General features: G+C 41.1%; 3 protein-coding genes across 4 annotated transcripts in view; 1 reads left to right on the top strand and 2 right to left on the bottom strand.

The window, feature by feature from the left end:
• The window catches only part of LOC139446086 (alpha-L-fucosidase-like), a 13,742-nt gene extending 5,911 nt beyond the window's left edge, over nucleotides 1-7,831 (bottom strand). The window contains exons 1-5 of the mRNA XM_071227363.1: nucleotides 7,479-7,831; nucleotides 4,495-4,601; nucleotides 3,406-3,536; nucleotides 1,929-2,062; nucleotides 699-796 (exon numbers count right to left, since the gene is read on the bottom strand). Of these exons, the coding sequence (XP_071083464.1) occupies nucleotides 699-796; nucleotides 1,929-2,062; nucleotides 3,406-3,536; nucleotides 4,495-4,601; nucleotides 7,479-7,831 (823 nt within the window). The remainder of the gene's footprint in view (nucleotides 1-698; nucleotides 797-1,928; nucleotides 2,063-3,405; nucleotides 3,537-4,494; nucleotides 4,602-7,478) is intronic.
• Nucleotides 7,832-10,239: 2,408 nt separating this feature from the next.
• LOC139446087 (alpha-L-fucosidase-like) lies at nucleotides 10,240-18,490 on the bottom strand. Its single transcript, XM_071227365.1, has 8 exons — nucleotides 18,061-18,490; nucleotides 16,775-16,881; nucleotides 15,485-15,615; nucleotides 15,035-15,168; nucleotides 14,138-14,235; nucleotides 13,655-13,787; nucleotides 12,735-12,905; nucleotides 10,240-11,932 (listed from the first exon to the last, which is right to left on the bottom strand). Exons 1-8 carry the CDS (start codon nucleotides 18,399-18,401, stop codon nucleotides 11,677-11,679), a joined length of 1,371 nt encoding a protein of 456 aa, XP_071083466.1. The 5' UTR covers nucleotides 18,402-18,490; the 3' UTR covers nucleotides 10,240-11,676.
• Nucleotides 18,491-29,246: 10,756 nt separating this feature from the next.
• Nucleotides 29,247-65,186, top strand: LOC139445183 (glycine receptor subunit alpha-2-like). Of its 2 annotated transcripts, none has more exons than XM_071226312.1 (8): nucleotides 29,247-29,371; nucleotides 44,725-44,954; nucleotides 58,013-58,080; nucleotides 59,803-60,023; nucleotides 61,207-61,289; nucleotides 62,041-62,178; nucleotides 63,271-63,617; nucleotides 64,619-65,186. In XM_071226312.1, exons 2-8 carry the CDS (start codon nucleotides 44,780-44,782, stop codon nucleotides 64,811-64,813), a joined length of 1,227 nt encoding a protein of 408 aa, XP_071082413.1. In that variant the 5' UTR covers nucleotides 29,247-29,371; nucleotides 44,725-44,779; the 3' UTR covers nucleotides 64,814-65,186. The 2 variants fall into 2 exon arrangements, with proteins under 2 accessions (XP_071082413.1, XP_071082412.1); XM_071226311.1 differs by having other exon boundaries at nucleotides 29,247-29,380.
• The last annotated feature ends 6,903 nt before the right edge of the window (nucleotides 65,187-72,089 follow it).

The raw sequence follows: 72,089 nt of genomic DNA, 5'->3' as shown, positions 1-72,089 counted from the left end.
GTTAAACAACAAACAAACATTATTTTGCCTTGTCAATGTGAAACTAACATAAAAAGGAAGTCAACAGTTTGTATACGGGTGAGACACTAATGATAAAGGGAGACAATATAAGGGGAGGTAACTCTTGTATGACAATCGTTCTGTCAAAGTGTTATGTTCACTGCGGTGCAATATCATGTGTTATGTTCACTGCGGTACAATATCATGTGTTATGTTCACTGCGGTACAATATCATGTGTTGTGTTCACGGCGGTGCAATATCATGTGTCATGTTCACTGCGGTGCAATATCATGTGTCATGTTCACTGCAGTGCAATATCATGTGTTATGTTCACTGCGGTGCAATATCATGTGTTATGTTCACTGCAGTGAAATATCAAGGGTAATATGTATACTGCAATGAAAATATCACTTTTCTCCACTTCAGAAAGCTCTTTCGCATTGAGGTACAATGTGTATTGTATATGATAAATGTATTTACTTCGGAGCAGACTTTGCTCTCCAATGAGGTATTCAGTGGCCACACTCATAATCATTAAACAAGTTAATTGTTAATAATCTTTTAGATTTTTGCACTTCTATATTTAAGTTACTCCAATCCATCAGAAATAGTGCAGTTCCACGAATAAAAATCAAATCATAATATGTCTATAATATATTTCTGATTGTGGTTGGGCTCCAGGCAGTGGATTCCTTACCTGGATTATACCGGTCTGAGCAGGTGAGAAAGCCACCATGGTGGCACATGATCCCGTTTCCCCATCTGTCGTTGGTCACCACGGAATCCCGCACTGGGCTGGACAACAGAAATTCAAGCTATAAGATGGTGGACTGTAAATAATCGAGTCTGTTCCGGAAAATCCAGTGGATGGTATTGTCTGCAATAGTCCACACTGTCAGGAATGCTACAAAATGCTATCAAGCAAGTCACTGAACTTGACAAACCAATCCAAAAGATCACCTCTTACCGCCAGCATAGGTTACTAGGGACCAATTCAAACCTAACAATAGTGAGTGAGTGAGTTGGCTTTAGCGCCGCTTTTAACAGTATTCCAGTTATATCATGGCGTGTCAGCTTAATGTGGGAGGAAAGCCCGAAGTGATGCAGGTCTCAGACGTTTACCACTTCGGTGAAACCCACGAGCACAGGTATGATGCTGACAAACCTAGAAACATAATCGGGGCGAACCGGGATTCGAACCCACAATCATAGGTTTCTGGCGTGCCCAAGGGACGCAACTCTGCACAGCGAATCGTGGCGCCTTAGACGACTGGGCCACCCGTGCCCCCCAAACCTGACAATAGTGTATGAAGTCTCCATTTTGTTGTGATAAATACCCTGAACCAATTCACCAGCATAGCTTTAGTTTTGGAAATGATGTCATTCAGACACGGACAGACATGCAGACACAGACATGCAGACACAGACAAGCAACCAGACATAGTGTCAGTGTCTCCATCCCTCTTATCACTGACGTGTCGCTATATGGCTGAAATAATGCTGATGCGACTTTAAATTTTAAATCACTCACACACTATCACTGACGTAGCACAGAATTTCTCTTGCTTATGGATAGGATGGCTATCTACAGCATTACGTATTTGCTATGAGAGTATTTGTCATAATAGGATAGAGGGAGGTGAAGTGGGGTTTAATGTCGGGTTCAAGGTTAATGCATTTATACAGCAATGTTATAGCATAGAGCCATAACACACTTGATCATCAAAGATACTTGAGAAGAGGCAAACTGGTAAAGACAGACACTGTTTCTGTTGGTCTTTAACTCTGTATAACCCCTCCACTGAAAAATATATCAAGACCTCCTGCTAACAATCTCAAAATAGAGAATCGGGAAGCCTGGCAAGAACAGTGTTTTCAGATTGGCATCACTGTCCCTGTCATTACTCTGGTCTATGTTAGAGCTAACCTGTCATTGTACAGCCAGGCAATGAACTCCTTAGATTGCCAGTATGTGTCTGGGGCATCCCAGTCACCGTCAGACCAGATCACCTCGGGCTTGTAGGCATTCACAATCTCATACAACTCGGGCATCGTCTTGAACTGGAAAATTCATCATGGTTACTGTTGTGAAATGTTTCATTAATGGATAAAGTACTCAACAAAGTAAATAGAAGGCACCAAAAGAGTGAGTTCTTCCAAATCCATTTTTGAATTAGTCTAAATATTTATACATTTTAAAGGCAACCCAGATTATTAATTCTAAACTATTGCTTTCTCATTTGGTAATGTGTATTCAACAAAAGCACTCCACTATAAACTGAACATTTCTTCGAGGATTATTTGCATTTATCTATCTTAACTTGTGAATGCCAAATGACCACCCTACCTTTTCAAAAGTATTGTAGCTGCATTTGTTGAGTGAATATTGTACCGGGGTATATTTATTCTTAGCCCTCAGGTTTTTGTAATTCCCTTCAACATCATCATACAGGACTTACATTAGCTGTAGCAACACTTACATTAGCTGTAGCAACACTTATATGAGCTGTAGCAACACTTATATTAGCTGTAGCAAAACTTACATTAGCTGTAGCAACACTTACATTAGCTGTAGCAACACTTACATTAGTTGAAGCAATGCTTACATTAGCTGTAGCAAAACTTACATTAGCTCTAGCAAAACATACATTAGTTGTAGCAAAACTTACATTAGCTATAGCAACACTCACATTAGCTGTAGCAACACATATTAACTGTAGCAACACTTACATTGGTTGTAGCAACACTCACATTAGCTGTAGCAACACATATTAACTGTAGCAAAACTTACATTAGCGGTAGCAAACACATTAGCTGTAGCAACACTTATATTAACTGTAGCAACACTTACATTGGTTGTAGCAACACTCACATTAGCTGTAGCAACACATATTAACTGTAGCAAAACTTACATTAGCTGTAGGAAAACTTACATTGGCTGTAGCAACACTCACATTAGCTGTAGCAACTCTTACATTAGCAGTAGCAAAACTTACATTAGCTGTAGCAAACACATTAGCTGTAGCAACACTTATATTAACTGTAGCAACACTTACATTGGTTGTAGCAACACTCACATTAGCTGTAGCAACACTTATATTAGCTGTAGCAACACCAATCTTCCCAGTAGTTGTAGCAACAAGGTTTCTTGTTAGATCAAGGGCACACTTACATAGGGCAGTAATAGTGCCATATGTGAGCCTATTGTAAACTTTTAGATTTCTAACTAGGACTGTTTTTAAAATATAACGTGATAGTCCACAAGTCTAAGACTATAAAGTTCAGGAAGGCCTGAAACATTTCCTCGTGGTCTACCATTTTTAATATTAAGGAGATGGTAATTCTGTATGAGATAATTTTTGATAAATTTGGTAAATCCACAAGCACACAGTTCTAGTACTGACCTTGACAAAGTTGTTGGTGGTGAAGTTGTTGGCCTTGTCTTGAAGATACAGAGGATGGAACCACTCAAACAGGGAGTGGTACAGCCCGAACCTGATCTTGGTCTTCTGTCTAATGGCTGATGCCAGTTCACCTGAAATAATTGTCCATGTGCAAACAATGATAGCAAATTATGGCAAAGATAATGGTTTCATGCAGAAATATTCATTAGCTGTATAGTTTTGGTGGAAAACAAACGCTTTTTGTTTGAGACTTAGTCCTAATTGAAACAAAACAATTAAAAAAAAATAAAAATTGAAAAATATGAAAAGGCAACAGTTGAGCATGTGTTCATTGCACGATTGAAACCTAGAGTTGTTTGAGATTAAGTCCAAACTGTTTCCATGGAAGCATAAATTTTTTTTAAAAATTTAAAAGATTTCAAAACAGCAAAAGGCACCAGTTCAGCTGATAAACAATGCATATGCCAAGTTTCATTGAGAAATGTTGAAAAGTTTTCAAGTTATGGCCCTAAAACAAACCCATAAAACAAACATAAGAAAATAAATTTAGAACAATTTAAAAATAGCGAAAGGCACCAGTGAAGCTGATGAGCAATGCATATCCCAAGTTTCATTGAAATATACTGAACATTTTCAAGATATGGCCCAAACAAGAACACTACCACAGTGAGAGTAAGTCAAAACTGTTTCCATGGAAACAATACAATTTTGAAAACTTTCAGTTGAGCTGATTACCACTGCATATGTGCAGTTTTATAGAAAAAAGTTTTACGAGCTATGGCAGGTAATAGAACCCTACCTTCATTTGAGACTAAGTCAAAATCATTTCCATGGAATTAAAAGAAATACAATTTTGAAAAAATTCAAAATAGCAAAAGGCACCAGTTAAGCTGATAAGCAATGCATATAGAAAGTTGTGTTGAAAAACATTGAACGGTTTTCAAGTTATGGTTCACAATAGGATGGGAACACCGACACCAACCTGAACCGGGTTTAAGACAATATGCCTACCCATACAGGTCCAGAGTATTTACCATAATAGAATGGAGATATAACACCATGGATAATAGAACATGCACGCTGTCTTACCCACAAGATCCCTGTTGGGTCCGACGTCCATGGAGTTCCAGTTGAAGGAGTACTTGGATGGCCAGTTGGTGAAGCCTTCATGATGCTTGCTGGTCAGCACAACGTATCTGATGACAACATTCAGACAACACATTACCGTATTCAACGCAATAAGCGCCCCGCTCTATTAAGTGCCCACGTCGATATTTGCTAATATTTTGGCTATTGAACAATCCCAATTAGCACCCCTGTCGACCCCTTTTCGCATATAACACGCACCGCTTCCTTCCCCTATTTGCATATAATACGCACTCGTGTGATATATGCACCCTTTATTATTGGCAATTAAATTCTGGAAAAATATTTCTGTTGTACATAAACATTTCAGGCTGTCAGCATAAACCACAAAATTTATCTTTTTTTTCACCAAAATATTATTCTAATAAGAGCCCCCTATTTCTAATTGTGAGGGCGCCCTGAGCACTTATTTCGTCGAATACGGTAACTTTATCATCCAAAATTGGCTCCCACAGGAGATATCGCTTGGGTGAGATCAAGTGATATCTATACTGTTGATATCGCTGCAATGAAATTGCATCACAATGCTTTGCAGGCCATTGTGACGTCATTGGTAACCATGACGTCACAATCAAATGACATCACTAATGGCTCTGCTACTGAAGCTGTTAGCAGTACTTTTTACACTTAAGACACTGCTTATTACTTTCTACAAACTGACAAAGTTGGAATAATGATGTTGGATGATAAATAAATTCTCGCCCTCGTGTCTTTTGATATCAAATATATCAACACTCGTTGATAAAAGTGGGAAAAAAACCTTGGCAAGCCTCGGAGTTTTCCCACTTTTATCAACTCGTGTTGATATATTTGATATCAAAAGACACTCGGGTGAGATTCTCTCTATGCCAACATTGCAGGAACCATCTGGGCTTAGAAACAGAGGTACCATAGACATGGTGGCAAGCAATGTGGACAAAATGTTACGTTGTTCAAAACTTGGATATTTTTTTTAGGTCAGAAATATTTTATCACTGCTTCAATACTGTAAACCTAAGCATCAATCTAGATCCTCTTTGTCACCTCAAGTTATAACCATTAACCATGATAACTATTGTTACAATTTTATAAGTATTTGGAAAGTATTAATATTAATATGAAACTTTTTAGAGACATTTGCTTCTCTTGGGGTCAAATATTCACATCTGAGGTCTAGATACACCTCTAGTGCTGTAGGCATGCATGGTAGGTGGGGACGAAAATAGATTGAATTATATAAGTTTGCCTTTAGGTATGATTAGGTATTTTGTGTCACAGTTTCACTGTGTGTAAACAGGTTCAGCTGTCACATTGTTGATTGCGGCTTTTGGTGGTTTTGTCATGCACCATGTGCACATTGATCCACATAAAATAATCATTACCACCCTGGAAGTGACCGTGACAAACATGATTCTACTTCTCCTTGTTTGTCCCCCTATGTATCACCATAATGCTAATCGCCAGGCAGGTAAACAACAAGCACCATCTTTTGACATCTTTTGGGATGATGTGGCTCAGATCGCTCTCCGGGCAGATGCTCTATCTACTAGACTACGAAAGTGGTCTCTAAATGGAATGAGAGTGTGCTAAGACTTCACAATGATGTCCTCAGATGACGTTCCAAAAAACCACAGGAAAAGGAAAATTTCTGCGCATAATATTCAAATTTCTTTTTTTCCAAAATATTGAACCCGCTAGAGGGGGGTGCGCATTATACATGGGTGCGCACTATACTCAAGAAAATACGGTAATTGTACAAATACTGTATTCGACGTAATAAGTGTCCCGCTCTAATAAGCCCACAGCGATATTTACTAATATATTGGCTAGTGAACAATCTCAATTACCAACCCTTCTGATTAATCAATGTACACAAGACCTATTTATTTGTGTAAAATACGCACTCGTGTGTAATATGCACCCTTATTATGGGCAATTAAATTCTGGAAAAATATATGTCGTTTAGAAACATTTCAGGCTGTCACTGTCAGCATAAACCACAAAATTTATCTTTCACCTGTTACTTTCACCAAAATAATATTCTAATAAGAGCCCCCTATATCTAATTTTGAGAGCGCCTGTGCACTTATTACGTCGAATACGGTATGGGTAAACGTAACTTGGTGTGATGATTGTGCTACTGCACAGGTATTAACATCTAGATCTGCTCAAAATCCAATATCCGGCCAATAGTCTTATGCACATGTCAGTAAAAATTCCCAATCCACATTAATGTAGTTATAACCAATGTTATGGTTTTGTATATCACTGACATGAACAGGGCCAATAAAGTTTAAGAGGCATTGATGCTTAGTTTTACATTATCTCACTGAATGCAATGTGATAATACCTCCAAATGTAGGAAAATAAACACTTTAACATGTTTAAAACAATCTCAATTTTGAAAAAAATTTTTTTTCCAAATTTGCCTGCCATGGGCACTTAGTTTAAAATCCTAGATAAGTCCCTACCATATATCCCCTTGGGAATAAACAAGTTACTTATTACTTATACATATTTTTTATCTAATCCAAATTTATCATCAACAGCAGTGGAAGGGTACCCAGTAGGATGAGATGGTAATGTGACTGTTAACCCCCCTGGATGTCCTTCTGAAATATAATGCTAATAGAAATGAAATAAAAAATGTTTGATTACTCCATGCCAATATCAAATGCAACATCGCAAAAGATAGGCAGCTTGGGTTGCATACTCCCCATGGAGCTGAGAAGGAAAATCGAGTGCACCGATCCATTGACAGGGCCTGGGTTTAAAGGTGTTTGCGCTTTGAGCATGCTTCAACGGATATCATGATTAAGATTCTTATTGTTATGCTAGGAAGTGACTGTATTGTTTGATTAATATTTATTAGAAGTTGACGGTCGACAAAGTACTAGTATATCAAGACAATAACAACGATAACAACTTAAATTATTGTAGACACTTACTGCGCTCCGGATGAGTTAAAAATCTCCGCCCATTCCGCTGGGTTGAAGAACTCTGCAGTGAACTGTGCTGCAAAGTCAGCGTACGTGAAGTCTGGCCTGTAGTTGTCGTGCATAAACTTCACCGTGTCGTTCGTTTTACCTCCTTTCCAGTCGTTCCAAAACCATTCTGACCGAAAACTCGGAACAGAAAAAACGCCCCAGTGAATGAAAATACCTAATTTAGCTTCATCATACCAAGGAGGAAGCGGTCGTGAGTCGATAGATTCCCAGGTAGGAGAATACTTATTTAAACCACGCGCGGAGAACACAAATATCAGCAGCGATAAAATAAGCAGTGTTTTATCGGCCGCCATTTTGTTATCATGTGACTTTCAGTGAGGCGTGTCACGCGTGTTTACATTTCTTCCCAGCACGTGACACCGTTCGTCAAGCTCAGCGAACGGGCTATCGCTGTCAGGGGCTTGGTCATTCGTGACCAACTCGTGTTATTCCGGGACAAGCCGGTTACGGACAGGGGCGAGTGGTGACGAATGGATAGAAACAATTCGACTGTTTCCGACAAAGTTTGCAAGATTGCAAGCTCTTGAGGTGGTGCGCAACTGGTGCCCGAAGACAGAACGACTGAGTGAATATTGTTTTACCCCACAGTCGTTGATTTATTTGTTGTTTAAAATCACTCAGCAATAATTATTGGCGGCGGTCTGTAAATAATCGAGTCTGGACCAGTCAATCCAGTGATTGATATCATGATCATCGATCTGCGTAATTTGGTATGACATGCATCAACCAAGCCAGCAAGCCTGACCACCCGATCCCGTTAGTCGCCTTTTACGCCAAGCATGGGTTGCTGAAGACCTATTCTCTACCCGGATATTCACTGAAACGTACTCACTAACTCACTCTTGCGAAGGGCGTTGTCCAAGCAAATCCACCACCAATAGCAGCATTTCGGGTATATTTTCCCACACCTAGGTGTGGAGGTGAAATGGAGTTCAACGTTACGTGTGTGTGTGTGTGTGTTTGTGTGTGTGGCTGCTTGTACTAGTCCAGACTTATGCCGATGTTATAGTGCTAGCTCACTGAGATACCATGCCGCAGTTTAACCTGAATACCTAACTCAGACACAGTATTCTGACTCTGAGCCGACCAGTCCTTGTTTTTGTCCCTTAATGCCGAGCGCCAGGCAGGGTAACAACAAATACCATCTTTTATCGTTTGGTATGACGCAGCCGGGGATCGAACCCCCGACCTCCCGCTTTACGGAGGCGGTCCCCACACCAAGGAAGGAACGCATGGCTCTGCGATGGACTGCGTTAACCGGTCATATGTCCGCGCCATAATCCAATGTTGGCCCCCTGCCGTAAAAGGCGACTATGCTTGTCGTTAGAGGCGACTAACCCGGATCGGGTGGTCAGGCTCGCTGACTTGGTTGCTGCATGTCATCGATCCCAGTTACGTGGATCGATGCTCATTATATTAATCACTGGATTGTCTGGTCCAAACTCGATTATTTACAGACCGCCGTCATATAGCTGGAATATTGCCGAGTGCGGCGTTAAACAACCAACCAACCAAACAACCAATGTTGCCCCTGCCATTTCACCATAGAGATCAGTCATCATGGGTATACAGCCAATGGTTTTTATATGACGGTGACCTGTGTCAGTCAAGTGACCAGACAAACCAGTAATTGATGCTATGAGCAGCGATGATGCGCAATCAACTATGTAACCGAGCCAGACCACCCAATACATTACATCGTCTCTTACGGCCATCTCAGAATGCTTGTGAGCTTTTTTTACCCAGAATCCCCGCTGGGTGTTGGTAAAGAAAACCAGTGTTGTTGATAACTTGAGTGAGTATGGTTTTACACCGCTTTTAGCAATATTCCAAGCAGCAATATCATGACGGGGTACACCTGCAATTGGCTTCACACATTGTACCCATGTGGGGAATCGAACCTGGGCCTTCGGCATGACGAGCGAAAGCTTTGACCACCAGTGTACTCCACCGCCCCTGTTGTAAACACGAACAATGGCCTGGTACGATGTCAAACAGTCCATCAGGTCACACATCGTCACTACATGATCCTCACTGGAATCGGCTGCTGAGACAAGCACGGGTGATGAAGACCTGTTCTGACCAGATGTTACCAGATTTGTGCGACAAGGGTTACACTAACATCTTGTCTCTGAAATGAACATATAGTTTTAAAAAAAATAGTTGTTCATTATCTTATTAATAAAATGTAATAATAATCATCCCAGAGACTCTCTTTTTGAGATACTTCAGTAATCTAGACGTGCCCACTATTATAGACTTGCATGGGCTATATTGGATATATTTGTTTCAGGGTCTGTAATTCAGACTACATCGGGGTCTATGCCGATTATTGGGGAGAGAAAGGCGACTGCGTGTACAAACAAGGAAACCAGTTTACAACTTGGCCGCTATCTATTTATAAAGGCTCTGCCCTTAATACCCTAAGGCCAGACAGCATATGTACATCAATATTTGGTAAACCGACTCCATATGCTTGTCCATGAACAAATAACGCACAACAAGAATGTAACTTTTATTGATAAAAAAACATTACGTGTAAAAATTGTACATCAATGTATATATGAGGACAACGGGACATGATACCAAAAATATATGACATACCCTTACGTGTTATCACCATAACAACAAAACCCCTTATCATAACTCACAATTGCATTGCATAATGGTCAAATTCGCAATCTATTTGAGTGTGTGAGTGCGTGAGTGCGTGAGTTGGGTTTAACGCCGCTTTTATCAGCATTCCAGTTATATCGTGGCGTGTCAGCTAAATGTGGGAGAAAAGCCCGAAGTGATGCGCGCAGGTCTCAGACGTTTACCACTTCGGTGCGATACGAGCACGGTTATGGTGCTGACAAATCTAGAAACATAATCGGGGCGAACCGGGATTCGAGGTTTCTAGCGTGCCCAAGGGACGCAACTCAGCACAGTGAATCAAGGCGCCTTGAAAGTAGACGACTGGGTAAAACCGTAACCCCAAATCTATTTGAGTGTTGATTGCATGGCTCTTTCCTTACGCTCTTGTGCGTTGCGTGGGAAAACATTAAAATAAGGGTCGCGCGTCAATACATGTGTGGGTTATGGCTGAATTAAACATACTCAGCGGTAGTAAAAAGGTAAAATAGAAAATGCAACACCAACTAACAATAACCAAAAATAAAATATCATTTACGGCGCAAATCGCATTGTGCGTCTAATGTTTGCAGGGCTCGAACCCATATACTAGTGATAGCTTTAGAGGTAACTGACACGTCCTGATCAGTGTGTGCTCCACAAAGAAACACGGCCGAATTAATAAGCATGTGCACTTTACCATAGTCTGAACAAGGAACCTTTCAGTTCTTGTGAATTCCTTGTAACACCAAATACGTAATGTACAAAATTTTACCGCTGTATACCTATCTATATTTATATGAGCCAACGCCAGTCAAACCCCAAGTGCGTTCATATAAAACCAATAACAGATACTCTTGCATATATGAGTAAGTGAATGTTGTTTAAAACCCCGGTCAGAAATACCCCAGCTGAAATGCCACCAAGAAACGACGACACAGAGCCTGACCACCCGATCCGACCACCATTGAGGTTCTGGGGACTTATTCTAACCCGGACGCTCCCACATGTCATACTATATCATATCAAGTGCGAAATCAATATTTGTAAGAACCGTTCGTTTAATGCTCATTAATCTCCACTTAAGATTAGATGTGAAGACATACATCCATCTTAAGGGACAACCATTGAATATTTCGAGGGAGCTTGGATTTTTGTCAGACAGAATAGTTGTACGGCCACTGCTTCAAGATACACAATTATTGTCTGAGAAAGTAGTAGCTGAGCAATTATTTTTGTCAACTAAATTCTTTTTAAGCGAATATTTTGCTTCTGTTGAGACAAAAACAAATTCCCAACATTTTCTAATAACATTTTTCCATAAAAATCCAGTCTCTTTCAGCCCCGCCAAGAATTTCAAATGGTCTGTTCCGGAAAGACTTCCACCCGTATCCCCGATCCAAAAGTTTACATATAACGTGTTTCTTCCAACCATGATTTTGAGAGGGGAAGGCGGGTGTACGGGCGGAAGTCTTACCTCTGTTCCTAACGTGGATATTTCAGCTGATAACGGACTCCAAATAATCTAATTTTGAAGATGAGTCAGCCTGAACGCGTATGCCCACTGACTCTTGACCTCGTAGAAAGGAATATCGGCAATGTGGATGACCATTCCGCCCGTAGCGCCACGGCTCCAGGACAGTCCTTTATTGTTACCCAGCAACATTACCTGGGTCTGTGGGCTGGGGTTGGGGGCCCCTAGGGTAATGTTGCCGATGGTGATGTCGCGGGTATAGATGGCGTACACGTCCATGCCGGTCGCGCTTTTGCTGCTTGTATACCTGTTGGAGAAAAACGAAGCAGACCACTTCGTGAATGTTGTTTTACGCCTGTTAGCAATTACAGCTACATTACGACGGGAAAATAATCGAGTTTGCCCGCATGCACAAATCGACTGCAGCGATATAGGCCTGTCGTATGCCTCTGTTATTGCTTCGGAGTCGTTGCCAGGATTGCTCTGTTCAAGAACCTTTGTCTGCTGTGTTACTGCGACCTGTACTTCATCGCGTCCAGCTGAAGCACACCTGTGACTGACAGCTAGTCCAACACTGTCAGAGTACAGTGTTTGTTTTTATGTTTGTTGTTTAACGCCGCACTCAGCAATATAACAGTTATATGACGGTGGTCTGTCAATAATCGAGTCTGGAACAGACAATCCAGTGATTGATATCATGAGCATCGATCCACGCAATTGGGATACGACATGCATCACAAAAGTCGGAATCCGGTTAGTCGCCTCTTACCACAAGCATAGTCGCCTTTTACGGCAAGGATGGGTTGCTGAAGAGTTATTCAACCCGGGATCTTGACGGGTCGGCTCTATGTGAGTGAGTTGGGTTGACCGTCAATTTGAACATTATTTCAGTTACACCACGTCGTGTCAATTTAATACAAAGCCAAATAAAATAAACAGGACAATTCTGGGACTCGAACCATTCGGGATCCTGACACAACAAAGGGACGCAACGCCGCACAGAGAATTACAGCGCCTTAGATTTCTGGGCACCCTATAGCTATTAATCACCATGTTAATTATTCACTAAATATTCGACAGCTGCTGTAAGATGCAAGGTCCGATCTCACCATATAAATTTGTTGACGGTGTCGTTCTGATGAGTCCAGGGTCTGGTGGAGTAGATGGCGTCACCGTTCAGCCTCAACCACTGCCCCATCTGCCGCAGTCGTTCCTCGAAGATGGGCGCTATCTTTCCGTACTTCGTAGGGCCAACATTCATCAACATATTCCCACCACAGCTGTAACGTTAACATCCTCATATGATTTCTATCACCTTCTAATGTCCATCACCATGTAAATATTTTGTTTTTTGGGGTGTTTTTTTTGTTGTTTAACAGCGCACTTGACAATATTCCAGCTAAATGACGGCGGTCGGTATATAATCGTGTCTAAACCAGACAATCCAGTGATTGACATCATGAGCATCGATTTACGTAATTGGGTTATGATGACATGCATCAAACCAAGTCAGCGAGCCTGACCATCCGATGCCGTTAGTCTCCTCTTACGACAAGCAAAGTCGCCTTTTACGGCAAGAAAGGGTTGCTGTCAAAGACCTATTCTACCCCGGATCTTCAAGGGTATTGTTGTAAATAATATATTTAGGCCAGACTTTTTTTGTGGGGCTACGGGTTTTGGGGGTCTAAAATATGGTAGGTTGGCCGAAAACAAATAAAAATAGAAAAGCAGAGAACAAGATTTTGTGATCACTTTAAAGTTTGATTTGGATAAGTAGGTGATGAAAAAAAAACCTTCATCTATTTTTAGGTCATAAACAAACCAAAAGATGTAAGGCCTTATAAACTTTGTTTTTTTATGGCCAGCACTTATTCAATCTGTGATGTAAGTGTCAAATAGTGCCTAATTGTTTATCAGATCAGAGTCGAGACTTTAGGGAGAAGGTGTTAACATACCAGCAATCCTTCACCGAGCTGGCAAAGGAACAGCAAGTTAAAAAAACAAAGAACCAACGGTAAGTTCTCCTCACCTGACAGTTTCTACAAACGTCTGGATCAGCCTCTGAATCGACAGGTAGTCGCTGAGCTTCGCCTCGCGCCGGAACCCCCAAGACCTGGAGTCAATGGTCATGGCGTTCTCAAACTTGTGGGGCTGGAGCTTACCTGCCAAAAATCAGTGTCCCCAGTGAGTGAGTGAGTGAGTGAGTGAGTGAGTGAGTGAGTGAGTGAGTTAGTTAGTATTAACGCAACCGAACCAGTATCACGGCGTGTCAGCACCAAGTAGTAGGACACCCCGAAGTGTGAAACCCTTGACGCTGACGCGCGTGCGTGCGTGCGTGTCAGTCCGGGTGTCACGGGACATTCTGATTCTGTAAAATTGTGTTTTCGAATACGTTTTGTTTAATTCGTACACAGAGTGTCTCTTTCCCCTGACTGTAAGGATAGTCGGATATTATGGTTATAGTTAATGTAGTGTCATTGTAATCCCCTAGTCATTGACCGGAAGTACTGACCTGGGTTGTAGCGGTCACGACAGGTGTAGAAGTCGCCATGTTTACACTTGATCCCAGCTCCCCATCTGTCATTGGTCACCACAGTGTCCTTGACGGGGCTGCAAGGACAGAGAAACAGTCAATTCACAATACAACAGTCAATACACAATACAACAATTAATACACAATACAACAATCAATACACAATACAACAATCAATACACAATACAACAATCAATACACAACAATAATCCAATACACAATACAACACCCAATACACAATACAACATCCAACACAACATCCAATACACAACACAACAGCCAATACACAATACAACAGTCAATACACAATACAACAATCAATACATACATGTATTTAACACGCATTCTGCCATAACTTTGGAAAGTTTCAAATTTCAACAACTACCTCTGATTGAAACTGATTTGACGGCCAAATAAATCACTGTAGTAACTTATATTTAAAGAAAGACGTGACTTCTGGTTCAGTCATTGTTGGCAGTATTGTTGCCATACATTTGGGCAGAAAGTCATCCTGTTAGTAGCCTCTTACGGGTTTGTGCCAATAAGACCTATTCTAAACCGCATACCACGTGTCTTTACCACTGGGTACAGTTTATGGAGCAAGGAGGTTGGTTTGGCTGGTTTGTCGTTTAACGCTGCACTCAGCAATATTCCAGCTATATGACCAACTCGTGTCATTCGAGTGGTGACAAATGGTTGCTGCTAAGTGCCATCATTGCATATTTATCGGATGCTGACCAACCGATCCTGTTAGTCGCCTCTTACAACCAGCATGGGTTGCTGGGTTGCTGAAGACCAATTTTGACCCGGAACCTACACGTTACAACCATATGTAAATATGGAGATAAGTAGGTGTTGTATAATTCCTATACTAACCTGTCGTTGTACAGCCAGGCCAGGAAGTGGGTTGAGTTCCAATATGAATCAGGGGCCTCCCAGTCACCGTCAGACCACACAACCTCCGGCTTGTACCGCTGGACTATCTCAAACAGCTCAGGCATCGTCTTGCTCTGGAACCATGGCAACGAAATGCACGGGGTTAGTACATATTCTGAATATCATGACAGCTGTTTTCACAAAAAAACTAATAACAGTCACTGAAACATTAAAAAGAGCCAGAGATAGTGTAATACAGAAAAATATTATTCACGCAGTTGACTTGAACACGTTGTAAAAAAGAACCACGGAACTAGTAAGGATATTTCCAATATGCCCGCAAAGAGGGTCGGTAGAAAAACGCATAGACTTTAGTAGCCTTTTCATTGACACTACTGGTATTTGAGTAAAAGATCTCATTCTAATGAGATTGATCGTTAAGTAACTCACAGCTACGAAGTCGTTGGTCTTGAACCTGGATGCCTTGTCTTTGAGGAAGAGAGGATGGAACCACTCAAACAAGGAATGGTACAGACCAAAGCGGACAGTGGTGTTGTTGCGGATTGCAACACCGAGCTCACCTGAAGAGAAAACAATCAGTTGAAGTTGTTTTACGCCACAGTCAGCACTATCTGGACTAAAATGCTGGGCAAAACAAAGTATACACAGTTATTTGATGGTGGCTAAAAATAAAACAAACAAAAAATGGTTATTCGATGGTGATATTTTTCATGCGGGTATCATAGTTGTGATTTGGACTTTGTCTTGTTTCGGCAACTGTTTTCAGCCGAGTAACGATCTGATGACGTTTGTAATTGTTTTTGTCAAATTTAGTTTTCAAGAGTAAACTTTCTTTTGTCCGGTAGTGTATATCAAGCCAACTCAGGAAATCTGGGCAGGAATGCATTGATTGATAGCAAGAGCAATGACCCACGCCGTCAGGATACGACACCCTATTTGCAAGGTAACACTAGGTCATTTAGTTGGCATGTATGCCAGGCATAGGACACTGGAGACCCATATTCTTTTAAAATTGATAAATTTTATACAAAGGCCTAATAAACTAGATTTCTTGCTACTCATGCTTCTTGCTACCGACTCTCCAATTGCCCTGATCCTATTTATTTTAACCACTGTTTTTAACTCAAATTTCGTTTTACATCGGATTCCGGTTTTTCCGCATGTCATGATTTTAGTCTTTGCATGGGAAGCAAGCCGTGGTCAAAATGGCCGCCGAACTATCTGTTCATAATTCGAGCCGTAGGGGCGTGGCCAAGAGAGATGACATTATGCATAGGTTTCCTTCATGTACATCTGTTAGCTTCTGAAGACAAGAAACACAACTGTCTTCCCTACCCAGTCATGAGAAACATAGTATTTATCTGACTGGCCTGACACCATCACGGCTACAATGTACCCATCTTCTCTTGTGAAAACCAAGTGGTGCCGGACACGTCTCTGTGATTTGCCGTCGGATAAGACACATACCTATGTCCACCATCTGTATCTTTTCTCACAGGACATGACGTTGGCATGGTGTTCATAAAAAAAAGTATTGATAGGTGCGTGAGTGAGTGAGTATTGTTTTACGCCGCTTTTAGCAATATTCCAGCAATATCACGGCGGTGGACACACACATTGTGCCCATGTCGGGAATCGAACCCGGGTCTTCGGCGTGACGAGCGAACGCTTTAACCACTAGGCTACCCGACCGCCCCAGTATTGATTGGAGAACCATACCCACAAGATCCCTGTTGGGTCCATTATCCATGGAGTTCCAGTTGAAGGAGTACTTGGACGGCCAGTTGGTGAAGCCTTCATGATGCTTGCTGGTCAGAACAACGTATCTGAAGCAGAAAGCGAGTGAATGAATATTATTATTATTGTTTTAATTGTAGTCAGCCGGAAGGAGAGGTCTTTGTTTTTTGGAGTCAGGATATTTTTTTTCAATCAGATCTTTAAAACATATCATTCTTTGTTCCCAAAAGGAGGAAACAAAAAACCTTCAGGGAACCACAACATATTATTCTTCAGAGCAACAAGCATGTCTATTTTTCCACGAAGATTCCAAAGATCGTCATACAAGTCTCGCTTAAATGTTGTTTGATCAGGACTTTTCTAAATGTGACGTCTCACTGACAAAACTGATGCAATTACCAAGTATGACTTATGCCATATATTCCACGTTTTTCGTTGTGCCTTGTGCTGCATCACAAAAGCTCACGTCAGCGACGCATGTTGCAGTTACCATAAGCCAGACGTGGCCGTTTTGTGCATTATGCACTGCAACAGAAAGATCCGGGGTAGAATCCGGGGTCTTCAGCAACTCATTCTTCCCGTAAAAGGCGACTAATGGGTCCGGGTGGTCAGGCTCGCTAACTTGGTTGATGCAATTGGCAATTTTCATCCCTTTTCATTGTTTTATTTTAAATATTATTTATTCAGTGTTTTCATACGTTTTCTCGGTTGTATTTAAACTTGTTTATGCTGTATTGTGAAATGTATTTTACATGCGAGACTTAAACATCCCAACACACCCAAAACCAACGGGCGCGCCCCACAGTATTTGTTTGTCGTTAAACGCCAGCTATATTTGACCTATATGACGCCGATCTGTAAAAAGGACAAGATAACCCAGTGACTGACATCATGAACATCGATCTACGCAATTGGGATACGGTAACATGCATCAACCAAGTCAGCAAGCCTGGCCACCAGAACCCGTTAGTCGCCTCTTACGACAAGCATGAGTTGCTGAAGATCAAGTAACGCAAAGACGAAGCCAGGTTCGAAAGTACTCATACATATTCATTCAAGTGCATCGTACACGTCACGTGAATCTATGAATCTCTCAAAAACTGTTATATAATATATATCAAACAAACAGTCAGTTGAGGTTCCTGCTGTTAACAACACAATTATGCATTATTGATCATCAACGAGCAATTCAATAACATATTCAAAACATACGTTTATTGTTACAACCTCGTGCCCAGTGTCCGTGTTTACCTTCACTATGTACTTACTTTGCACCGGAAGCTTGAATAATGTCTGCCCACTCCGCAGCATCGAAAAACTCGGTTGTAAATCCCCGAGCAAAATCTGCATATGTGAAATCTGGTCTGAAATTGTCCTCCATATACTGAACAACATTCTTCACCTTTGACCCCTTCCACTGATACCAGAACCACTCGTTGTTGTAGCTGGGCACAGAAAATACCCCCCAGTGAATAAAAATACCTAGTTTGGCCTCGTCATACCACCCCGGGAGGGGCCGGGTGTCCAGCGACGCCCACGTTGGGTCATAGCGACCCCAGCTACCCGATATAACAAGGAGGATGATTGCCACCACCCCGAACACCGCCATGACTCAAGCTATTTGTGTCCCTAACAGTGTAAAGATATTTCCTGAAGCGTTTGTGACTCTAGCCGTGTGACTTCATGCTTCGGCAATTGCAGACGATACCCGAGGTCTCGTGATGTTTTTGTCACGTGGTGTCTCATTGTTTGTTTAAGAGATGGTGACACGCATATTTTTGTCAAAGTTAGGAAATCACAGTTTGTTGTCTTTCATACAATTGTTAATCGGATATTAATTATATAACTGTGTGGTATGATACAATCCTTCTGTTGTGTGTTTTTATACAAGCTTTGTGCCTTATGCGAGCGTGAGGTTTCGCTTCGCTTTTGGCAATGTTCTTATCACGGCGACACCTTGCGGTGGCTACCGCCAACCCTCATCGGTACATCGTAGAATATCGTTTTTTTCTGTATGTCATGGGGTAGTGGCATATTGAATTTATTTCTTTGTTGTTTAAAGCTACATGCCGACGATCTGTAAACAATCGAGTCTAGACCAGATAATCCAGTGATTGACATCATCAGTATCGATCCACGCAATTGGGATACGATGACATGCATCAACCAAGTCAGCGACAGTGACCACTCGAATCTTGTTAGTCGCCTCTTACGACAATGTGGTCTGTAAATGGTCGATTCTGAACCATTCAGACCAATGATTTATATTATGAACAACGTCCTACGCCGTTGGCATACGATGACAGGCAATCCACAAAGTGACAAGCCTTACAACCCGATCAGGGCCCATTTGCACAAAGTGATCTCAGTGCTACGACTATTGTTAGCCTATGTTAAAGTATGGGAGTTACGATCATCTTAGCCTTAAGATCGCTTTGTGCAAGCGGGCCCTGGGGTCCTCGGTTGGCCCAGTCGTCTAAGACGCCGCAATTCGCTGTGCAGAGTTGCGTCTCTTGGGCACGCCAGAAACCTATGATTGTGGGTTCGAATCCCGGTTCGCCCAAATTATATTTCTAGGTTTGTCAGCACCATACCCGTGCTCGTGGGTTTCACCAAAGTGGTAAACAGCTAAGCCCTAGTACACTTGGGGCTTTCCTCCCACATTAAGCTGACACGCCGTGATATAACTGGAATACTATTAAAAGCGGCGTTAAAACCAACTCACTCACTCAATCGTTTAATACACGATCAGTTATGTTGTATCGAACGGCAAGCATAGGTCCCATACTACCGGGATTTGTGGCAAAATTGATAAAAAACAATTAACCGATCAGCGTTACAGTTTCCACGGTTCCTGGCGACAAAAAGAATGGGCTTCAGACATTGTGCACAAGTGGGTCACTGACGTGCAGACCCAGCGCTCCAGGCTATCTGCTCAAGTCAACATGAGGGGCTGTCGGGTAGCCTAGTGGTTAAAGCGTTAGCTCGTCACGCCGAAGACCCGGGTTCGATTCCAGACATGGGTACAATGTGTGAAGCCCATTTCTGGTGTCCCCCGCCGTGATATTGCTGGAATATTGCTAAAAGCGGCGTAAAACCTCACTCACTCACTCACTCAAGTCAACATGACAAAAGTTGAACCAGCTTCAATAAAGACCGCGCCCAGTTTTCGTTGTTACTTCTTCGATTTAATTTGTACATATTTCACACAGCAGGCGATCCATATTCTCGCATTTCAACCCCTATGAACTGTCACTATCACAATCGTTATTTATTTATGTTGTTGAATAACTTCTCGCTATCTCTGTGCAGCAGATATCTCGATTGAGAATGCTGGGTTCGTGGTCTGAGCGTAAATAGGTGGTGAGGTCAAACGGTGTTTAACGTCGCATCCAAGGTTATTGCACTTATTTGTTTGTTTGTTTGTGTGTTGTTTAAAGCCACACTCAGCAATATTCCAGCTATATGACGGTGGTCTGTAAATTAAGTCTGGACCAGACAATCCAGTGATTGGCATCGTGAGCTATGATCCACGCAATTGGGATCGATGACATGTATGCACTTATTTAGCAGTGTGTGTCTGTGTGCTTGTACTAGTCCGGACTAATGCCAATTTTATGGGGCAAGCTCACTGAGATACCATGCCGCAGTTTAACATGAATACCCCACTCAGACACAGTTTATTGACTCCGCGCCGACTGGTCCATGTTTTAGCCGAGCACCAGGCAGGACAATAATAAGTACAAAGTTTTAACGTCTTTTGGTATGACGCGGCCTGGCATCGAACCCCGACCTACCGCTCTCCGGGCAGACGTTCTACCACTAGACCACGGAGGCGGTCCTGGGAGTAAATATGTTCCCGCTGAATATTTGTTCTGGTGGAATCGATATACCAGGAGTTTTGTCTCTGCGGAACAATTTACCCAGGAGAAAGCTTCGACATGAACAAAACTCATGGAATATCGATTTCACCAGAACAATTTCTAACGCCAATTTATATGTATTACCTGCAATTTCCAGGCAAAACGAGGCACGGGTGGCCCAGTCACTGTGCAGAATTATATGATTGTGGGTTCGAATCCCGGCTCGCCCCGATTATGTTTCTAGGTTTGTCGGCACCATACCCGTGCTCGTGGGCTTCCCCGAAGTGGTAAACGTCTGAGACCCGCATCACTTCGGGCTTTCCTCCAACATTAAGCTGACACGCCGTGATATAGCTGGAATACTGTTAAAAGCGGCGTTAAATCCAACTCACTCACTCAAGGCAAAACAGTGGTAACCAAGACAAATAAAACGATTTTGTCTATTTGAATGCGGTCCGTAAATGATCGAATCTGGACCAGATAATCCAGAAATTGACATCAAGAGTATCTATCCACACAACTGGGATACGATGACATGCATCAACCAAGTCATCGAGCCTGACCACCCGATACCGTTAGTCTTCTGTTACGACAAGCATCGGTTGCTGAAGACCATTTCTATCCCGGATCTTCACGGGTAGCTTGTCTTTGACTTTGCTGCTATGGTTAGCTTACAATGCGGAAAATAATGTATTTACTTTTTTGCCCTCGTGCTTGGAATAAGGTTTGGAATTTCTGCCTTCTATAATAAAGGCGACATCACCTGGTGCTCAAATTTACACTAATTTCATATATATGATCAATTTTGTCTAATACATTAGTATTAGCGGTAGTATTTATGTACATTGTAAACTGAAATCGTTTAGACAAGACAAGACAGGACAAGACAAATTTATTCGGTCCAAAATACAGATAGATTAAACGTTTGTGCATATGCACTTACAAACATGTATCCTTTTTTCAGATTCTTTCTTCTTTGTTTTAATTTCTAGCAATGATTGTTTCATAGACATAATACAGAAAAAAATCAATGTTATATATAGTGTGCATGGTGTACGGTTCATGAATAAATTTACCAATATATTGTTTTCTAATTTCTTTATAAATACTGCAAACAAAAAACACACGAAATTCATCTTCAATACAGGAATGGACCCTTGATTTGCAATATGAACATAATCTTTCAGTATATTCAATTCCAGTATATCTACCAGTTTCAAGTGCATAAATATAATAACTGCATCTGAACCAAGAGATGGCAATTCTTAAATGTGTTGGAATATCACCACAAAGGTATCTTTCAACATCTAACACAGTCTTGTAGTCTTTATAAAATACACACGGATGAATAACATGACTGTTTTAAATTATCACCTAATCTCTGCTTAAATAAAGTAAAAAATACTTTACATTCCCAATTTCTTGTCTTAGCCAAACATAGCCAAAACCATACTGAAAGTGTATTTGCCTGACTTTTGATGCCCAAGTAATGTGTCTTACATCAATTTGTTTGTTTGTTTGTTTGTTTGTTGTTTAACGCTGCACTCAGCAGTATTTCAGCTATATGACATCGGTCTGTAAATAATGGAGTCTGGACCAGACAATCCAGTGATTGACATCATGAGCATCGATTCACGCAATTGGGATACGATGACATGCATCAAGCAAGTCAGCGAGTTTGACCACCCGATTCCGTTAGTCGCCTCTTACGACAAGCATAGTTGCTCTTACATCACCCACGGATCTTAGCATTAGGTAACACTGATGTGGAAGCCTGTTTTGGGGCAAGGGTATCAGTCTACACCAGTGTTTGACTACCCGTGACATATGTACATTGTAAACTGTAAACTGACACCAGCGCACAGTTAATAGCCCATTACTTACATGGTAAGCGATGACGGGGAGAGGGCGGGATGGTGATTGTTGGGAGTATTTGATGCTTTTCTTTGAACGCCGACTAGAATTCCTTTGTTACGAATCTGACGCATGTGACTGTTTATGGAACAGAACATATTGATGACACGTACATATCTGTTAAAACCGCCACAGAAGCTCGTGTAAACTGAAACAAGCAATATAGTATGTGTATACTTACAAAGATCACGCATGGCTTCTGTTATAACTCGTGATTCAAGCATGCGATCATCTTTGGAGCCGACCAATTGATATTCGGGATGGGGGTGGGGGATGGAGGACAGAGATTATATCGAACAAATTCAATTGTGCCAGACAATTCTTGAAACAATATTATTATGCTGATGTACAATTTTCTGCCTCAAAAATTACATTGTTGCAAAGTGTTATTTTAAAAAATATACGCTTCAAAAAAAGGAAACGTTTAGTCTGGAAACCGCAGCCAGTGCATTAACAAAAGGGCCATGGAGGTGCACGTACTACACGTGCACTATGAACTATGAACACTATGAACGGTATTTAAGTGCAGGGTTTTTGATTACCTGGCATCAGTGTCAATCGAACATTGACAGTTCAACAGCATGCTAAGATTGTCAAAAGTGCAAAGAAACAATGTCATAGGCAGGGGAATCCCGATCAGCTGTTTTCAATGCAGCGCCCAGCACCATCACAAGGCATGAAGCGAGTGAGTGAGTGAGTTATGTTTAACGCCGCTTTAAACAGTATTCCAGTCAATACACGGCGTGTCAGCTTAATGTGGGAGGAAAGCCCGAAGTGATGCAGGTCTCAGACGTTTACCACTTCAATGAAAGCCACGAGCACGAGTATGGTGCTGACAAACCTCGAAACATAATCGGGACGAACCGGGATTCGAACCCACAATCATAGATTTCTGGCTTGCCCAAGGGAGGCAACTCTGCACAGCGAATCGCGGGCCTTCGACGACTGGGCCACCCGTGCCCCCTCACAAGGTATGAGATCGGTTCCAACAGCATGGGTAAACACGTGATCGGCCAAGGTCGGGACGACCAAGAGTAACAACCCCCGCCCAAAATCGCTACATCCGACTGCGCCACCAACGTGAAAGGACACATCCCAAATACCCGGACCGTACGAAACCGTTAAAGAGCTGCAGGTCTACGAGCAAGACGTCCTGTTCGACGCGTCATATTGAGTCGACAACATCGTCAACAACGAACTGCATTGGTGTCGTCAACACAGGGTATGGCCTCAACTGCGATGGAGAGATATCTGGTTCAGCGACGAATCAAGGATTCCTACCGCACACAAATCTGGCTTTGCTTCTTCTTTTTTGAAGAGTATATTTGCAGACTCATAGTTTTGAATTATAAAAAAATAGCTGAAAAATATTTAATATCCAAAGAAAATCCCAACCCCATCGCACCCCACCCCCACCCACTCCGGGACATCAAATGGTCGGTTCCAAAGCACTTTGAACAACGTGTAAACAGCATTCAGAATGCTTTGTGCTTGACATTGAGATGCGAGATGTTGCAGTCACGTTTGGGGTGATTCACGCTACAATCGACAATTTACGATTCGTCAAAGCTGTCACCAATGTGGTATCGTTGAAACACAATTTAAACATGCTGTGTCGAGTCGACTTCTTCGTCATCACGCCCCTGTGCAGATAGAAAACCCGTGACTGTGAATCATAGCAATAGAACAATGCGCTGTAAGGTCAAACTGTATACATAGATTCATGTGGGGGGGGGAGGGGGGGGGGGGGGGGGGAGGGGGGAGGGGAAGGGTGTGGGGGGAAAGGGGGGCGGCACGGGTGGCCAAGTCGTCTAAGGCGCCGCGATTCGCTGTGCAGAGTTGCGTCTCTTGGGCACGCCAGAAACCTAGGATTGTGGGTTCGAATCCCGGTTCGCCCGATTATGTTTCTAGGTTTATCAGCACCATACCCGTGCTCGTGGGTTTCACCGAAGTGGTAAACGTCTGAGACCTGCATCACTTCGGGCTTTCCTCCCACATTAAGCTGACACTCCGTGATATAACTGGAATACTATTAAAAGCGGCGTTAAACCCATCTCACTCACTCACTCACTTCTGCCCCACGATGTTCCCTGGTCATGCCCCACCATAGACCCTGGTCATGCCCCACCATGTTCCCTGGTCATGCCCCATGGTGTTTCCAGTTCATGCCCAAAAATGTTCCCTGGTCATGCCCCGCCATGTTCCCTGGTCATGCCCCTTGGTGTTCCCAGTTCATGCCCCACGATGTTCCCTGGCCATGCCCCACCTATGTTCCCAGTTCATGCCACATGGCGTTGCCAGTTCATATCCCACGATGTTCCCTGATCATGCCGCGCAATGTTCCCTGGTCATGCCCCACGATGTTCTCGGTCATGCCCACCATGTTCCCTGGTCATGCCCGAAGATGTTCTGAGCCATGCCCCACGATGTTCCCCGGTCATGCCCCGCAATGTTCCTTGATCATGCCCCCCTATGTTCCCGGTCATGCCCCAAGATGTTCACTGATCATGTCCCACCATCATCTTGATCATGCCCCACTATGTTCCTCGGTCATGCCCCAAGATGTTCCCCGGTCATGCCCCACGATGTTCCCTGATCATGCCCCACGAAGTTACCTGATCATGCCCCAATATGTTCCCTGGTCGGTCATGCCCCACGATGTTCCCCACGATGTTCCCCGGTCATACCCCACGAAGTTCCCTCGTCAAGCCCCACGATGTTCCCTGGTCATGCCCCATGGTGTTCCCTGGTCATCCCCAACGATGTTCCCTGATCATGTCCCACCATGTTCTTGATCATGCCCCACTATGTTCCTCGGTCATGCCCCAAGATGTTCCCCGGTCATGCCCCACGATGTTCCCTGATCATGCCCCACGAAGTTACCTGATCATGCCCCAATATGTTCCCTGGTCGGTCATGCCCCACGATGTTCCCCACGATGTTCCCCGGTCATACCCCACGAAGTTCCCTCGTCAAGCCCCACGATGTTCCCTGGTCATGCCCCATGGTGTTCCCTGGTCATCCCCAACGATGTTCCCTGATCATGCCCCACTATGTTCCCTGGTCATGCCCCACTATGTTCCCTGGTCATGCCCCATGGTGTTCCCTGGTCATACCCCACGATGTTCCCTGATCATGCCCCACTATGTTCCCTGGTCATGCCCCACTATGTTCCCTGGTCATGCCCCATGGTGTTCCCTGGTCATTCCCCACGATGTTCCATGATCATGCCCCACGATGTTCCATGATCATGCCCCACTATGTCCCTGGTCATGCCCCACTATGTTCCCTGGTCATGCCCCACGATGTTCCATGATCATGCCCCACTATGTCTCTGGTCATGCCCCACGATGTTCCCTGGTCATGCCCCACTATGTTCCCTGGTCATCCCCAACCATGTTCCCTGATCATGCCCCACTATGTTCCCTGGTCATGCCCCACTATGTTCCCTGGTCATGCCCCACGATGTTCCCTGGTCATGCCCCACTATGTTCTCTGGTCATGCCCCACTATGTTCCCTGGTCATGCCCCATTATGTTCCCTGGTCATACCCCACGATGTTCCCTGATCATGCCCCACTATGTTCCCTGGTCATGCCCCACGATGTTCCCTGGTCATGCCCAATGGTGTTCCCTGGTCATCCCCAACCATGTTCCCTGGTCATGCCCCATGATGTTCCCTGGTCATGCCCCACTATGTTCCCTGGTCATGCCCCACGATGTTCCCTGGTCATGCCCCACTATGTTCCCTGGTCATACCCCACGATGTTCCCTGGTCATGCCCCACTATGTTCCCCGGTCATGCCCCACGATGTTCCCTGGTCATGCCCCATGGTGTTCCCTAGACATTCCCAACGATGTTCCCTGATCATGCCCCATGGTGTTCCCTGGTCATGCCCCACGATGTTCCCTGATCATGCCCCACGATGTTCCCTGATCATGCCCCACTATGTTCTCTGGTCATGCCCCACGATGTTCCCTGGTCATTCCTCAGATGTTCCCTGGTCATGCCCCATGATGTTCCCTGGTCATTCCCCACGATGTTCCGATACCACGGGATATATAATTTCTTTCGTTTGAGGGACGAATCTATTAAAGAACGAAATTATTTAATCCTAACGTCGTAAAGCACAACAAAGGGAGGTAACTTTGTCTCCTCAGAGGTATAGAAGTAAAGGCGCGAAGTTTAAACTTCATTCTCATTCTCAGGATCGGTCCAGTGGGAGGAAAGCCCGACGTGATGCAGGTCTCAGACGTTTATCACTTAGCACGGATATGGTGCTGGCAAACCTAGAAACATAATTGGGGCAAACCGGGATTCGAACCCACAATCATAGGTTTCTGGCGTGCCCAAGGGACGCAACTCTGCACGGCGAATCGCGGCGCCTAAGACGACTTGGCCACCCGTGCCTAGATAAGGAGTAGAATAAGTCTTCAGCAACCCGTGCTTGCCGTAAAAGGCGACTGTGCTTGTCGTAAGAGGCGACTAACAGGATCGGGTGGTCAGGCTCGCTGACTTGGTTGATGCATGTCATCGTATCCCAGTTGCGTGGATCAATGCCCATGATGTCAATCATTGGATTATCTGGTCCAGACTCGATTATTAACAGACCGCCGTCTGGAATATTGCTGAGTGCGGCGTTAAGCAAGAAACAGACAGCCAGACGAAAAAGGCAAGCGTTTGCTTGTTTGCTTATCCATAAACTACAAAATGGATTTGGACAAATTATTCTGAATAGCTGAAAGCATCCTTCCGGCTGTTCACAGTGTGACTCCGTTATAACTTGAAAGTTGCTGACTGTGGCGTTAAACAACATGCACTTGTGAAAGCAAATTAAGAGCTGCAGAGAATTCGTTATATATGTAAATTTTATATGATATTATATAGGAGATAAATCGGAGATTTTTTACAGTTCGTGTGTATCCGTTTGTTCGCTCTATCCGTGTTCATTGTACCCATGTTCTACCGTAGCTGTGATATTGCTGAGTGCGGCGTTAAGCAAAGAAATATACAAACATGAGCTTCGGTAAATAAGGATATTAGTTAATGAAGCAGTCTTAAAATATGTATACATCCGTTACGGTAAACCATTCTCACATCAAGTGCAGTGGCATATCATGTGTTCTTTTAGTAGTGAGATACTGACAGTCATGCTGATTTGTATTCTGCATGGGAGATTCTCGATTAGAACAGATCCCCAGCAAACTATGCTTGCCATAAGAGGCGACTTTATGTTTGTTTGTTTGGTTGGTTTGTTGGTTGGTTGGTTGCTGTTGAAAGCCGCACTCAGCAATATTCCAGCTATATGACAGCGGTCTGTAAATAATCGAGTCTGGACCAGACAATACAATGATTGACATCATGAACATCGATCTACGCAATTGGGATACGATGGCATGCATCAACCAAGTCATCGAGCCCGACCGATCCCATGGGAAACAGAATATTGTCACTTACAGCACGGTATTGACTCGATGACTTTAATATCACCAGTTCTTTTACTCCTCTTTCAACAATGTGTTATTCCATGCCCCTAAGAGTGTTGACAGAACTTTGTCTTTGAGCTAAAACACTGCTTTTATGAGGACACTTTATACATTGCAGCCTATTCTCAAATGGTGAGGCGGAACTTTATTCACACAATCATATCTGACAAAGAGAATAGTCTCTTCATGACAAACACGCTGTGATCCATGATAACAACACGTTCGGGTGACCATAACGGTTGTGTCTGATCTCAAACTGATTCATCAACAATGTGCCTGTTCGTTGGCATTTCTGATGGCTGTCCTTCACAACATCAACAACATGTCACAGCAACAACGCGAGACAACAACAAAAAGTCGTTTAAAACATGGCCTAAAATACACAATGCCATGAGATCTCCCGCGACGATAGCTAGGCAATCTTGCCTCGTCATATTGTTAACAAACAAAAGGAACCACAGTCAAACCAATAGTCTTCGTCATGTAAAATATTTCAATGTATATTCCACTTATTAAACGTGTTGATTATCTATTCGTTCCTCGGTCAGTATATTGTGTTCAGTAAAAAAGACACTTCTTTTAACGACTGATAAACAGGTTACCTTTTAAAGCATAGGTCGATCAAGCACTCCTTTTATAAAAACACGCACTGTCGTCGTAGTCCCTCTAAATACATTCAATATTCATTTGAGAGAACCATACAGTGATCTACTTTATAAGAATGTTTATGTAGTTCTATACCTTGTTATACAATACCTTACGAGCTCCAATCAATAGTGAACGTACGTGTTGACAGACGTCTTGATAGAAGATATCGCTGTGCTTCAGGTCTCGGGTTATGACCGGGTGACGGTAACCTAAAGAAAGAGGGTGTGGCATATACATAACTTGACACGACAAAATATTTGCAAAGGCTGTCGTGTTCTCAACATACCACTAATGGAAAACTGCTTGTTAGAACTATCATCGTTCCTTCTGGTCCTACTGTCTTGGAAATGTCAAATAAACTATTGCGCCGTTCAACACGTTTTCCAGAGATGAATCCATAGCATTTACTTGACATTAGCTGTTTGGCAGGCTAGATTCGGTTGTATATTTATAGGTGTGTACACGGGACATCTATTTCAATACACATTGCCATAAAGGCCAATTGCTTTTAAGGACGTATTCAATTCAATGAAGCAACGAACCATTACATAACAAAGAGCTTGTGGTGTACCGCAAGGCTATTGCGTTGGTTCATATCGTTTACTGTATTGTGCGTGTTGTGCCTTCAGGAATACAGTTGTTTCGGTGGAATGATTGCTAACCTACAGGTATTGTATGTGTGTATAATTCATTTCTACTTATTCCACGGAATTTGACGCTGAGCTTGTCTTGCTGCCTTCCACAGGCTAATTTTGTAGAATTACGAATTTGTCATGTGTGGTGTATGATGATGAAACCTTGCACGGTAAATAAGATCGTTTAAGAACAAACATTTCTTTTTCATTTGATATCATTGTATATCATCCCTGACTGTAGTTCACTGGGATGAGATCACCATCTATGACGGCTAAATGTCGGAATATTGCTGAGTGTGGCGTAAAACAACAAACAAACAAATGAACAAGACTCAATTTCGTGAAGAAGAAGTAGTATAGGTAATGGGGGTTCTGGACCACTTCCACTGGAGCCAGATTCATATACCTATACTGCTACTACAGATGGAATTTTTTATGCCAAAATGATTATGCGATTTAACGATAGTCATGAGATTCAGCTCTAGCTCACCAATACCTGGGTCCAATCATTGCTTTAGATGAGTCTAAATGGTAATAAAAGTATTCTTCATTATTTTTATCGATAAAGCGATATTCAACATTTTTATTAAGTTCTTCGTTCATTTTACTAGGAGACCAGACTATATAACTACACTCTTTTTGTAAATTGATAAGAAACAATTGATTACCGTATTTGGTTGGTTTGACATCACTGATATAATAAAAACCTTGTGGTAATTCTCTCCATTTAATAGTTTTTTCCATTATTATATATTTATGTAAGCATTTGTCTAAATGTAATCAAATGATATTTTTAATCTCCAACCAGTTCTTTGGTTTTAGCACGGAATAATTGACGCGCTTGTTGCCTCCCCTGTTCTATGAACTTTTTTTTATCGTCTTCGCTAATACCACTGGTCTTACGAGATTTTGATCGAATCTCCTGCTTCATTACGTTGTATTTGGTGAGTTCTGACAACACTAAACGAAACTCCTCCTCGGATATCTTACAATCAGCCATTGCTGTCGAAATATGATCCTCAATGCTGTTCAACTTTGCTTTGGCGAGTATCCGAATACTATCGTGTTTTAATGCTTTCTTTTGCAACCTACGAGAAATGAATTTTATCGCTATTCCTGCCAGTCCCGAGACTCCGGCGGTTATTTCCATGACGAGCACGATAGGCGCGGCGATTATAGTTGATAGTAAACCGACACCGGCTACACCGAGTCCCATGCCAGCCACTACAAGAGCGGTGTCAACTCTGTCCAGAGCATTCACGGCTCTGCGATACTTTTTATACAATCCAAGTCTCAACTCCCTATCCTTTTCTATTCGATGTTTTATGTCGCTTATTTGATGTAATCGAAATCCATCAACAGTTTCCATCTTTTCATCGAGCGCTGGATATAAACTCATAGTGTATATTACGAATATATAATAGTCTTTAATTGGTCTTGCTTAAATGTTTTGAGAGTATACATCAACCTTATCAAATGTATATTATAAGGCAAGAATATCTTAGAAAGAGAAATTCTGTCACTTTTAATAATTCAAACCCCCTCGAGGGTTGTAACGGGTGATGCTCCAACATGAATAATACTGCAACGTTGACGCTCGTGTTTCTTGAGCCATTTAATCGATAGACCTGGTAATATTTCGAAGGCATCTACCGGTGCATCTCCGAACAAGACTTCAATAATAAGCGTAGAAATATTAGGTATTGCACTCAAGTTCTGTTTAATATCATCGAATTCTGTAACCAAATTTAAACTAACATTTTGGATTGCTGGACGACTATATAACATATGACCTGGTTTTTCTGGCAGGGGAGTGACTAACACACTTTTTCGTTTTGACGGGATATAGGCAGCGAGTACGATGCCACTATTTATTATCTTAGTTAAATTATGTCCCTTACCCATCATCGCATAAGGTGGGGTAATGACGATATTCAGTAGCCACTTGATGTTTGCTTCGACCATAGTCCATTTTTGCTCACTGTTGTAAATAATATTGTACGGAGTGGGTCTAAGGAGTCTACTAACGTCAACATCGCTTAAATCTTCTAGATTACCCGTGAATGTGACTTCTTTCCGCTTGTATACATTATCGTGTAAGTGTAAAGCGTATAACTTACCATCGGTACCGGGTTTACCGAATCCTTCTGTGTCTCCGAGATCGGAAAGCGCAATTGTATTACATTGTCTTATCGTTCCAGGGCCTGATGCATCAACCATTATTTATAATATGGAGTGTTACACTTAAGTATCCTATATGTACAGGTTGGTGTTTTACATCTAATACAGAAATTTTAAGGTCTGAAATAATACCCCGCTTTAATTTTTTATATTGTAATGTTGAGAAAGATTCCGTTCTACCACTATTATATTTTTCATTTTTCACTGGAACACTTCTGAGCAGAGTTGAAGGACTTTCTAGTTGAATATTATCTGTCATGCTTATTTGATCAAGATGGATGAACAACTCTTTATAGGGAACTAAATCAGGTAATTTAACCTCCTGATCTGGTAACTTGTATATTGTGCCAACTAAGCGTGTAAATTCAAGTGTATGTAATCGGTCCAATAAAAATATTCTTTCATTATGGTTGAATTTCACTGTCCCAGTCGCCTCATTTTGTTTGAAACTAACTCCATAAGGCTTAAAAACTTCATCATTGAGTAATACCCATCAGGTATAGTAATGGATTTAGCAGTACCACGTGGTGAGGATATTATCATTATCTCATTATTTCTTTTTGCAGCATTTATATTGGTCCACCGTGGGTAATACGTTACATCGCATAGAGCGACTTTGAGTTGTCCATCCGAGTTATCGATAGTACGAAGCAGTTGAATAGACTGACCATTTGTTATTCCCAGGAGTGTAACATACATATCAAATATACAATGATACTATATCATAACTTAAATATGGAATCAACCATTATTTATAATATGGAGTGTTACACTTAAGTATCCTATATGTACAGGTTGGTGTTTTACATCTAATACAGAAATTTTGAGGTCTGAAATAATACCACGCTTTAATTTTTTATATTGTAATGTTGAAAAAGATTCCGTTCTACCGCTATTGTATTTTTCATTTTTCACTGGAACACTTCTGAGCAAAGTTGAAGGACTTTCTTGTTGAATATTATCCGTTGTGCTTATTTGATCAAGATGGATGCACAACTCTTTATAGGGAACTAAATCAGGTACGTTATTCATTGCAATCACTGTTGAGCCGCGTGGTAATGGTATTGGCCGATTAAATCCAAGTGTGTATGCTAAGTTATCACCAATAAGTATATTTGTGTTTCCATTGATGATTTTCACTATCCCAGTCGCCTCATTTTGTGTGAAACTAGCTCCCATAAGCTTAAAAACTTCATCATTGAGTGAGCATACGCTGTAATACCCATCAGGTATAGTAATAATTCTATTAATTATATTTTGGTCATCTGTTATATACAACTCATTATTATTTCCTCTCGCAGCACTTATATTGGTCCACCGCGGGTAATACGTTACATCGCATAGAGCTACTTCGAGTTGTCCATCCGAGTTATCGATAGTATGAAGCAGTTCAATAGACTGACCATTTGTTATTCCCGGGAGTGTAACATACATATTAAATATACAATGATACTATATCATAACTTAAATATGAAATCGAGATACATTACTAATCAATTGATTATAGTAACTGCCTCTGGTGCTGAATTTTTAGTTAAATTCCCAGATATCTTTGAAAAGTACAGGGTCACGGCAACTAGCGATAAAATGGTTCACGATTGGTTTCACAATCCGATGCAATTTTGGCAGAATCAGTTAAACTTTGCCATATGGTGTGCCACAACGGGATGTGGCGTATCTCTTTACGCTCCAGGATTTGAACTGAATAAGTCTGTTATGTCATTTCACGTGTACTATCAGATTAGACGTATACTTAAAGAAATTAGTGCTCCATTACCGCAGGATCGAGCGTGGAATTCCACAAATAATAATTATGATAGGTCTGTGTATGAGCGCATTTGTCAGGAATTTAATGTTTCTACGAGTAAAGATTGGCGTATTAAAGGAGCAAACCATGGTCTAGGTGTTCCTTACACAGAGGAAAATAAATCCGTCAAAGAAGAAAGCGATTATGTATATAAAGTACTTAATAAACTTCCAGTTAATTTTGGTAAGTTGTATAGTACCAGCAAACTTTACGCAAGAATATATGATCATTGGCATAAAACCGGTGATTGGTATAAAGGCTGGGAACTTTATAATAACGATTGGAGAGGGGATATTATGAGTTTTAAAAGTGGTTTAATTTATATTGTTAAAAAATTTATACAAATGAACGATACCGAAAACGCTTGGAATGAATTTCTTAATGATAAAACGGAAAATTTTACTAACCCAGGATTTGTAAGAGTTAATGAATCGATAAGAACTTATGTATGGGCAATTCTCGGAGCGCAATCGCAAACATGAACGTCCATTATCGGTTCTGGGACGGCGCTCGATGCGCAAAAACAGTTTGTCTCAAACGTGGAGGACGCCATTAATTCACCAGTTGACATACCATCGTCTATAAAGCGTTTTCAAGATGCATTACAGTACGCTCAATCCAAAGTGGACTTCGTTTATGCACCGGGACTATACATGTCTCCGAGTAATATGGAACTTAAGATCGGTCAAGTGATAGGCTATAATAATAAAATTGTTATCGCTACCGATCAACAAAAACCAGGTATAAATTCAGATATGAACGTCGAATTAATAACGCAAACGATCACGGGTGAAAAGGGAATAGTCAAGCCACAAACACCACATGTTTCACAAACATCTACTGATGCACAAGTGTCACCGCATATTGCGGCTAAAAATCAACAACATATCGATGAAGAAACAGCGCTTGTAGTGGGTGGAGTCTCGGTTGGTTTACTCATGATTTGGAAACAACACTCCCTATTATACCGGGAAGTGAGGCCGCGGCTTTCTCAGCTAGCTTTCCCAGTGCTGAACCTAATGCTTTTAAATGCTTTTTTATCCACTCTTTTATACCGTTTTTATCGTTAGGCGGTGATCCGCCGCTACCACCTGTTAACGAGAGAGTCAAAGTCGATATAACAAATCCCAACGCGGTTAAAATACTGGCAATTGTTATTCCCTGTTCTCTGAACAATGTTTTAATTTTATTGGCCAGTGTAGTATCATCGTTGAGGACTTGATCGATAGTTTCTCGAATACGACTGATTTGCGAACGAAGTGCCTTTCTATTACTGGAAGCTGCTTCGAGCCGGGCCAATCTTTCCTCTTCTAGGTTACACAATCTTTCAGCAACGCGGCGTCTACTGAATTCATCGCCCGCCTGTTCTAGTTTTGTTTTCTCTTGAGCTATATGTTTGTCGATTTCGGATAGCTTGGCTATATTATTTATCAGTTCTCCCCGCATAATTCGCATTGCCTTGTCAAGACCTCGTAATTCCCTAATACTGAACTCCGAATATGGTACCTGTAACGTGGAATTATCGTAATAGGTATCTAAGATTTCTCCGAGTCCGTCGGAGGCCACCATTGAGGCTGCTTCCAAATCATCTGTATTAACGAGTTCTTTCCTCATAGTCTGAAGAGCCTTAGTAGTCTTCGCGGAAAGTCGTCGGTAGTCTACAAAACCTAATTCATCACGAACAAAGCCGATGCCTTTTTTAGCGGCTATCGTAGACAAGGCTAGGGGCTTACGAGTACGAGAATGCATAAGATCAATATCCGGAGCGCCACGCAGTCGCAATATTCCTTTACTATCTATCTCAAACTTTGAATATTCACGACCTATTGGAGTAACATAATTTTTATCATCTTTTAATGCATCGTAATAATCATTGACGGTTGATTGTAAAATTTCATCGTTAAGATTTGTGCCACCAAAGTTGGTTTCATCAGTATCTTCGATTGGGTTATCAAAGTCACCAAAGGTAGTTAGATCAAAGTCATTATGTTCAAAATTAGTCATTTTTATATTAAACATAGGGTACATGTTTTCAATATAACGATGTCTTCGCAATAAGTTAAACCCACAACGTAGACTTCGAGATCCATTAGGGGTCAAGGCAATTCGTCAGTCTGTTACTATAACTAATAACCCTAGTACCATCGATCAGAATCAAACGCTTCTGGTTCGCTTTCCTAATCTCGGCGCACACGATGTGTTAGTTCCGGGAACTGTCCGACTAGCATTTACGATTGTTTTGACTTCTGCCGACTTTAACAGGGAGCCCGTTCAGAACATAGGTCGTGCTATCGTTAAGAAAATCGCTATTAAAATTAGCGGTAATGAGGTTTTGAGTATCGACGATAGCGATGTATACTATTGTTACATGGATCTCTGGAGAACGGATAAAGAGCGGGAAAACTTACAGTACCAAGGAATTTGTAATAAGAACACATTGAGACTGCGCGTAGGTGCTGAAAATGGTGTTGATACCAACGAAAAAGATGAGGCCGTTGCCGACGCATTAGGTAACAGATTCTATATTCCCCTAGACTTTGAATTACTAGATTCCCACATGCCTTTTTATCAAGCATGCCTAGGTGATAGGTTAGAATACGAACTCACTTTTAACGAATACGGTAGAGTAATCAGAGCTGCTGAAGATGCTAGCTATTCCATTGACAATATCTCTTTGGAGTATGATATGATAACGGATCCCGAATTAGCCAGACAAATTCGTAACCAGTATTCGGGAAGTTTAGCCATTTTGTACTATCGCGTGCTGCGACATCGAAAGATCACGAGGGACAAAAAATATACGATGTGGAATATCAATCTAAACGTCCCCACGAGGTCGTTGAAGGGTATTTTAATGTTGTTCGAGGATCCCTCCGATGCGTTTAAAAGAAATACCGAGAAGTTCTACAATCCCAAGATTACGAAAGTAGAATTGACTATCGAGGGCATTCCTAATCAACTATATAGCCAAGGAGTGCTAGCGTATCACCAGTGGGGTGAGATTAAAAAACTTCCTTCTATAAAACACTCCACGGAAGTTAACGCGGTCGTGAAAGATCTGTCTCTCGGGTGTGTATCGATGGGTGAATACCTCACCACGAAGTACGCGCTATGGCTCGACATGCGAACAACGGACGATGACCAACTACACAGCAGTGGGAGGAGAATAGAAAATGCTAGCGAGGGTGTCACCATACAGATAACGAAGCTCCAGGAATCAGCTGGTAAATTAAACATATATTTGTACGTGATTATGGATGCGCAACTTAATATACAAAATGGGCGATTCGTGCAAGCAATCTATTGATAATCTTTTACCTAAAGATCCGCACTGGGCTATCATATGCGGGCAAACGGGCTGCGGAAAAACAGCTTTTATTCTAGATATTTTAGAAAGTCATTATCGGGACGTTTTCGATCATATTATTATTCTGTGCCCGACTATAAGCGTTAATAAAACATACTTATCGAGAGATTGGGTAATGAATGACAACGGGGTACACAGAGTCGATCCGGGTGATCGTTTACAAGACTGTCTCCGAGTATGTCACGAAAAATACAAAGGAGAATCAACCCTTTTCGTAATAGATGACTGCAGCGCGAGTAAAGAACTAACAAAAAAGAAGGATATGCTTTCGTATTTAGCATTCTCCGGACGGCATACTCAACATAGCGTTTGGGTACTTACTCAAAAATACAACTCTGTCCTGAAAGATCTCAGAGAGCAGACCAAATGGGTAGCGCTCTTTCATTGCAAAGATCGAGATTCATTCGAGGAATGTTTACGCGAAAATGACGTCATTTATACCAAGGGTGAACGAGATAAAGTCAGAAAAGTGTTAGCGGCAACAAAGCACTGTAAACTCGTATTAAAAACCGATCAACCAACTGCTTATGCAATTGCTTAGCAAAATGTAGCAAAAATGTAGCAAATTGTAGCAAATATAGCAAAATTATAGCAAAATGTAGCAAAATGTAGCAAATTGAACATTAGCGGTTAATATTACATAAAATGTGGTTTGAAATCCTCATTCTTTCGCAACAGTTCATTATTACGGGATGTATTGGATACGTCATATTATATTATGTTAGACTTAAATATCTCCTTAGGTATTACATTATGGAATGCGACGAACTCATCGAACAAATGCTCAAAGAATCTAATGTAGATAAATCTTTAGATAAACATAGAGAAAGACTCGCGGCTTTGGTAGCCGGTGGAAAATGTTCCCAATATTTGGGAGAAAATTATACCATTGAAAAAATTGATAACATGACCGACGAAGAGATTAAAAAACTGTACGCGCGTTACGAGTCTAGACTGGGAGCTACCATGACTAAAACTATAGGGTCGTCTATATTACAACTATACACAGTCGTAGCTAGTACGTTTCTCCCCATCCCGGCAGAACATTGCATGTATTTATGCGAATCTCTAGAGAAAGACCCATTCATCGAACACGCTATAAGCTCACTGAGCAGTGAGTTTTATCATAGATTCGAAATGTTCTTAGCTCCGTTCACCACAGCTTTAATAACGGCTAGGTATTGTCAATTTAAACATACGTGCCCACTTAATAATAATGGAGACACAACAGGTGACACCACAACAGATTGCGTAACCACAACAGATTGCGGAAACGCAACCACAACAGATTGCGGAAACGGAACCACATGTGAATGAGGAACCACAAGTGAATGAGAAAATACTAAAACCTAGAGTTACTAAGAACCCCAAAAAAATAGCTGCAGGAAGAAAGGGAGGGCTGGCGCGCAAAGCAAAATTTATAAATAATTCAAATCCGATTAAAACATGGGCATTAGTTGGAGTTGCAGGTATAGCGGCTGTATGGTTCTTTTATAAGACCGGAGAAGAGAAAACGTCACCCCCGCCGCAACAACAAGTTCAATTAGAGGTTAGTCCTCATATAATGCTATAAGAAGCATGACTACTCCAGTTACAGACGGTAAAATGTTGTTAAACACGACGTATCATTCAGCGGTGGTCACCGGCTTGGCCATTGGCTATGCCCGTATGGCTAAAATGATTACTAAAGCCACACCTCCCAAGCTAGATTTTAATGGATTTGATATAGGTATGATGGTTCTGGATATTGGATTAGCAATGGCAACGAAGGATATGCTCATCAAACAAGGACTTATCCCGGAAGACATAATGAAGTAATTAAACATTTGCGATGATGGTCGGTGGAGCTGTTGTTAATGCTCTAGCCTTTTCGGGGAGTAATTATTTATTTTCCAGTATGAGGGAATCAAACGCTAAAGAAGTTGAAGAGGAGCGTAAACGACATAACGAAGCTTTAGAACAATACCAAGCAGCCCAGTTACAATATACACAGCAGAGAATGAAGAGATTAGACTTTATTCATGAAAAAATGATTAAGGAAGGACATTCAATTCAAACGTTTAAGGATGTCGAATCCGCCATGCACGAATACTTCCTCGTTTATGGGAAAAAACTCGACCCAATACCTAGACCAACAATGAGTCAGTTTTATACACCGTCTGAGGAACAAAAGAACAACGAGGTCACATTTGTGATTATGGGGTTATCTGCTCTATTGATTTTCAGCTATTCACTAGTGTAGATGTGATTTGCATTTAGACAAATGATATGATAGATGTATATACCATGAATAACTGCAAGTTTACACTCATGGGGAAGACGACTCTATGTAACCGCCGCTGTGTTGAAATTTACTGCGGTATACACAATTATTACATCAAGCGTGGACACATAAACTATACGTGTACTGAATGCGGGATAGGGGTCAAAGGTCGTTATTGTTTATGTAAGAAACACGGTGCTGATAGGGTCAGGAATCAGATTATTTATGCTAGGAAGAGAGATTACATCAATGAGAGGAATAGGTTGGGGAGAATACGTATTTAGATATATGAAAACAACCAATTAGACATTTGTTTCATTTTGCATATACCATTCAACCACTATGGTTTTTGTCAGAGAGTTGAAGGCTATGGCAAAGCAACGTGGTCTACCTGGATATTCTCGTATGAGAAAAGCTGAATTGATTACCTTACTCGGTTTGGAATACAACAGACCACCCCTGACTGTTAGAGAACTCAAAGTTCGAGCGAGAAACAGTGGGCTGAGAGGTTATTCTCGAATGAGAAGAGCTGAATTGATCGCTTTACTAGATAATAATAATGATGATGATAATAATCAACAAGAACAAGACGAGGAAGATAATAATCAACAACAACAAGAATTAAGATTTGTACCCACATCCGCCGGCGTTGGCAAATATCTAAGAGGTTGGAAGATGGATATTAATTCCAACATGGATGTTAACGATATTAAGCCCATCAAATCGAGTAAAATTAACGAGGAATTAGATGATTTACATAGTATAAAATACCAGCTGACGATTAAAATGTCATTGAGTAAAAGTAACGCAGACGATAGCGTCGAATATACCGAACCATATTTCCGTAGCAATCAAGAAGTTATAACCGAATCCGATACTATAAACGCATCATTAGATACATCAATTCAGAGGATACAGGAAACTTTGGAACGCTGGACTAATAGAGGTTCGGGTTGGGGTGTGGATAAAATCGATAGTTTATATTTAGATATAGCAAATTATATGCCCTTCAAAGGTGGATCTTATATAGATTTACCCCCGTATTATAAGAAGAAAAAAGCCATAATTAACGTAAAAAATAAATCTGATGACTGTTTAAGAATGATGATAAGATCTGCATTGTTCCCCGTAGACAAGCATCCGGATAGACCTTCTAGCTATCCCCAAAACGATGGACTCAACTTCGATGGTATAGACGAACCTACACCAATATCGCAAATTGATAAGGTGGAAAAGCAAAATAATTTAGCTATAAATGTTTTCGGACATTCTAAAGGAATTGTTGTACACAGAATAAGCTCCGCTCCGGAACATATTCCCAGAGTCAATTCATTTCTGATCGAAAAAGATGGTAAATATCATTATACGTTGATAAAGAGTTTAAACAGGGTGCTATACGATCAAACAAAACATAAGGAAAAGAAATATTTCTGCGAAAGATGCCTGCATGGGTACAGCAGACAAGATCTATTAGTAGCGCATAAAGAAGACTGTAGAGGTGTTGGACAGAATGCTATCAGGATCGATATGCCTAAAGAGGGAAAAAATATATTAAAATTTGAACATTATTGTAATCAAATGTCAGTACCGTACGTAATTTACGCCGACTTCGAAGCGCTTATCAAACCCATAGAAAATACCAACCAAAGCAATACTGATACGTACAAAACTCAAGAACATATTCCTTGTGGGTTTGGATATATAGTTGTAAGGTATGATGGGAAAACAAACCCGCCCGTGATTTACAGAGGTCCCGATGCAGCGGGAAAGTTCCTAGAATATTTACAAAACGAAGAGAGAATAATCAGAGAAAAATTATCGTGTAAGAAACCCATGCGTATGACGATAGATGATTGGAGGGCCTATAAGAAGTCAACGAGTTGTCATGTTTGTAATAAAACCCTGAATGGGGATTCCGTAAGAGATCATTGCCACGTCACGGGTAATTATGGGGGAGCCGCGCATAACGAGTGTAACTTGAAACTAAAAATGAATGCTCAAACAATACCCATCCCCGTTGTGTTTCACAACCTTAGAGGATATGATTCACATCTCATTAAGCAAGCTATCTCAAAGACCGACGGCGGTTTAACGTGCATTCCTAACAATATGGAAAAATACATATCGTTCTGGTTGACTAAACCTATACATTATAGGGACAAGGATGGGAAATGTAGAATAAAGCAAAGTAATGGGCTTAGATTCATAGACTCCGTACAGTTTCTGTTATCTTCCCTGGACAATTTAGCTAAAGCGAACAATCCCGATGACTTCGCGATAACAAATCAATATACAGATAAGATAACTCGTCATTTCGTCATTTGCTGCTGAGAAAAGGTGTATATCCTTACGAATATATGGATGATTGGTCTAGATTCGAAGAAACTGAATTACCACCCCTCGAATCATTCTATAGTAACTTAACAGAATCTAAAATAACAGATGCCGATTATGAACACGCTCTGACGGTCTGGGATAAATTAGGTTTTAAGAATTTAGGCGATTATCACGATCTGTACTTGAAAACCAATGTACTGTTACTCGCCGATATATTCGAGATATTTAGAAAGACGTGTTTAAAACAATACGGCTTGGACCCGGCATGGTACTATTCCAGTCCCAGACTATCGTGGGATGCATTGTTGAAGAAGACCGGCGTAGAACTAAAACTACTCACAGATTACGATATGCACTTGTTTATTGAGAAAGGATTAAGAGGTGGTATATCGATGGCAGCGAAAAGGTATTCTAAGGCTAATAATAAATTAGTGGAAGGATACGATCCGAGTAAACCCGACACGCACATATTATATCTCGACGCTAACAATTTGTACGGATGGGCTATGAGTCAACCTTTACCCACGGGTGGTTTTGAGTGGGTCAATGTGAATGATATCAATAATAATGATGAGAATAAAGGGTACATACTAGAAGTTGACCTAGAATATCCGAGTTCCTTACATAAAGACCATAACAGTTATCCGCTAGCTCCCGAAAGATTTATGGTTAATAAAGATTGGATGTCTGAATATCAACCCTCCTTGATGGGTAATAGTAGGTTAGCTAACGTAGAAAAACTCGTACCAAATTTGATGGATAAGACAAAATATATAGTTCACTACAGAAATCTCCAGTTGTATCTATCGTTAGGTATGAAACTAAAGAAAATACACAGAGTTCTAAAGTTTGATCAAAGCCCTTGGATGGAGCCCTATATAAGGCTGAACACAGATTTAAGAAAGATAGCCACCAGCGATTTCGAAAAGAATCTGTATAAGCTCATGAGTAACTCGGTATTCGGTAAAACTATGGAGAATCTAAGGAAACGTGTTGATGTTAAATTAGTCAGATCTAATGAGGAAGAAAGACTCAGGAAACTTATAGCCAGTCCGGCTTTTAACAGAAGCAAGATATTCGATAACGACTTAGCAGCGTTGCATATGCAGAAAAGTAATATAAAATTCAACAGACCGGTGTACATCGGTATGAGTATTCTCGACTTGTCAAAACACTTAATGTATGACTTTTATTACAACGAACTTAAGAAGCAATACGGCGATAGATGCGAGGTGTTATATACCGACACAGATTCTTTATTGATGGAAATACAAACCGAGGATGTGTATAAAGATATGGCAGAAAAAATAGATATGTACGACACGAGCGATTACCCTAAAGATAATCCACTGCACAGCGTTGTAAATAAAAAGGTGTTAGGTAAGATGAAGGATGAATGTGCTGGGACTCCTATAGCGGAGTATGTAGGATTAAGACCTAAGATGTATTCTATAAAAAAGTCCGATAATGGAGAGATAAGAAAAGCCAAGGGTGTTAAGAAGTATGTGGTAAAAAAGCATATCAAACACGAACAGTATAAAGAATCATTATTCAACGGTAGAACGTTCAAACACGAGATGAACTCTTTAAGAAGTTACGATCATAGGATATATGGATTAAGAATGAACAAGACATCATTATCCCCCTTAGATACAAAGAGATGGATTGATAATGATGGTGTAACTACCTATGCTTATGGTTATGGTGGTAATACCGTACCGTAGGGAACTATGAACAACTCTTCTCGTACAAATGCCCTACCCGGTCCATCTTGAAGATAATAAAGAATAGGCTCTCCTTCTTTCGTAACCAATCGACTAATGTTTCACGTCTTAAGGGACCATATGGGATCGGTTGCGCGACGTAGGCCTCCTTCGAGTTCACCGGGCTGGTATAAATATCTTACCCTTACTCTATCCGGAAGTTTTTGTTCTTTGCCTCTCCTCGGTGCTGAAGATTCGGAAGTCACGGATTTCATTTTAATAGCATCGGATGGTTTCTTCACTATTAATCTCGTCACTTCATTATTCAGCGATGATATAACGGCTGATAATCGTGTCACCCATTCGGTTGATCTCAATCGCTCGGATTTCATTTCGATCCCATACTGATAACCAAACAAACGTTCCGCTAGAGTCCGGTTAAATCTTTCGACGATGGCTTGACTGCGGTGGGCCTCTCTTTCACCACGGACGATTTTGACATCGTGCTTTGTTAAAAGTTTAGTTACCGATCCCATAAACTCGCGACCGGGATCTACTTGAAATAGCTTAGGCCATTTTAGTGGTCCGCGTTTATATATGCGACTCAGTGCATTAGCTACTTCTGTTGATTCTTTCGAGGTTAATGGCTCAGCCTCTTTGTATCGACTAGCCACATCCACTACTGTTAAAGCGTATTTATACGTTTTGCATTTTACCTTATCGTGAGGAAGAAACAACAGGTCTGCCTGATGAACTTCATTCGTCGTAAAAATATCAAACTTCTTCCTCGGTATATAACGCGGTGCCGGTAAATATATTTGCCACAACACTTGTTTCTTTAACCAATCCTTGGCCACATCTTTAGATACCTTTGCCGCGGCGGCTAATTTTTTTATTGCTCCTACACCTTTCCAATATCCTCGTGGGCTATAGTAAATTTTATTCATTATTAATTAATATTGATGTTTCGTTTAATACATCTCATGACTATCGTTGAATCTCATAATCATTTTGGCATAAAAAAATCCATCTGTAGTAGCAGTATAGGTATATGAATCTGGCTCCAGTGGAAGTGGTCCAGAACCCCCATTACCTATACTACTGAAGAGGTACAATGTATGCAGTGTATAACTTACGAGAATAAACATATTTTGAAAGGACAATTAACAAAGTCATACTTTTTATCCCAATTGCGTGGATCGATGCTCATGATGTCAATCACTGGATTGTCTGGTCCAGACTCGATTATATACAGACCGCCGTCATATAGCTGGAATATTACATTCAACAACCAAGTCAGCGAGCCTGACCACCCGATCCCGTTAGTCGCCTTTCACGACAAGCATAGTCGCCTTTTACGGCAAGCATGGGTTGCTGAAGACCTATTCTACCTCGGATCTTCGCGATTATTGACCCCTATTGATTCTTAAACAGTTCTATGTATTGATTCGTTAACTTCAATATAATCAAGTTGTTTTCTCTATCATTCAAGGACATCTTCAATCGAAAGTGACTAATTAATTGTTTGCGCTTCAATGGACTTGATATATAAATGTTGTAATTACCTATCCTTGAAGATGTGTGTGATTAAATAAAATTGTATTAATTAAATATTAAGAATGGATTAATAAAGAAATCAAAGAGTTTGCCATGGTTATATTGATTACTGTCAACAATAAAATAAATGTTTCTGTGACGAAGTCAAATTATGTCTTCGATCTGTTACAGGTGTAACGTCTGTCATTCTGGGAAACGCCGCGGACGTACCGGGCCGCACGTGCAGATGAAGACAGTTGGAGTAAACAGTATGATCCTGCACGTGATTTTCGTGTGTCTCGTGTTTAATCTGACACCGACCACCGCAGCTGGCAACATCACCACCAAAGAGCGTGATCTTCTAAATCGTCTGCTTAACGACACAATTTATGATGCAACAATTAGACCGAGGTTGGAATCAGGTAGGAAATATATTTAGCTACAACATTTATTTGTTCTGTCTGACAATCAACTTGTTATATATTCATCAAAACATCGCATTGGCAACCAGTATTCGTGATTTTGTAAATGCCACGTTTTGTAAAATGACAGTTTTGTTTATGATATTTTTTCATGAATTTGAACATTATTTAGGGACTAGTTATTCATTAGTGTGTGTGTGTGTGGGGTGGGTGGGGGTGGGTGGGTGGGGGGGGGGGGGTGGGGGGGGGATGGGGGTGGTGATCATGATCTGTTTAAATTAATTGTGTTTTTGTTTTACGCACTTTATGTATTTCTGTCTGCCTTTTTTTATATCACATAACGTATCTGTACTTATGTATTTCTGTGTACCTTGTTCATATCATGTAACAGTAAGCATTCACAGTTCACCGCATTCACGGCTTATCCATTGACGTGGCTCACGGGAACACCAACATATACCCTCGGTTTTTTGTTTTGGGAGTATCCGGGACTTTCTGTTAAGCAAATTATGTTATTCAGGAAAGACTATTCAACTACTGATTATATATATATATATATATATATATATATATATATATATATAGCCTGACTACTGATATATATAATCTTAAAAACACTCGTCGATGTATACTTAAACCATAAACCAATAGCATGTAGAAACACATTAAATCATGTGTTTCTCATAATGGCAGTGTCACTGAATACTTTCCTTGTAACATTGGTGTCAGGCAAGGCGAAAACCTTTCACCGTTTCTCTTTGCCCTTTATCTGAATGACATTGAGTCATTTTTGTCAGATAACGATGTCATGGGTCTTGATTTTGTTTGTTTGTTTGTTGTTTAACGACGCACTCAGCAATATTCCAGCTATATGACGGTGGTCTGTAAATAATCGAGACTGGACCAGACAATCAAGTGATTGACATCATGAACATCGATCCACGCAATTGGGATCGATGACATGCATCAAGCACGTCAGCGAGTCTGACCACCCGATCCCGATAGTCGCCTTTTACGGCAAGTATGGGTTGATGAAGACCTATTCTACCCCGGATCTTCGCGGGCCTTATTGGTCTTGAAATAATATATGATTGTTTTCTAAAGGAAATTTGAAGTTTTATTAAGCTATTGGTAATTCTTTACGCGGACGATACAGTCTTAGTGTCTGAGGCAGCTTCCGAATTGAAGTTATGTTTAAAAGTATTTGAAAATAATTGTAATCATGGGAAACTCAAGGTGAACACTGCTAAAACAATTGTAGCTTTTGTTTTACGATCTTTTAAAACTGCCTGTACAGTTAGATTTCAAAATACGATTCTCCTTATTGAAAAAACTACCCCTGATTTCATGGAATTATGGAGATACCCATTACACATTCATGTTAGGTTAAGAATAGTATCATATTGGTGTACATTTGTTCTGTCAGAAACAAAATTATCAGGTATATATAATGTACAAACTTATGGTGAAACTCCAAACTGCCCACTCAGAGTTTAAGTTCCCACTTGTAAATAAAATCCAACGTATTTCACAAAGTACAGTTCAGAATCACATTTGGCTGTCTCAGGCATTTCCCAGTGTACAATGGATAAAGGCTAACGTCAAAACTGTAGTAATAGATCAATGTTTACAACGTTGGGGAAGAAGTCAAGTTAATTCGTCTTAAGGACACCATTATAATTTGTATAAGGATATCCTCTCAATAGCAGACTACTTATTGTATTTACTTCATTATTTACGCATCTGGCTTACTAAAATTAGATCCACCAACCACCGACTCCCAATTGAAACTGGTAGATGGTATAACCTCAATAGAGAAGAGAGACTTTGCTCTCTCTCTGTAAAATCAAAATTGGTGATGAATTTCATTTTGTACAAGAATGCCATGAATTGGATCATTTAAGAAATACATATCTCCCATTATCTTATTGTAAATATCCAAATACTGTACAAAATGTTTCACTTATGACCTGTTCTTATAAACTACTTCTCTTACGGTCCCCGATGTGATATTGGTGAAATATTGCTAAAAACGGCGTAAAACCATACTCACTCGCTCACCCTTTATTCGACTAGCCCAGTATGTAAAATGTGGACTGCGTATGCTCCGCTAACTATTGTCTCATTTCTTTGTATATACTTTTGTATGTCACCATGGTGATTCGGGAGAAATAAACACCGTCTTCTTCTGTATTCAAACGTCGTTGTCCCGGGTCGACACCCCCTGCATAGCAAGCTCGAACTCAGCAGTTCTGCAAGAGGGTTGCATTTTGTGATTTGGCAATTCGGGTTCAGTGATCTAGTACTTTTGTGAACATAATTCATGGTTATGCATAGTGTATTTATGCATCCACCTTTAGTGTACCTGATCACCAAGTTTGCGAATGATTCCATGTATACATGTTTCTTGGTATATTCTTAAAATTGGTGGCTGCACCTCTGTTTACGCCTTCAGGGTCATTGTTTCATTCAGTCTTTGCGAATCTTTGTTGATTGTGAAAATGGTCTGGATTTGACAAAAACGTCAATTGAAAACAGTCTCTGATTACGTTTTATTTATTTGTTTAGTTGTTTGTTGTTAACGTCGCACTCAGCACTATTCCAGTTATATGACGGCGGTCTGTAAATAACCGAGTCTGGACCTGAAAATCCGGTGATTGATACCGTGAGCATCGATCCACGCAATTGGGATACGATGACATGCATCAACCAAGTCGGCGAGCCTGACCACCCGATCCCGTTAGTCGCCTCTTACGACGCATGGTCGCCTTTTACGACAAGCATTGGTTGCGGAAGACCTGTTCTTACCCGGATCTTCGAGGAATCTCTGGTTACGTAAAATGTTTATACGTCTCAGGGCTCTTGGGTCCAAATCAATATACTGAAGTATTCCTGAACATGTTCTGCCTATATATTGACACTGTACAAAATTGAAGATGATCAATGATCTGCACTCGACTTGACTTGGAAATTTCCACTTTCACATTGAATGAGTTTAGTGGCGTGTTATTTGTATTACAAAGGGTAGGTATGATATATTGATTAAACTCTCAGAAGGAAGTACTGTGTCACACTAACTGCAGGCGCGATGTATTCATGGCATCGAATTGTGTGTGAAGACGGATGTAGCCTCCCATTTAAGAGTCCCCTCTACGCACGAGGATTTCGAAAGTCATGTGTAGGATAAAAGGGAGCATTTCAAAAGACGGATGTAGGATAAAAGGGAGCATTTCAAAAGTCAGATGTAGGATAAAAGTTTATAAAGTTGTTGTTTTCTTCTTCATTTTAGGGTGGGGGCACGGGTGGCACAGTCGTCTAAGGCGCCGCGATTCGCTGTACAGAGTTGCGTCCCTTGGGCACACCAGAAACCTATGATTGTGGGTTCGAATCCCGGTTCGCCCCGATTATGTTTCTAGGTTTGTCAGCACCATACCCGTGCTCGTGGGTTTCACCTAAGTGGTAAACGTCTAAGACCTGCACCACCTCCCACATTAAGCTGACACGCCGTGATGTAACTGGAATACTGTTAAAAGCGGTGTTAAATCCAACTCACTCACTCATTTTAGGGTAGGAGGTGGTATGTGTGAATAGTATGTGTTGGGGGGTGGCGTTATATCTAATCAATGTCATGTTTTTTAATAATGTAGGTGAAACAATAACAGCTTTTAATCGTATTTTTATCGTGTATGTATTTTTGGGGTGCAAAGGTATATATCAAATATGTATTATGAAATGCGTTTTTTCGCATACATTGGATTTTTCAATTCGACCTTTGACCGCCGACTCTTACGACAAGCATGGTCGCCTTTTACGGCAAGCATGGGTTGCTGAAGACCTATCCTCACGGGTCCAAATCTATACAGTAATAGGGAATATTGCCGACAGCTATCATAAACAACATTCATTATGTCGCTGGTAATGGACAAATTGTCCGTTTCTCCAGCAGAACATAAAACATGACCCTTGGTAATAAAACGTCACGGTCTGATTTGTGACCCATTTAGCATGTTTTCACATTTCGGTCGTTATTTATAATCAGTACATACTGAACTAGAGCAAATCTGACTCATATGTTCTCGTCATGTGCTTCATATAATTAATTGGACCTTTTGTTAATTCAATTTGACAAAGGGTGTTGCTCTAGTGCAGAAATAAAATGTCACTGAAAGAACGATACAGTTCAGTTCAGTACTTGTAATTTGTCGTGAAAAGTTTGTTTGTTTGTTTGTTGTTTAACGCCGCACTCAGCGATATCCCAGCTATAAGGCGGCGATCTGTAAATAATCGAATCTGGACCAGACAATCCAGTGGCTGATATCACGAGCATTGATCCACGAAATTGGGATACGGTGACATGCATCAACCAAGTCGGCGAGCCTGACCACCCGATCCCGTTAGTCGCCTCTTACGACACACAAAGTCGCCTTTTATGGCTGAAGACCTATTCTACCCCATGAAAAGATTCCTGCAGGACAGAATTAGATTTAACCTCATGCAAGGTTTCAGCTTCACTAATACGTTTGTTTCCATGTAGAAATAACAAATATGGCATTGCCATCAAAGGTGAAGGTTACGTGATCTTAGAGATGAAGTCCCAATTTCACACAAGACAGTGCAATTAAAAATTAAATAATGTCACGAGAGAAACAAAGAAAACAAAACAAAAGCAAATTAAAAACATAGACAAGATAAACATCTTTTTAACAGTCCCGAGGCAATATTGATTTGGCAATGAACTGATTAATTTATTGTTTCTTTTGAAATAATAGTTCTGTGTAATGCCACTAAACGCTTAAGCGTTAGAAAGTCGGAACATTAAGTTTTGTCATCTTATTTGTGATCACGGCCGTAAAACTGAAACAACATTAAACATTCATAACAGAACATATTACCGACAAAGCTGCTTTTCTTCAACGAAGATGGTCCCAGTTGTCTGTTTGCTCTGGTCTGGTAAATATCACCATGCCAATTACTCACAGCACTCCCAGCCACAGGTAAAACAGATCAGTTCATTTTATTTCTCAGAAAAACCACCAACGGTGGTACAAGAGAGTGCGTGAGTTTGATTTTACGCTGCCTTTAGGGATGTAAAGAAGTCGTTGTTGGAGAAGTGCTTCACACCTAAAAAGATAGTGAAATTCGTCTCCAACAGCAGATGAATTGCATAGTGTGCAGACACGGTCTTCTCTAAGTAACCCTCGCAATCGGCCGGTTTCAATGGGCAAATGATGATTGGATGTGCGAAATTGTAAAATCGGCAAGTAGATAGTTTTGGGTAGTAATAGAAAATTTTCGAATTTTGGTAATTCTTTTAAATGTTGGTAGTATAAATCCTTTGAACTTGATAAGACACATTCTCGCCAATGTTGAATAAATTGGTCTTTAAGAGTTATCTCGACCTTTGAAACCAGCCATGAAGTAGAGCAAATAGACGGGTTTATGAACACTTCTGACAGTCCGACATCATTTAGTATATTTTTAACTGTAGCTATCCACTTGAACGATTTTGCATTTGCATCATAGTCTTTAATCAAATAATTATATAAAATATTAGATAACTTTGTGGGTCCGTTATAATTTGTTAATTTATGCCAGAAGGAAATCATCCGTTTAAATACTTTGAGAGGTTCCCTGCCAAGTCCCCCATAAACCATAAAATTGGGTGTTGATTTCCTCAGACCAGTAACTATATTTAGAAATTTCAATTGCATTTTCTCTATTATTTCTAAAATTTCCAAACTCCATATTTCGGAGCAGTGGAGAAGGATTGGCACTACCATCACATCAAACGCCTTCAATATACAATCTCATGGTAGGTTAACATTTCGTGCTCTTTTTATTAGGCACTACATTGCTTTTGTCCCGTTTGCATACAAAATACAAATTTTCTATTTCTGTGAAGATTTATACCTAAATATGTATAATTACGAGATCAACAATCTCCAGTATCTTTTACCCAAAATAAAATAATGATTTGGTTGATTTGGCTGGACCCCCTTTAAAGATTAGCTTCCATTTTATGCAATATTGATTAAAGGAATCTAATGATTTTTTTCTAATCCAGATTGGGTATCGCTAAATAGGACTGTATCGTCTGCATAGAGTAATACTAAAATATGTAACCATACTGTGATGTCATTTCCTGATATAAATCAAATGAGATCCCTTGGCATCCTTGTTTTTATTTTCGATACGGTTCAAGATCATTTAAAAATTTGAAAACAGTAGTGGTGACAAATTTTCGCCCTGTCTAACACCTGATTGACAAGGGAAATACTCCGATTCTGCATTATTTAATTGAAACATTGATGTAATATTACTGTACATATTTTTAACTTAAGTTAGAAATCGGCCCTCAATACTACTATTTTGCATTTTAGACCACAGTCCTACTCTCCAGACAATATCAAATGCTTTTTGTAAAATCTATGCACGCACAATAAAGTTTTTTGTTTTTTTATTAGTTTCAAAATAAGCATAACTTTAAAAAATATGCAAAGTTGGTTCGTTATATCCGTCAGTTCGTTATAAGCGTGTTCGTTATAACTCTCAGTTTACTGTATCATGCATTTATCATGTACACGTACAACTGCACAACGAAGACAGCTGGTTTTATATTGAACTAATCAGCAGAACTACTGGTCACATACGCACTGTTTATATAAACACGTTCTTGTATTTTTATACATTCAACTGTATATGTACAATGGTATAACAGTTCATATAACCGATTTGACGTACGCGTGTATTTGCTTATACCGTTTATTTGCATGTCAGTTTTTTTTGCTTGTGTGTATGTTTGTTTAACGCCACACTCAGCAATATTCCAAGGTCAGGTTTAAGTTCAGATGTGTACATATTAACATGTATACATATTTGCATCAGGTCTAATGTTGATTATGTAAACACAAAGCATTTATACAAACGTGATCAAGTACACGTTTACCGTTAAATGTCTGTCACGGAAGCCAGCAGAGGAAATTCCCTTTGAATGACTGTCCGCGCAGCATGAATCATTTCAGATTCATGAGACATGTAATTTTTTCATTGCTTCCTCTCTCTCTGTTTGTCTGATTTTTTGTCTGACACTGGCACTGACAAGGCTACTCCCCAATACACTCGGAGTTGCGAGTTGAGAGTAATACATCCACGTGTAAACTCGTTGTAGACCACACGCCATTTTGGAGCACAAACAAACAGATAACAATTTTATTAATGATTACCGGTGTATGTTTACACAGTCTCTAAGTGTATTATCAAATTAATACACGACTATCTCTGGCAATATTTCACGAACCCTTTAATACCACGACGCTAACTGCCGCTGCTTTAACCACGGACTTAAGGTTCGTGCTTTAACATACTTTTTGAATGTGCCCTTTGACATGATGTTTTGGGGACGGAAAAAATAACGTTAAACTGCCAAGCTGTTTGAGGGATAAAATGAAATCAGTAAGTTCTTTGAAGCAAACTCTGGAGTAATGTACTTTGTCCTCAGGTTCACCAAATACAACAAACCGTTCACTTGACATGCTGGGCGAATAACCTGCTGTTTATTTATTCGGCGTCACCTTTCATTGCCCTAAAGGGCTGACTGAAAGATTAACCCGTCTCCAACTGAATCCCAAACAGCAATGTGCACCAAAGTCATTGCAGCCTTACAATATCAGTGTTGTTGGTTTGTTGTTTGACGCCGCACTCGGCAATATTCGGGGTATATTGCGGCGGTCTGTAAGTAATCAAGTGATTGACGTAATGAGCATCGTTCAACGTAATTGGGATACGATGACATGCATAAACCGAAACAGCGAGCCTGACCACCCGGTCCCGTTGGTCGCCTCCAAGGACAACATAGTAGATGGACTCTAAGGTTCCGTTTTTCGCGATATTTTGAATTTTGATCTTAATTTGACATTTGCACTTTGACCATATTCCTAAATCATCTCAAAATGCATGACTGTACTGTACTGTACCATCTCCCCAGAAGCCACTAGACCAATAAAGCTGAAACGTTCGAATCCCGGACGGGACTCAACCCCAAAAAGTACGAGAATCTGTACTTTACTAAGAAAGTGTTATCCCAAATATAACATTTGTTACATTTGACCACTTTTTAAATGGCATTGTGTATTCATAGCTTTCAGCCATGGGAGCCGTATCAATTTACACTTGTCAGAGGGGTACACAAAGTACGTGATCTACACAACCAGTTATCGGACTTTCATTTTTGTGGAAGCCTCGGTGGCTGAGTGGGTTAGATCGCTGACTTTGTGTGCTGGTGATTAGGTGCCTCACTCTGGCCGTGTGGATTCGAATCCCAGACGGGACTCAACCCAAAAAAGTCCGAGAATCTGTACTTCACTAAGAAAGTGTTATCCCAAATATAACATTTGTCACATGATTGTTCCCACCTGTGATGAAACCTGAATCTATTCAAGAGGTCCTTATCGAATTCACATACAACTGTCACAACAGCTATATCAACACATCCTGTATATGGCCACTGCTCAACCGTTTCTACTCTAAATGTAATGCTCTTGAATTCTCCCAAATGCATTTTGGCTCTGTAAACCTCTCTGAACAAAGCAGACTGGGAAAGTCAAACTTTGGTATGAAAGTATCTTTTTATGACGACATGGTATTTTGTTCAAAACACTTGGATTTTAGTGACTTTTTTGTGAATCAAGTTCGAAAATTGTATGACATTAGAAAAATTATTTTCCTTAGTAGGCATAAATTGCTTAATGTTGCAAGTTTGTGTTCAGTAAATTTCACTTGTGCATCTCATGGAACTGTTATAGTATACTCACTATTGCAGATATAAACAATCAGTGGAAATTAGCTGCTTGCCTTATGTTTTTGAATACTTTTGCCCTCGGTATTTGTACAGAACACATTTCAACAACAATTACATTTATAAACATGCGTCTTTCTTGACATTTGAAACTTTTGAATGCATAAGTAGGTGAGTAACAGTCGTGTGGCAATATCATCAGATTCAGTTTTCAGTGATACACGATGCCCGATAGGATGGCCACGGCTCCAATTTCGGTTCAAAACTTCAAAATAATTATTTCTTAAATCTTACTTTTGATTGAAGTGATGTTTTGTTTATGTTTGCATAACATACATATATTCCGCTGAAAATGAGTCATTGTGAGAATATTTTGATATTCCCAATTATCCAGATACTGAAATTCGTATTACCCGGCCGATAAAATGATTGTGGAATGAAATGGCATTTGTGGATCGGGAAAAGGGCAATCGAATCTACCATTCTGTTTGCGCACGGCATCATTAACCCCCGTTATCCTGCTCTGATTATCAGCTTTACTGTGTACTTTCAAAATAATCGTTTTTTATTTTTCAAAAACGGGAAGATACAACACGTACCAAACCACATTTCCAATTTCAAAACATCTCCATTGAGGAAACAGCACGATGACAACGGCTTCCAGAAGGTCGTAATCGTTCTTGGAATTCTAGTCTCCGTTAAGAATTTACGTTTTCCGAGGCGAAATCGATTTAGTCGTCGGAAGTTTTTGATGAGTCCACCGGTTCGATAGACAGACAGACAGACAGTTTATTCAGTAAGAAGGCCATAGGCCCATAATACAGACAATGGTTGATTGCATGAACTACGCATGCATAACGATAGTTACAGAGTAAAGCTCTATAAGGAATTAAGGATCACTTGTCCGGAGTAAACATTAAAGACTGACGCACCTCCCTACACTTTAGCGAGTGAGTGAGTAAGTATGGCTTTAAGCCGTTTTTAGCAATATCCCAGCAATATCACGGCGGGAGACACCAGAAATGGGCTTCACACATTGTACCCATGTCTGGAATCGAACCCGGGTCTTCGGTGTGACCAGCCAACGCTTAAACCACTAGGCTACCCGACCGCCTCCTACACTTTAGCGAAAACCTCACGGTAGTCAACTGTGATTTTACTGCATTATATTCTTAAAACATTGATAAAGAAGGTTTGTTTGTTGGTTGGTTGTTTGACGCCACACTCAGTAGTATTCCAGCTATATGGCGGCGGTCTGTAAGTCTAAGTCAGTTGCGTGGATCGGTGTTCATGATGTCAATCACTGGATTGTCTGGTCCAGACTCGATTACTTTCAGACCGCCGTCATATAGCTGGAATATTGCTGAGTGCGGCGTTAAACAACAAACAAACAAATAACAAAATACATCGGCCAAGGGTATCTGTTTGTGTCAGCCAATCGGATTCGAGTATTCTCCCAATGTGGTAAGTTTGACGTATGAAACTGAAATTCTGACACCGTCAACTTGAAAAGAAAATCGATATTCATATCGAAATAATTATTGTTTTTAGTGCATGGGTTTAATGTGGATTGTATCATATGCTGCAGGGTTTGACCCCACGCACACATGTAAAGATTGGACGCAGAAACAAATATTAAACTTCATATTTTTAAAAGTAATCCCATATATGATATACAACGGACAAATGTATCAGATAAGGTAATTTTTAATCATTAATGTACAAAGAAGGATTTTAATTAACGGTGGTAACCATAATTTGTTCCAAGCACCTACGGTATTCGGTAATAACATCAACAGTTAAATCATAAGTCCCAAGCACGAGAATCTCATGGCACACAAGTTCAGTAGCGTGTATGGCCACCATGTGCGTTGACAACTGACACACAACGCCTCCGCATGGACCCTGTGATGCTTGTGAACACATGATTGGGAAGACGACGCCATTGTTGCTGCAAAATGGTGCCAAGATCTTGCAAATTCTGTGGTTGGTTCTGGAGAGTGCGCAGACTTCTACCAAGAGCATCCAAGACGTGTTCGATGGGATTGAGGTCGGGAGACCCTGACGGCCAGTCAATGACGTTGACACACGCATTCGGAGGGAAATTCCTTGTCAAAATTGCTGTGTGGGGTCTGGCATTGTCGTGTTGGAAGATCAAACCGGGTCCATGTGCTGCCATAAAAGGCAGAAGTTTTGGTGCCAGTACCTGGTCACGGTAAGCAGTAGCGTTGAGGTTGCCACGGATGACAAGAAGCCTGGAACGTACATTGCCACAGAAAGCACCCCGCACCATGACACTTCCGCCTCGAAATCTGTCAACTTCCTGTACACAACACTAGGCGTAACGTTCATGACGGCGCCTCCACACCCTCGCCCTACCATCAGCAAACCGAAGATTAAATCGGGATTCATCACTGAAGACGACATGATTCCAATTCCTCTGAGTCCATCGTAAGTGTCGCTGTGCCCACAATTGACGTTGACGTCTGTGTAATTGAGTCAGAATCGGCCCGCAGTATGGCCGTCGTGTTTGAAGGTGAGCAGTTCTCAGACGGTTTCGAACAGTTAGCGCACTCAGTCTACCCCTAAACAGTTCATTTCTGGTTGATGTAGCCGCCAAAAATCGGTTACGGAGGTGACGTAAGACAATCTGACGATCCTCTGCAAGTGACGTCACACGTAGTCGTCCTGGACGAGGGCGATCAGCGGTGGTACCCGTTTTCTGTATACGCGTCTGTAAATCATAAACAGTCCGTCGACTACAACCCATCGTCCTTGCGACTTCAGCTACGGACGTTCCCGTCTGCAACATGCCGATGGCACGTTCACGTTGCACATTTGAAAGGCGTGGCATGACAAATGGCCGTAAAGACTTTTGTTTTCTTGTGTTTTTCTTTTTTTGTTAATGACTGCTAACAAGTATGGCTGAAAACACGTGCAGTATTATGGCCACGTGACCAGTTGCACGTGAAAAAACACTTTTGCCACTATAGTGCTGTGCACATGATTTTGATCGATTCACCTGCACAAAAACGGGTGTTATCTGAAGACAATACGTGGTCATTACTGTTAAAACACACAATAAGTGCCCACAATGATGACTGGTCAAAATGTAAAAAATTTAGGATTGTGAAGCTTTTAATTTGGTTCAGTGTATATTGCGTCCCGGGGGATGCACAATGACATTCATGGTACAAAATTCTTGACAAGAAAGATTAAGATCCTCTTATTAAAGTATTTATCGGGGCGCTCACTTCTTTACGAACACATGGTATCTATTTGATAGGTATTCATAAACACATAGGGGCGTTCGGGTAGCCTAGTGGTTAAAGCGTTCGTTCGTCACGCCGAAGACCCGGGTTCGATTCCCAACATGGGTACAATGTGTGAAGCCCATTACTGGTGTCTTACAGTACACTACACTACACCATTTCACAACTTACTGTAAGGACCCTTGAAATTAGAAATTGGGGTCCCCTTGACCCCGAGTTTAGTAGCTCAAGGTAAGACCCTGTTGATGCATTTCAGGATAAGTTTTCATTTAATTGCTTGATACTGTTTTGGTCAAAATAATGTCAGTCATCGATGTCCACGTGGTGGCCGTGATTGTACGAGGTAGCTGAATAAAGTGTGAATACCGCAATAATCCAGATACGTATGCGGTCCCCAAACTTTAACAAGTAGTGTTTCAATGAATTCACCTGACAATTTACCGCAGTGACATATACTGTCACATTTTCAGATGAAAAAACTAAAAGAAGGCTGGTTAATGTAATCAATAAAATCAAGTGGATATTTGTGATATTGTGGGGTGAGGTGAAATGGAGTTTAACGTTGCGTCCAAGATTATTGCACTTGTATAGCGACGTCTGTGCGTTCGTGCGTGCGTGCTTGCTTGCGTTCGTGCGTATGCGTGTGTGCTTGTACTATTCCAGACTAATGCCGATTTTGTAGTGCAAGCCCACAGAGGTACCATGCCGCAGTCCGACTAGTCCTTGTTTTAGCCCCTTAATACCGAGCGCCAGGCAGGGTAACAACAGCATCCCTGCCGCGTCACACCCAAATACGTTAAAAGACGGTACTTGTTGAAGGGGCTGAAACAAGGACTGGTCGGCTGGGAGTCATTATACTGTGTCTGAGTGTGGTGTTCATAGTGTTTGGAATATTGCGACTGTATGGGGACAAGATTCATTCACTCATTCATTAAATTGTCTAGCTTTGATAACTGTTAGCTCTGACTAAGTGGATTTATTTTTTTGTGCAGGGGACGCAACGCGTGTGGAGCTGGACCTGACCCTCAAATCACTGGGACCAGTTAACGACATCGAGATGGTGAATACAACACAAGAAGCGAGATGAGATATGTGTGTGTGTGTGTGTGTGCGCCTGCTTGCAGATGTGTCTCTGTGTGAGAGGGATTGTGTGAATGCGAGACTTTGTATGTGTGGGATAGTTTTGTGCGTGTGTGAGAGTGAGAGATTATTTGTGTGTGTATGAGAGAGATTGTGTGCCTTCGCCTGATTGAGGGTGTGTATATGTGTGAGACAGATTGTGAGAGCTAGGGATTGTGTGTGTGAAAGAGAGAGAGAGAGAGAGAGAAAAGAGAGATTATATGTGTGCGTATGAGAGGATTGTGTGCCTGCGCCTGATTGAGGGCGTGTATATGTGTGAGAGAGAGTTTGTGTGTGCATGTGCACCTGCTTGCGGGTGTGTCTCTGTGTGAGAGGGATTGTGTGGGTGAGAGAGTTTGTATGTGTGCATGTGCGTGCCATACATTACGTCCAGGAAAAGGAATTGCCAAGGTTAGGAACCCTACACAGAAAATCAATGAAGTACATTGCAATACAGTGTTTCTTCTGCCGATATGTAGGTTATAGGACGGTAGTATACCTCTACAGTTCACAGTTGTATGGTTGTATGGTCAATAAGCTATCCATGTGAAATATATGTTATTCGAGTTCAGTCATTCATAATGTATTGCTACTGAACCTAGACCGTTACTCTGTTCTCAAAGACACTTTTGATTGCAACTGAGACGAATCAATGGAATGATATTTGAGCAATCTCATTCAAATTAGATCTTCGTTCTCGAGTGGAGTGGGGACATCCCGTTACGGGTCACGCCAGAACGACATTCATCCGACCATTCAGAGCGTAGCTTACCAGAACAGGAAAGTGAAAGTCCGAATGTGTCTTCTAATAATGCAACCATGAAAAGGTTAACAGGGGGTATTCCGAACGATAATTACGGTCTGCACGACCGATTCAGTCAAAATCATCGTCTATCTCCAGCTTCAATAGGAAAAACATTTGCACCGAAGAGACTTTGCATAGCCAGTGGGAAGCACTGCCATACAATCTCAGCCATCTATTAGACATTTCAGAATGTTCTTTTGTTCAGTTTTCAATTTTTGTATATTTTCAAAGCGTAGTCTGGAATTGAAGTCGACAGGTTGAAAGAAGTGCCATATAGCTGGAGACTGCTTCTGATTGGCTAATGTCGACTTCTTGTTGGCCATTTCATTGGTTGGTCAAATTTCACAAAGGTTGTTCTGATGTGACCTGCAATGGGATGTTCTTAGATCTTGTTTAGCGGTAGCGAAAACTAAGATCTGATTTTAATAAGCTAGATATTTGTGTGGTGACAATGTTATGAAGAAGTGCCATGGTCCTCTGAATATACTCGTAGTAAAAGATATCCCGTTTGTCCTGATATCCGTCCTTCAGGTCGATTACGGTAGGGACGTCAAAATATAATATACATTCCCACTATGATCCGTACCCACTACTCGCTTGTTCAGACATTTGTTAATTCGGAAGGTTCCATTAGTAACGTCGGTGTAACTGGGAGCACCGTCCAAAAAATGGTTATAACTGCACAATCTTCTTGTGAACGATTAAAGATGTGCACTGTAGTCTGTATGAAACAAGCTTTGTTTACAGTTATTCTTTGTATTTGCTTATATTCACAGAATATTGATCTATGTTGATTGAGCCGTGTGTCTTGGACCATACACTGTGAAATATTTTCATTTCGGTTTCCCGTTGTTGCAGGAATTCAGCGCCAGTTTTTTTCTCCGACAGTCTTGGCGTGACCATCGCTTGGCTTACGACGACTTGAACACGAGCGTTGTTATCAGCGAAAAACGCCTGGACTCGCTGTGGGTACCTGACCTGTACTTCCCCCAATCCAAACGGGAGAGCAGACATGACATCACTATTCCCAATGTCATGATTCGTCTGTCTCCTGACGGATCCATCTTGTACTCGCAGAGGTACGTTACCAAGATGCCTGGCTAATGATCACTTTACTGCCATGTGGTTTATTTCTTCCCGCTGTGGGCATACGGAGGTCGGGGTTGCAGAGACAAGGCGGCAAGCAGCATATCTTGCTGAAAGTCGTGTCATTCCGATATTTGCATGTGTTGTTTTCTATAAATGTAAACCTGGCGTGTTCTTATTGTTACAATATGCATATTGTCTGCGTGCTCGAGTGGCCCAGTTGTGCAAGTTGCGTCACTCCCATCGTCGTAACAGGATCTGTCAACAACTTGTCAACAAAGATAGGCGGCGGAAAATCACTTTTATACGAAGGTGTACCGGTCGTGGATGTTGATTTTGTGAAACGTTCTCTGATTGGACTATCGGTATGTGTGATAGTCCAATCATACTTAGCACAGGAAAGTGGGCTTGATGTGGCAAGGGTGGAAACAAGACTTTGTTTAAAGGGCTTGTGGACGATCTTGCCTCGGGAAGATGTGTAAGCCCCTGTTGGCATTCGAGGTTCCCAGTTTGTCATGCTTGCCTTAAGAGCTAATTAAATTAGGGATACATGAAGGCAAAGGACGGGGCTACCAAGGACTTGACTGTTTGGTCTAGACCTATTTACAGCCGTCGTTTGATTGCTCGAATTATACTGAATGCGGCGTAAAACAACAAACAAAGACATGTGGCTTCGGGCGATAGTAATGGTCATGTGTTGTTCATTGGAATTCACAATTGAGTTAATAGACATGTAACTTTGAACTCAATATATATATATATATATATCAATGATCAACACTGCCATTACCATCGCCCGACTAACGGGATCGGGTGGTCAGATTGGCTGACTTGGTTGATGCATGTCAACGTGTCCCGTTTGAGTGGATCGATCGATGATCATGATATCAATCATATAGCTGGAATATTGCTGAGTGCGGCGTTAAACAACAAACATGTAACTTTGAGTAGGGTTATAATTCGTTCTTGACAAACTATCAGAGTCTGCAATTGTTTAATTGGCATTTCTTAGAAGTTAGGGGATTTCAAAGTAGAGTCTTGCTTGACAACGGTAAAAGGGTCATATAACAGTATAATAAAGAGTTGCTGTTCATATTATTTTGTCTTCTTCGTCACCAGGGTCTTGCAAACAACATGTTTCAACGTAGCTCTAACATCTTGAGTTCAACTTTTCAGATTGTCGGTAACCTTTGATTGTCACATGGACCTTGTCAAGTTTCCCATGGACAAACAGACGTGTCAGATTGACATGGAAAGTTGTAAGTAGGATATTCACAAAAATAGAAAGCGTTTGACTCCCACACTGATCGTATCTGCAAGGCACAATGCCACTATAAATATAGCACTAGAAATTGAAAACTCTTCTAAATTGCGCTCGTACGTGCATTGATATTTTGGCCGAGGGAACACATTCTATGTTTATCGTGGATTTATGTAATTAAAAGTGAACAAATTATTAACATGTATTGTTTCCATACCCATTCTATGGAAGAAGTTCTTATAATAATTAGCGCGATACAATTATACATATATATTATATAACTCACTGCTCGTGTTAAAAGGACTTCATGCACCATACGTTTTGTTTGTTTATTTGTTGTTTAACGCCGCACTCAGCAATATTCCAGCTATATGACGGCGGTCTTTAAATAATCGAGTCTGGACCAGACAATCCATTGATTGACATCATGATCATCGATTCACGCATTTGGGAGGCGATGACATGCATCAACCAAGTCAGCGATTCTGACCACCCGATCCCGTGAGTCGCCTCTTACACCAAGCATAGTCGCCTTTTACGGCAAGCATGGGTTGCTGAAGACCTATCCTCACGGGTCAATGCGTGAATGAGTCCGGACTAGTACAAACAGCCATGCACACATGTGCATGCACGACGCTGTATTTATAACTGCAACGATCTTGAATGTTGTTGAACAACATTTCACTCCACATGTACATGTACATGTACGTGTAGTATATAATCTACGGGACCGTGTTTTCTATTTACAGATAGTTTCACAACCGAAGATCTTTACTTTGCTTTCTCCTCTGAAAGGCCCCCTGTAGAGAAGGGCAAAGGGGCAGATATCCCCGACTTCACCATCACGGGGATTACTCACGAAGACTGCTCCGTCACATACGCTACAGGTAAACAGTGTTAAACGTCGTATGACAGATTAAAGATGGGTAAGGGCTTCGTCGTGTAAGGCGCCGCCGGTCACTGTGCAGAGTTGTGTTCCGTATTCGTGCCAGGATACGCTGGTATTGGTTTCAAAACCTATACTGGAACTGGTTATGATTCTTGGCTTCTCAGCACCATCCGGGGCTCGAGGATGTTCCAGACCTGCATCACTAAGGGCTAACTCCCAAATTCGGGGGCGGGGGAGGCTGGCGCCTAAGGCGCCGGAATTCGATGAGCTGTGTTGCGTCCCTTGGGCACGCAAGAAACCTATGGTCGTGGGTTTGTCAGAACCATACCCGTGCTCATTGGGTAAACGTGCATCAATTGATTTGTGTTCGCATGTGTTTGCGACGGGTGCCACCATTGTGTCCTGATACGTTCATCTTTTCGCGATCACCTGGTGAAAGACTTGCACCTCTTCAGGCTCTCGTGACATATCAAGCTGACACATCGCGAATACTGTTCAAAGTGGCGTTCAACCTAACTCACTCACTCACCCACACCTCGTTGGTGCGCTGTTAAGAAACAAACTTTCGGAACCACCCAGTATTTTTAAAGACATCACCTTTTCCCCACTTTTGTGCCCGAGGGCCGAGTATTTCACAGTGCGAATTTGTGCGGGAGTGAAAAGCATTTCGTGTTCGTATCCGTTTGAATCCTCATAATACCAGAAGTGCTTAGTATGAGCGACATCGAAAATTAAGGCTGTCGTAACATGTGACGCTGGAAAGCAGTCATACACGATTAAACTTGAAACCAATAATAAAATATGACATAAGATCTACAATATACCAGGCATATATAGATTGATATATACCTGGCCCGTGAAGATCTGGGTTGGAATAGGTCTTCAGCAACCCATGCTTGCCGTAAGAGGCGACAAATGGGATCGGGTGGTCAGACTTACTGACTTGGTTGATACATGTCATCGTATCCCTATTGCATAGACCGATGTTCATGATATCAATCATTGGATTGTCTGGTCCAAACTCGATTATTTACAGAAACAACAATCACAAACAAACAAAAGATACACATCTGTTTTTCTTATTCTTCAGGGACATTCACATGCTTGAGAGCAGTTCTCCACCTCAAACGAGAAATCGGCTTCTACGCTACACAGACCTACATCCCCAGCATCCTCATCGTCGTGTTGTCCTGGGCCTCGTTCTGGATCGACCACGAGGCAGTTCCCGCCAGAATCTCAGTGGGGCTCCTTACAGTGCTCACCATCACCACCCAGAGCTCAGGTGCGCGCGCACAACTTCCCAGGGTACCTTACGTGAAGGCCATCGACGTGTGGATGTCGGCGTGCCTGGTGTTTGTGTTTGCCGCCTACATGGAGTATGCTGTCGTTTCTGTTCTGTCCCGACGACACAAGAAGGGGGACAGATACAGCTCCAAAGTAAATACTTTAATACTTGATTAATTCGTTAAATCTTATCAGAAATATTTACGTTCAATGAAGTGGGTACATGGGAACGTGGCCCCGCAGTCTCAGACGATGCCATTGTAATTGTGTCCTTTAGCTATGGCAGGATCCGCTAGTTGCTACCGCTAGACAAAGATCTGAGGAGATCCCCTTTCAGGTCACGTCAGAACGACCTTTATTTTTGTTAAAAAATAACAATCCGTAAACGACAATAATCTGTGTTTAAACTTCAGAAATATTCCACATATTGTATATAGGGAAGTGTAACAAAGTTGTTTTCGCAGCAACAAAATGCTAATTGCACGGCCATCGCCGACAAAGTCACAGCTCCGTGCAGTCTCTTGGAAACCAAAGGTGCACGAAAATAATCGCTGAAAACCGGAATTCGAACCAACAGTCATAGGTTTCTGCTGTGACTAAGGGACGCAACTCTGTACAGCGGCCGAGCCAATCGTGCTCTCTATGGAACATGGACTAATCCCTTGTGCAATTCAGCAAGACTTGACATGACTGAAATTTGTACTGGTGGGAATTTTCACGGAGTTTGGCAATCCTTCCAATTACTATTTTTCGAATGGATTTGAACCCCTCGGAAAGACATCCAACTGGTTCATTATCTCGTTCTGCGCAGTGTTGCATACATTTCACCATCATCCAGAGTTAATTTGAAATTACTGTCCCAATTACCATGTTATGTTTAAAACACACATCACTGCGTTTCATTGTTATCATTAGTTTGTTTGTTAATGCACTCAGCTATATCATGGCGGTCTGGAAATAATTGAGTCCACCATTAGAACCGCCATTAGAATCGATCTGCGCAATTGGGATAACGATCCCGTTATTCGACTCTTAGGACAAGTAAAGTCGCCTATTACGATAACCCGTATCTTCAAAGGTCTATTGTTACGACATATATTTCATCACATTATTATTACGGCACAACAATATGGTTTTATTTTTTATCTATCCAGGATTCTAGCAACACAAGTTTCACAGACACTGACCCCTCGAAACCGTCATCCCTCGATGGCAGCAATGATGCGCACAGCAGAAAAGTGCCCAAAGATGCTGGAGTGAGGGTGGACTCTATTTCACGATACGGATTCCCTCTGTCCTTCCTCATATTTAACATCGTGTACTGGGTGTTCTATATCCATGTTAACTGATTGCGCGGTGCACTCTGGGTGTTCAAACACTGCCGGGCAAAAGAAAGTATACACCCATGTTTAATGGCGGCTAAAAATGAAACAAAAACAAAATGATTATTCAATCGTTATGTATTTCGTACGGTCGTCATAGATGTGTTTTGGACCGTAGGTTCGCAGTGTTTCGACGACCTTTTTCAACCTAGTAACTTTTTGAGAACGTTTGTAATTTTTTTGGTCAAATCCCTTTTCAAGTGTATACTTTCTTTTGCACAGCAGTGTATCTGTAATGCATGTTCATGAACATGTTACGGTTTTTCTTTAAATACTCCTCTTCTTAGGTCATATTTGTGATATTTACATGACTTTGTAATTAAACACTATGAAAACACAATGCCGTTTCGTATCAATGTTAAGGAAATAAGTAGTCCTACAACATGCATCTGTTTCTTCTAGACCTTTCTGTTTGTATCATGATTCAAATCCAGATTTCCGAGCAGAAATACCCAGAATAGTTGGACCGATCGCGACTTGCACATAGCGATCTTAGCGCTACGTCTATCGACTCCAATTCCGTCAAAGTATGGGATTTGGAATCGTCGTAGCACTGTGCCAGGGACACTCAACACAATTACCCTAGATTTAAAACAATAGATAATGCAATTGACAGCTACTTTTAGAAATTATGAAGGAACATATATTAAGATAAGACTAATGAAAAACATATTCTTAGTCTCTTGACTTATTTTCAAAACTTGACTGGGTAGGGCGGGTGGAATAAGAGAGAGAGGGGGGTAGATTGTGTGAGAGAGAGAGGGGGGGGGGGTAGAATGTGAGATAGAGAGAGAGGGGGCGGATAGATTGTGAGAAAGAGTGTGCGTGCATGTGCGTGCGTGCGTGCGTGCGTACATCTGTGTTTTTCAGCTGTAGCTGACAAAATACTGTCTATTCGCCATTTAAAATACTGTCAAGCATAAGATGGCATACTGGTGATAGAGAGAGAGATCTTTGTGCATGTATGAGAGAGCTAGAGATTATGCGTGCGTGTGAGAGAGTGTGTTTGTGTAGAGAGATAATATTCTAGTTGATGAGATGATGTTTGGTTCATAGGATGAAGGAACCTTGATCTACATTGAAGTTAACTGTACAAAACTTTAAACAAACGCAAGTCAATATGGGAAGGTTATAAGACTTGATCTTGACTAAAAAATACGTTTTTCATGTATTTCAATTTTATTCATTTCACCGACAACACTTTTGAGTCCAATTTGAAAGTAAAATGATATAACAACGTAACCAACTATGTCTGAAAGGAATTAATCATATCCATTGCACAATTTCCCGAGGATATAAACAACATATTGAGTAGTGTTGACGAGCTGAAAAATCTTTATAACTGATCGGCGTTTATTCCGCAAAATCTCCCTGCGTGGCCATACGATCTGGACTATGGATTTTATTTTTGTAATTAAACCAACCGTTGGTTTAATGAAACAACAGCGTTGTTTTTATGACGACTTCATATTATTTGGTGGGCGGTCGGTAAAGTGTTTGAGCGTCAAGCCGAAGGTTCGGATTTTTTTGGCTACTGTGTCTGAAGCCCATTTCTGGTTTCCCCACAGGGATATCAGTGATGATTCGGGTAAGAATTGGTCCTCAGCAACCCATGCTTGCCGTAAGAGGCGACTATACTTGTAAGTGGATCGGCTGGTCAGGCTCACTGGTTTGGTTAATGCATGTCATCGTATCCCAATTGCCTAGATCGATGCACATGATGTTAATCACTGGATTGTCTGGTTCAGACTCAGTTATTTACAGACCACCGTCAAAGTTGGAATATTGCGCAGTGAGGCGTTAAACAACAAACACTTGCGCACGCTTTAGCTGAGGTAATATATACACCGATTGGTGAGTTGAACAGTTGTTTTTCACCATAAATTGTTCTTGTCTCTGTACGGCTGAAACATTTCTGCGCGAAGTATGATTTTAACTCATTAATTTTCAGGGGGCACGGGTGGCCCAGTCACTGTGCAGAGTTGCGTCCCTTTGGCACGCCAGAAAACTATGATTGTGGGTTCGAATCCCGGTTCACACCGATTATGTTTCTAGGTTTGTCAGCACCATACCGTGCTCGTGGGTTTCACCGAAGTGGTAAACGTCTAAGACCTGCATCACTTCGGGCTTTCCTCACACATTAAGCTGACACGCCGCGATATAACTGGAATACTATTAAAGGCGGCGTTAAACCCAACTCACTCAGTCACTCATTAATTTTCAGCATACCTATGACAGAAATATCCCAGAAAGTAAACAAAGCCAGATAGGTTTTTTTCTGTTAGCGAAACATGGGTCTGACGAACGAGATTTCGATTTGTTCCGATATACGCGTATATATGCCAGACCATGGGTCAGAAGAAATCAGAATATATACCCCGTTAAACAAATCTGGTAAGCAAGTAATTATCATATAATCTAGAAATACCAGTGTTCATTTTGTAAGAATAACTCATTACTCAAGAACAAACCTACTAGAAGCGAACGTAAAATATCTGGATGTGTAGTTGTACTCGCCTGACCTCTTATAACTGCACTTGGTGACAGTATTGGGCTTTTAATGCTATACCTTGACTCGGCAAGCATTGCGACGGAAATATCATTATCAAAAACCGATCAATAAATAGTTCGAAGAAGGCTTTTAAATACTTTAATAGGCTATCAGAGCATAACGATGATTTCTTTGTTGTTTAACGCCGCACTCAGCAATGTTCCAGCTATATAACGGCTGTCTGTAAATAATCGAGTTTGGACCAGACAGTCCAATGATTGATATTGTGAGCATCGATCTACGCATTTGGGATAAGATGACATGCATCAACCAAGTCAGCGAGCCTGACCATCTCCCCGAGGCAAGGGCGTTAACGGACTATAAAAGGCCAGTTTCCATCCTTGCCGAACTCGCCAGGAATTCCGGAGTTACATTTTGACGAGTTCAACGAGTCTCTGTATAGTCCAATCAAAATCGCATAACGAATTAGACATCTAGTTCGTACACAACATGGACTTCAACGTGCAGATTTCGGTCGACTGAAGTGTACCGCCAACTGGGCGTCAACAGATATTTTGCAAATCTTTTCATGTTTTTAATCAAGGTGCTCCAGTGATTTGATGCACTAGTTAGGTAAGGCCCGTTTTATTGCAATGCAGATTTTGATTATCGATGGTCTTAACTGGGCACTGCCATTTTGTTTGAAGCAATTGTAAGTGATATGAGAGGTGGAATCTGATTGGTCAATAGGAGGGACGTAGAAGGGACATAACTCGTACTAGCCACTGTTGGCTTTACGATCGAGCATGGAATTTCCAGCCTAGTTCGGCTTTTAAATTCAGTTAGCTATGTTCCCTCAGGAAGATGCACACAAACACTCACACAAATTATATATATGTTTAAACGCAAATTTTTCAAATGTCACTCTTGGTTTTAAAACATGAGCAAATCCAGTATATGCAAAAGGGCGCAGCAATTAGGACATACAAATGCCAAATGCCAGCCCAAACCACTTTTTTATAATTGAAATCAAAACACTTAGTTACTTCTGAAAGAAAATATTGGTTGGTTTAAATATATAACGTGTGTGAAATCGGCCCCACTGGAAACGCCCGTTAAATCTTTATCTTCAGTATTTGGGATCCCGTGTCCCCGCCGCCATTGCAATTTTAAAAGATCCACAAGTGTATGGTTTAATTAATTTCTCAACCTTGTTACCAGACTCGTCGATGTACAGAGTTGCTCCCCTAAGGCGTGCCAGTATCCTATGATCTCGGGTTCGGCTCCCAGGTCCAAACTGAATATGTTTTAAGGTTTGCCAGCAACCTATGCCTGCTTTTGCGTTTCATTAAGTTGGTAAACGTCTAAGATCTGCATCTCTTCGGTCTTTCATCCTCCATCAAACGGACACGCGGTGATATAACCGAAATACTGTTAAAACTGCGTTAAACCAGCCCCACTCACTCAACTGTGTTCATGTTGCAAATATACGATGATGAATATGTAATGAACATACGATGATGAATATGTAGTGAATATACGATCATGAATATGTAGTGAATATACGATCATGAATATGTAGTGAATATACGATGATGAATATGTAGTGAATATACAATGATGAATATGTAGTGAACATACGATGATGAATATGTAGCGAATATACGATGATGAACATGTACTGAATATACGATCATGAATATGCGTTGAATATATGATCATGAATATGTAGTGAATATACGATGATGAATATGTAGTGAATATACGACCATGAATATGTAGTGAATATACGATCATGAATATGTAGTGAATATACAATGATGAATGTGTAATGAATATACGATGATGAATATGTAGCGAATATACGATGATGAACATGTAGCAAATATACGATGATGAATATGCATTGAATATACGATCATGAATATGTAGTGAGTGAGTGAGTTAATGCTTTACGTCACATCGGAAATATTTCAGCCATATCGTGACGAGAATATGTAGTGAATATACGATGATGAATATGTAGTGAATATACGATGATGAATATGTAGTGAATATACGATGATGAATATGTAGTGAATATACGATGATGAATATGTAGTGTATATACGATGATTAATATGAAGTGAATATACGATGATGAATATGTAGTGAATATACGATGATGAATATGTAGTGAATATACGATGATGAATATGTAGTGTATATACGATGATTAATATGAAGTGAATATACGATGATGAATATGTAGTGAATATACGATGATGAATATGTAGTGAATATACGATGATGAATATGTAGCAAATATACAATGATGAATATGTAGTGAATATACGATGATGAATATGTAGTGAATATACGATGATGAATATGTAGCAAATATACAATGATGAATATGCAGCATATATACGATGATGATGAATATGTAGCAAATATACGATGATAAATATGTAATGAATATACGATGATGAATATGTAGTGAATATACGATGATGAATACGTAGCGAATATACGATTATGAATATGTAGCAAATATACGATGATAAATGTGTAGTGAATATACGATGATGAATATGTAGTGAATATACGATGATGAATATGTAGCAAATATACGATGATAAATATGTAGTGAATATACGATGATGAATATGTAGTGAATATACGATCATTAATATCCTTAACGCATTGACGGATCAATGCAATAAAGAAATAAAATAAATCAAAATTATTTACGTAATGCCCTCAGATCAGTTTATCTTCCGTTTTCATAATATCGTAAATGGTAAACGTATTCCGCGAAGATAATGGCTTGTATCACTCGTAACATTAAGAGATGGTTATTACAAACTCTACCAATCCCTTGATGCTGTTTCCAATGTGTCCTTAATCAAAAACTGCTTTTAATATCCGTTGCACCAAGCGAATTATCTCGGCCCTGTAAATAGTCTGTCATGGTATTCCAGGGTAAGTAACCAGGTTGTAATGACAGGTTCCAATCGATGCCACAGACACGGTGTGTTTGTCCTGCCATTATTCGTGAAGTGCTGGGAGCCATTAAGGTACAAATGCTCAGCGGAATAGACATATTCTTGTGGCAAAAAAAACCCAGGATAATATCGATTGCATTTTTTATTGAGTTAGAGACCCATGACCAGTTCTTATCGTTAAATGTATTATGTCTTTATACATTCTAATTTGCTGTGGGTGTTTGGGTATGTGCACATGCGCATCTTGTTGTCCCATGGCGTTGTTAGAGATCATGTTAATAGATTTTTTTTGGTTGCATTCTCAAGGTGATCAACTGAGTAAGCGAGCTGAAGACCCATGCTAAATGTAAGCGCCTGTTGGACTCTATTGTGTCACGTGATATTGTAGGGACAATCGGCCAACAGGGATGCATTCCATAGAGGCAAAGAAGACTCGGCTCTTAATGTAAGAATTGGGACAACTTGTGCCCTGGGCCTCTAATAGGTTTCTAACACTCGCGTATGCACGTTTTTGCGCGTTAACTGTTCATCTGTTAATTTTTTTCTTAGTTATATATATATAGACGTAATTACATATTCAAGTCTTTTATTCTGAACATATTCAAAGGATACTTGTAGACACAAACTTAATCTAGTTCCAACATGATGGCTGTAAACAAAAGCACAAGGGTACATCCACTAGAGCGATCCTCTCGTATATATGCAAACGCCTTTGTCACTATCACATACCACGATCACATTACTAGTTGACGCGGGTTTTCCCCCGCACTCCCCCTCCCCCAGACACCCCTCTCCCAACCCCCTCCCCCGAACCACCACCACCACCCTTAACCGACAGAGTAAACAAGAAAGGATCAGCAAGGGAGGGGGTGGGTGTCGAGGGTCACGTCTTGGTATCAATAAGCGGGATTATCCGTTATTCAACACTCAACGTAGATTGTATAATAAACAGTAGGGTGGCCTCTTATTTTAAGTGGGTTTTCAATGTAAGGTAGACATTGAAGCAGGTAGTGACAGGTCAGTTTTCAAACAATCGTGTTTATCTCTGCATGATTGGACCTCTGTGTCAAACAGCTGCCTCTTATGTCAGAGTTATGTTCGAGTTTAAAGAATTAGACTGTTGTTTCTCGGAATGCCGGCAGCAATACGATATGGTCCAGTAGATTAAGCGGATTTTCTGTGTCTGTGGACTCCAATGCCGGCTATAGCCCGCTCCAATGTAGCTCAAGTGGCCCGGTGTGTGTGAACTGTGTTCAGGTGGTCTACCCCCGCTATGCCCCCACGTAACGGTTGCTTGAAGACCCGTGAAGATCCGGAAGAACAGGTTTTCAGCAACCCATGCTTGCCCAAGAGGCGACTATACTTGTCGTAACCTATATGACGCCGTTCATGAAATAATCGAGCCTTGACCAGACAAGCCAGTGATTGGCATCATGAGGATCGATCCACGTACTTGAGATACGATGACATGCATCAACCAAGTCAGCAAGCCTGGGAGGCGACTAACGGGATCGGACGGTCGTGATTGCTGACTTAGTTGAATGCATGTCATCGTATCCAAATTGCGTAGATCGATGCTCATGATATCAATCATTGGGTTATCTGGTCCATACTCGATTATTGACGAACCGCCATCATATAGCTGGAATATTGCCGAGTGCGGCGTTAAACAACAAATAAAAATACAAAAACAAAAAAGACATCAAGGGCACATTCGTTGATCGACAGGAAGGTTCTCATATCACCCGGTTTCAATTCGAATGGG

The sequence above is a fragment of the Haliotis cracherodii genome, unplaced genomic scaffold (assembly GCF_022045235.1).
Source record: "Haliotis cracherodii isolate W230 unplaced genomic scaffold, xgHalCrac1.p SCAF_6, whole genome shotgun sequence".
In the NCBI taxonomy this organism is placed as follows: Eukaryota; Metazoa; Mollusca; class Gastropoda; order Lepetellida; family Haliotidae; genus Haliotis; species Haliotis cracherodii.
The sequence above is the reverse complement of the archived record's forward strand: the minus strand, read 5'-3'. Positions and strand labels throughout refer to the sequence as shown.

What these genes read in the sequence shown, in the direction of transcription:
- LOC139446087 (XM_071227365.1), bottom strand. Translation starts at nt 18,401, where the DNA reads ATGGCGGTGTTCGGGGTGGTGGCAATCATCCTCCTTGTTATATCGGGT. An exon ending in GCCTGGCTGTACAACGACAG is followed by an intron (nt 14,236 to 15,034) that starts GTTAGTATAGGA and finishes CTGTCCTTGCAG; the next exon opens with CCCCGTCAAGGACACTGTGG. An exon ending in ACGTTTGTAGAAACTGTCAG is followed by an intron (nt 12,906 to 13,654) that starts GTGAGGAGAACT and finishes TTAACGTTACAG; the next exon opens with CTGTGGTGGGAATATGTTGA.
- LOC139445183 (XM_071226311.1), top strand. An exon ending in CAGTTAACGACATCGAGATG is followed by an intron (nt 58,081 to 59,802) that starts GTGAATACAACA and finishes CCGTTGTTGCAG; the next exon opens with GAATTCAGCGCCAGTTTTTT. An exon ending in TCAGATTGACATGGAAAGTT is followed by an intron (nt 61,290 to 62,040) that starts GTAAGTAGGATA and finishes TTCTATTTACAG; the next exon opens with ATAGTTTCACAACCGAAGAT.